At 45.5% G+C, this 72,089-nt stretch overlaps 1 protein-coding gene across 1 annotated transcript; it reads right to left on the bottom strand.

Moving 5' to 3' along the window:
- Positions 1-13,641: 13,641 nt before the first annotated feature.
- STK35 (serine/threonine kinase 35) lies at positions 13,642-46,265 on the bottom strand. The gene is made up of 3 exons (XM_061630915.1): positions 45,517-46,265; positions 29,925-30,674; positions 13,642-20,307 (listed from the first exon to the last, which is right to left on the bottom strand). The coding sequence occupies exons 1-2, from the start codon at positions 45,977-45,979 to the stop codon at positions 29,962-29,964; spliced, it is 1,176 nt and encodes a 391-aa protein (XP_061486899.1). The 5' UTR covers positions 45,980-46,265; the 3' UTR covers positions 13,642-20,307; positions 29,925-29,961.
- Positions 46,266-72,089: the final 25,824 nt, after the last annotated feature.

Raw genomic sequence — 72,089 nt, 5'->3', positions numbered from 1 at the left:
AGGACAAATCATACACTCCAGGAAAGGGGAGGGTGCCCTCTATAACATTCCAGTGCGTCCTGCTTAGCCCAGAGGTTGTGGAGGCCGCAGGGCGTGTATGATGGCATGTACTCACAACTAAAATGGACAAAAACATTCTCTACAAGAATCCATGGCTTCCTGACTTGCCCAGAATTTCTTGTGTGCAGAAGGAGTGGATCTGAGCAACTATACACATCCAAATGTTTAAATTAGGTAGGGGGAAAAAGGATCTGGTGGTGCCCACCCCAAAACTTTATTTGAAGTATTATATATCATACATTCATTAATTTCATTCATTCATTGGCGATCGCTCGTGGCCGAGTAAGATTGTAAGGTCTTTAGCGGTGGGTCCATAAGTGACTGTGGAGGCCAACTCTGGATCCACACAGCCTCCCACAGTGAGGACATAGTTTTCCAGATGGAAGATGGTCACGATGAGGATTTGCTTGACGTGCCTTCCGCTTAGCTCGCTTGTCCCTTTCGCCTTCGTGCTTCTTCAAAGTCCATGGCACCTTTGACCTCCATTTGGGACGTTCATGGGCTAAGGCTTCCCAGTTCTTAATGCATGTTACATCTTTTAAGATTAGCTTTGATAACATCTTTAAACCTCTTTTGCTGTCCACTGATATTCCTTTTTCCATCCTTAAGTTGGGAGCAAAGTACCTGCTTTGGAAGACAGTGATCAGGCATTCGAACCACATGGCTGGTCCAGCGAAGTTGGGGTTGAAGGATCATTGCTTCAGCACTGGTGGTCTTTGCTTCTTCCAAAACGCTAACATTAGTCCGCCTATCTTCCCAAGTAATTTGCAGAATTTTCCGGAGGCAGCGTTGGTGGAATCTTTCAAGAAGTTGGGAGTGGTGTTTATAGATGGTCCATGTTTCACAGGCGTACAGTAAGGTCGGTAGTACAATGGCTTTGTAAATAAGCATTTTGGTCTCCCTGCGAATATCCCAATCCTCAAACACTCTACGTTTCATTTGGGAGAATGCGGCACTCGCAGAGCTCAGACGATGCTGAATTTCAGCATTGATGTCAGCTTTTACAGAGAGATGGCTGCCAAGATAAGAAAAGTGATCGACATTCTCCAGCGTTGCACCATTAAGCTGGATTGACGGTGCTACAGAGGAATTGGTTCGCACTTGCTGATGAAGCACTTTGGGTTTTTTGATGTTAAGCGAGAGGCCAAGCTTTTCATATGCTTCTGCAAAGACATTTAGGATAGTTTGAAGATCTTCCTCTGAATGTGTGGAGACTACATTATCATCGGCATATTGAAGTTCTATGAGGTTGTAATTACCTTACTTTTTGCTTTCAGCCTACTGAGATTAAAAAGCTTTCCATCTGTTCGATATGTGATTTCCACGACAGTGGGAAGTTTCCCCTCAACAAGGTGTAGAATCATGGCGATAAAAATAGCAAATAAGGTCCGAGCAATGACACATCCCTGTTTGACGCCTGATCCCACTTTGAATGGATCACTTTGAGAGCCACTGTTATCCAAAATTGTTGCCCTCGTGTCATCATGGAGGAGTCGCAAAACATTCACAAATTTATCAGGGCATCCAATTTTCAGAAGGATGGTCCAGAGGGCAGTTCGATTTACAGTATCAAAGGCCTTAGTCAGATCAATAAATGCCATATACAGAGGTCGGTTTTGCTCCCTGCATTTTTCTTGAAGCTGTTGTGCAGTGAAGATCATGTCCACTGTCCGCCTGGAAGGGTGGAAACCATTTTGGGATTCAGGGAGAATGTCTTCTGAAATAGGTAGGAGGCAATTTGCAAGGATCCTTGCAAGGATTTTACCTGCGGTAGCAAGAAGAGAGATACCTCGGTAGTTCCCACAATCTGTTCTATCACCCTTCTTGAAAAGAGTGATAATTATGGCATCCCTAAAGTCTTCCGGGATCTCCTCCCTCATCCAGATTTTTTCGATGAGCTTATTAAGTTGTTGTGCAAGTTCAGGCCCACCTTTTTTAAAGACTTCAGCAGGAATCCCATCAGGTCCACTAGCTTTGTTATTTTTCATTTGATTAATGGCTTTACTGACTTCATCCAAATTAGAGGATACTGCAAGCTCATCTCTAATTTGTTGTTGCGGGATTTGCGAAAAGACCTCATCAGCTACAATAGAGTTACGATTAAGGAGATCGTGGTAATGCTCTTTCCAATGCAGTGCAATAGACTCTTTGTCCTTTAGAAGTTTGGTACCATCTATTGAACGTAAGGGATTTGTACCATAATTTGTTGGTCCGTAGATGGCCTTTGTGGCATTAAAAAAGCCCCGTGCATCATGAGCATCTGCAAAATGTTGGATTTCTTGAGCTTTCTTTATCCACTGGGCGTTCTTCTCTAGTTCTTCTTTGGACCTCAGCCTTTGCACTAGCATAGATCTTTTTCTTAGCAGCACAGTTAATGTCTTTTTGCCATATCTGGAAGGCTTTCCTTTTCTTGACAATGATATGTTCAATCTCACTATCATTCTCATCAAACCAGTCCTGATGTTTCTTAGTTTGGTATCCAATAGTTTGTTCACATGCTGCAATAATGGATGTCTTCAGTTTAATCCAGTGTTCCTCAACATTTTCAGGGAGTTCCGTCAGTAGATGTTTCTTGAGAGTTGTTTGAAAGCAAGCTCGCTTAATAGGATCTTGAAGGGCATGGGTGTTCATTTTATGCCTTGGTTTTCTTCCTTGGAGCCTACGTTGAGGAACAATATTAATGGCCATAGTGGATTGAATTAATCGGTGATCTGTCCAGCAGTCATCAGCGCTCATCATGGCCCTGGTAAGGAGTACATCACGACGATCTCTGGCACGGACAATTATGTAATCCAGGAGATGCCAGTGCTTCGACCGAGGGTGCTTCCATGATGCTTTAAATTTATATTTCTGTCGAAAGAGTGTGTTTGTGATAACAAGATTATGCTCTGAACGTTAAGTCAGAAGTAGAGTTCCATTCAGGTTGCTATTGCCAACTCCTTCTTTCCCTAAGATTTCTGGCCATAAATCAAAATCACGCCCAACTCTTGCATTGAAATCGCCCAGGAGGATAATTTTGTCCTCCTTGGGTATCTCTGATAAGATGGTGTCCAGCTGGGTATAAAAATTTTCCTTGATGTCTTCATCAGCATCTAATGTTGGTGCATAAGCACTTACAATAGTTGCCTGCTGGTTTTTGGCAAGTTTTAATTGGAGAGTTGAGAGTTGTTCATTAATGCCAGTAGGAACTTCTGACAAGAGCTTCACAAGATCATTTTTAATAGCAAAGCCTACTCCATGTATTCGTCGTTCTTGTTCAGGCAGTCCTTTCCAGAAGAAAGTGTAACCACCTTTTTCTTCCTTCAATTGTCCTTCTCCTGCTCTTCGAGTTTCTTGGAGTGCTGCTATGTCAATATTAAAACGCTTCAACTCCCTCGCAATGATGGCAGTCCTGCGTTCAGGACATTCACTATCTGTATTGTCCAGCAATGTCCGTATATTCCACGTTCCAAAGTTCATTTGTCTTTTGCGACTGCTAAGTGGTGACCCCACTGGACGTGGTAATCCAGTCAGGGAGAGAGAAGAGGCAGACTATATTTAGGGCACCTTTTCTAGCACCTTCCCCATAAGGGGTGAGCAGAGTGGATCCTGAATAGGAATGCTCAGTCGTGGATACAGCTGCCGAACAACTCAACTGCCTCGGTCCTTGAGCCAGGACTACTGAGTCTGTATCCACTGCCCATGTGCCGGTCCATGACTAGCGGCTTCCGGATTTCACAGTCCTGCCCCCGTTGCCATCCGCCGATCGCCATGGGACTTTTGGTTTGGTTTGGTTTGGTTGGAAGACGCCTGTGCGTGAATTTGTTTTATGTGGGGAGATCAGTGCACGACGATCAACAAACAATCTTGATAGAAAAAGGCTTCGATCCAATGGCATGGATACCACGTTGATTGGAAGTCTTTTATCTGCTGCAGCCTTCATCCGCCTTCACAACCGTTGTAACATACACATTAAGAACATAAGAACATAAGAAGAGCCTGCTGGATCAGGCCAGTGGCCCATCTAGTCCAGCATCCTGTTCTCACAGTGGCCAACCAGGTGCCTGGGGGAAGCCCGCAAGCAGGACCCGAGTGCAAGAACACTCTCCCCTCCTGAGGCTTCCGGCAACTGGTTTTCAGAAGCATGCTGCCTCTGACTAGGGTGGCAGAGCACAGCCATCACGGCTAGTAGCCATTGATAGCCCTGTCCTCCATGAATTTGTCTAATCTTCTTTTAAAGCCATCCAAGCTGGTGGCCATTACTGCATCTTGTGGGAGCAAATTCCATAGTTTAACTATGCGCTGAGTAAAGAAGTACTTCCTTTTGTCTGTCCTGAATCTTCCAACATTCAGCTTCTTTGAATGTCCACGAGTTCTAGTATTATGAGAGAGGGAGAAGAACTTTTCTCTATCCACTTTCTCAATGCCATGCATAATTTTATACACTTCTATCATGTCTCCTCTGACCCGCCTTTTCTCTAAACTAAAAAGCCCCAAATGCTGCAACCTTTCCTCGTAAGGGAGTCGCTCCATCCCCTTGATCCTTCTGGTTGCCCTCTTCTGAACCTTTTCCAACTCTAGAATATCCTTTCTGAGATGAGGCGACCAGAACTGTACACAGTATTCCAAATGCGGCCGCACCATAGATTTATACAACAGCATTATGATATCGGCTGTTTTATTTTCAATACCTTTCCTTATTATCGCTAGCATGGAATTTGCCTTTTTCACAGCTGCCGCACACTGGGTCGACATTTTCATCGTGCTGTCCACTACAACCCCGAGGTCTCTCTCCTGGTCTGTCACCGCCAGTTCAGACCCCATGAGCGTATATGTGAAATGAAGATTTTTTGCTCCAATATGCATAATTTTACACTTGTTTATATTGAATTGCATTTGCCATTTTTCCGCCCATTCACTCAGTTTGGAGAGATCTTTTTGGAGCTCTTCTCAATCCCTTTTTGTTTTAACAACCCTGAACAATTTAGTGTCGTCAGCAAACTTGGCCACTTCACTGCTCACTCCTAATTCTAGGTCATTAATGAACAAGTTGAAAAGTACAGGTCCCAATACCGATCCTTGAGGGACTCCACTTTCTACAGCCCTCCATTGGGAGAACTGTCCGTTGATTCCTACTCTCTGCTTTCTGCTTCTTAACCAATTCCTTATCCACAAGAGGACCTCTCCTCTTATTCCATGACTGCTAAGCTTCCTCAGAAGTCTTTGGTGAGGTACCTTGTCAAACGCTTTTTGAAAGTCTAAGTACACTATATCCACTGGATCACCTCTATCTATATGCTTGTTGACACTCTCAAAGAATTCTAATAGGTTACTGAGACAGGACTTCCCCTTGCAGAAGCCATGCTGGCTCTGCTTCAGCAAGGCTTGTTCTTCTATGTGCTTAGGTAATCTAGCTTTAATAATACTTTCTACCAGTTTTCCAGGGACAGAAGTTAAGCTAACTGGCCTGTAATTTCCGGGATCCCCTCTGGATCCCTTTTTGAAGATTGGCGTTACATTTGCCACTTTCCAGTCCTCAGGCACGGAGGAGGACCCGAGGGACAAGTTACATATTTTAGTTAGCAGATCAGCAATTTCACCTTTGAGATCTTTGAGAACTCTCGGGTGGATGCCATCCGGGCCCGGTGATTTGTCAGTTTTTATATTGTCCATTAAGCCTAGAACTTCCTCTCTCGTTACCACTATTTGTCTCAGTTCCTCAGAATCCCTTTCTGCAAATGTTAGTTCAGGTTCAGGGATCTGCCCTATATCTTCCACTGTGAAGACAGATGCAAAGAATTCATTTAGCTTCTCTGTGATCTCCTTATCGTTCTTTAGTACACCTTTGACTCCCTTATCATCCAAGGGTCCAATCGCCTGCCTAGATGGTCTCCTGCTTTGAATGTATTGATAGAATTTTTTGTTGTTGGTTTTTATGTTCTTAGCAATTGTTATCCTCCGCTTGTTCTGCCGTTGAGGACTTTCTTTGATTGTTCTTTGTCTGGTTCCTCTCCCTTGACCTTACCGCCATGGATGACCCCGCTGGGAGTACATGACTCCCGACGGCATCGCTCACAGGTTTCATTGGAACACGCAAGCCCACTCACCACTGCAAGGTGACGATCCATACACATATTCATACAGGACAGGGTCCTCTACAAGATGGCATTGGTTCCAACCAAGGTCAGAGCTTTTTGTTCAGTTATAGCTCAGACAAGGTCATTTATCATTTCTGATTTTAGAGTGTTTTGAACTGTATTTAATTATGCATTTTATAACTTTGTGATCCGCTTGAAACGTTTTAGTTAACTGCAGGGAATAAATCTAAATAACACCAACAACATTAATTTATGTATCAGAAGAATAGCCAAAATCTATAGGAAACATTATAAGAAACTTGGATGCCCATTCCAAATTATGATTTGGGGCACCACGAATCATAGTTCCACACATCAGGGATACTGTCTTCTATTAGATGCCATCCATGCATAGTTTAGAGTCTCATCTATGAAATTACATCTTTATGCTTCTTGAGTGAATCGTTGTCTGGTGATCCGGCCAAGTTTCCATATGCCATGGCACCAGATAACATAGAGTCATACTGTGAGAAGAATTGTTGTGCATTTGATTTATTATATCTCTAAATAAATTACTACACATATATATTATATTTCTCCAACAGGTAAGAACCAAGTATACAAATGAACATATAAACAAGTGCAGACTTAATTTAAAAAACAAATAAGGAAGTCACATTTATCAGAACTGGTAAAACGGTAAAAAACATTTTGCTTAGAAATATATTAGAACATTTTTGCAGTTTACAAAATCAACACCATTTCACATGGGCTGGAATTAAACAATTTCACCCATTCGAAATAATCTCCTGGTTTTCAAACATCTCTGAAATAGTAGTAGATTTAGAAGAGGACCTTCTAAACTGCACATTGCACATCATCGTTATTGTTTGGTCCTTTATAGCCTCATGGCTACAATATGACTTGGAGTACTATTTTTCTTTGTGAAGTCTTGGAACAACTCATTTGTTGCACAAACATCACCACATTTGCCCAGGGTGGCAAAAAAGTGATACCCCCCCCAAGTCTTTTAAAAACATCTTAAAAACAAAAGATCTTTACAAAATCAAATACAAAACATTGAAAAACACCTTTTGAAAATTACAAAACATTGTTGAAAACATCTTGAATATAATTCCAATACAGATGCACACTGGGACAAGGTCTCTCCTTAAAAGGGTTGTTGAAAGATGGGATTTTCTTATGTTTAATTTTTGTATCGGTCTACCCTCTTACTCACCTTGTTACAGCTCAAATATTATTATTTCAAAAAGCCATTGGTATTGGCGACAGAAGGAAACGTGGCAGGTTAAACATCAATGATTTCTTGAAGATGTAATTTCATAATTGACACTAAAAAGCATTCATGGATGGCATCTCAGAGAAGACACTCTTCCAGGTGCAATGTAGTATGTTTTATGGTGCCCCAAACCATCTTTTGTGATGGGCACCTCATTTCCTTATTCTTTTCCTGTACATATTTGCTATATTTTCTAATACATATATGCCCTTGTCTGTGCCATACAGATACAAGAAATTCTGAATTGGGTGGGAACCCTCTCCAGAATGCATGGGTGTATGACCTGCAGTGCCCAAAGCATGTTTGATGGTGGAATCCCACAGTTCCTTATGTATTTTCTACATAGCTTGATTATTGTTGTTGTGCATAGATGTCGATACCTGTTCCGTATGACCACAAACCATGCCAGGCAGGATGCAGTGGCATCTCGCGGAGGACACTATTCACTTTGCTCAAGTGAATGATTTTTCACTTTTTCAGAGAGCCTTTTTGGCTTAGGGCGGTATATAAATTAAATTAAATAAATAAATAATAATTCATAGCCCACAGAAGATTTTGTAGTGGTCACCACAAATTATTTATTTATTTATTTATTTATTTATAGAATTTATTAGTCGCCCATCTGGCTGGCTGTCCAGCCACTCTGGGTGATGTACAACATAGGCATATAATACCTAGACATTGAAAATCTAAAAACAATGAAGATAAAATCTAGCCCACCCCAAAAGCCTGCCTGAAGAGCCCGGTCTTCAAGGCCCAGCGGAAGCTCATCACAGAAGGGGCATGGCGGAGATCATCTGGGAGGGAGTTCCACAGGGTGGGGGCCACAATTGAAAAAGCCCTCTCTCTCATTCTCACCAGTTTGGCTGTTTTGACTGATGGGATGGAGAGAAGGTCTTTTGAGGCTGATCTTGTTAGGCGGCATAGCTGATGTTGCTGGAGGCGCTCCTTTAGATAGACTGGGCCGAAACCGTATAGGGTTTTAAAGGTCAAAACTAACACCTTGAATTGGGCCTGGTAAGCAATTGGTAACCAGTGCAGCTCTTTTAGCACTGGAGTGATATGATCTCGCCAGCAGCTGCCTTTAATCAGGCGCGCCGGCCTGTTCTGTACCAGTTTTGCCATATTTACTCTTCATTATTTTAGCTGGGAAAGACATGCATGTCATAGAGTACACCATCCCCTTTCCTGGGGTATATGATTTGTCCTGGCCCAGAGCAGATTTGGGGGCGTGTACCCCCAGTTACTTATTTTTTTCTGCGTGTTTTTGTCCAGTTTGAGTTCGCATAGATGCCCTCCCATGTGCCCTGCGCCCAGCAGAAGCTCTGGGCCGGGAGGGACACAGTGGCATCTCGTAGGGGACACCCTCCCCTTTCCTGGGGTATATGATTTGTCCTGGCCCACAGCAGATTTTGGGGCGTGTGCCCCCAGTTACTTATTTTTTCTGCGTGTTTTTGTCCAGTTCGATTCCGCATAGATGCCCTGCCATGTGCCCTGCGCCCAGCAGAAGCTCTGGGCCGGGCGGGACGCAGTGGCATCTCGTAGGGGACACCCTCCCCTTTCCTGCGGTATATGATTTGTCCTGGCCCAGAGCAGATTTGGGGGCGTGTACCCCCAGTTACTTATTTTTTTTGCGTGTTTTTGTCCAGTTCGATTTCGCATAGATGTCCTCGTGAGTGCCCTGCGCCCAGCAGAAGCTCTGGGCCAGGCAGGACGCAGTGGCATCTCGTAGGGGACACCCTCCCCCTTCCTGGGGTATATGATTTGTCCTGGCCCAGAGCAGATTTTGGGGTGTGTACCCCCAGTTACTTATTTTTCATGATTTTATGACATCATTATGTATTTATGATAATATCAGAATCCTGATGATTTTGATTGTATAAATTTATTGTCAGTCTTGACAGGGAGAGTTTCCTGATTACAGCAATATATCATACAAGGTACCCCGTTATTTATTTTGGGGTTCAGGGGCATGTTAAATTTGGCTTGACGTTGCTGTAGCTGTCAACTTTTCTTCTTTGTTAGTGACTGAAATTTCACACAAATAAGGAACTGGGAACTAGGAACCAACTTCAGCGTCGTCTCTGTGTGCGAACTAGAGCCGAGCGCCCACTTTGCCATGGGCGAGGAGGTCAACGCCGAGCAGTAAGGCGCCAGAAAGCCACTTCAGCCTCTTTGCAGAGCGTGTTTGCAAGTGGCTAGGGCAGCCGTCAGCAATCCGATCGCCTCCAACTGTTTTGGTCAACAACTCCCATCAGCCCCAGCCGGTTGGCTGGGGCTGATGGGAGTTGTAGTCTAAGACAGCTGGAGGACAGCAAGTTGGCAAAGGCTGGGCTACTGCAACACCAAAAGGGAAAAAGAGCTGCGAGTTTTGCAACACACTTCCACGGCTGGCCGGCTGCCGCAGGAAATGGAAGAACCAGGGCCAAGCGTCTCCTGTAGGCGCCCTTGAAAGCCCAACGTCTAGGCCAGGAATGAGGAACCCCCGGGCTAGGGGCCAAATGTGTCCCTGCAGGCCTTTCTATCCAACCCTCAGGCCTCTCCTCAGCCCTGCTCTGTGCCCTCCCCGGAGGGCTTTTCTCCAGCAGGAATGCACCCTTGACCAGTGATCCTGCCTCTTGCTTGGAGGGAGAGCCTGTAGAAGTCTCCCACGTTTTGGGCGGCTGGAATGCAAATCTCCTGTCAGTCACATCTGTTTGCCCCACTCACTTTTGCCTCTGGCACCAGCCATCGCTGCCATATGCCCCCGAGCTAAAAAAAAAAAAAGGTCCCCAAGTGCCTGATCTAAGACAAAACAGCCTATTTAATTTACCAGCTGTCAAGCCAGCACAACTCTCTGCATATACCCACACCCACAAAACGGCACCAGAGAAACCCACATTCTTTGCATGCACTTACCCCAAATTCTTGGCCTGAGTCCTCCCACCCAATAATATGCTCCAGGAACCCGATTCCTGGGCATGGTCCCTCATTGCACATCTCTACCCCTTTCCTTCATAGCTCTTAGACCTGAATAATTACACCCTGCAAAACCTCAGAGGAGGGCATCTAAGGGCGGTGGCGGGGGGATACCAAACCAATGCCTGCAATGCAGTTGATCTATGAATAATAAGAGTGCCAAAATTGGACGGATGCTCTGAGCGATGGCCCAGCACTTTAAAAGAGCTCCCCTGTGCTGGCTGATTTGGGGGACAGACAAGGTGGCTCCAAATCTTCTGGCATGTTTCAGGGCAGCTGCTCTGCCAACAAGGCCATGAGCAACTAGAAAAACTGAATCCAAATTATACAAAAAGAGAAGAGACAAATGGAGCGGTTGTTAAGGCAGAAGTTTATACTAATCTCTTCTCAGCTTCGGACAGGGTGGAGCGCTGGAATCTGAGTGGCTGGAAGACTACTGTCTGGCCAAACTGGGAGTGTCTGTTCTTTTGCAGGAGCATAAAAGGACAACGATCTTTTGCTAATGTGGGTTTTGATGATACCCAAGACGGTTTGATAAGAACCGTTTGGCTTCATTGTACACTTGAGAGTATCTGTGCAGCCAGCCACCTCCAGGCAAGCTTTTGTCCCAGCTCAACATAAAGTACTTGTTTGTACAGTGCAAGGGATTTTGCACCTTGAGGGCTACATTCCCTTGTGGGCAGTCTTCTGAGAGCTATATGTCGGCGGTGGGCAGAGGCAGAGAACAGCAGGCAGAGGAACAAATGCAAAGTTTACCGTTGTACAGTAGGCTAGTTGTTAGACCTATTCACACACCCCTCTCCATCCTCCTATTTAGACAAGCAAGAATTCAAGAACACATTCCAGCCAGGCAAAAACACTCGAGTGTGAAGCAAGAGCCAGTGAGGGGCATGTGGAGATAATTCCAAGGGCCACACAGAGAGGCCCATTCAGACCTGAGGCTCCCTACCCCAGTATAGCAGATGCACAAGACCAGTTTTACAGATCAATTTCACAGGGTGACAATGTTACGCCTACTTCATGGCTAGAGATGGCATGCACAATTCCAGAGGTGTGGCAAAATCCAGCACTGAACAGCTCTAAGTAGATTCAAAACTGTAGGCACACTGATGTGAAATCAGTGATGCTAATGGGAGCCTTTATATACTCAAATATATACCTGGAATTGGACTTGAATCAAAGCTTTTCACCTGGAAAAGTTTACATAAATCCCTCACTCAAATGCTCAACACCCACAATGTCTGTATTTTTAAAAAGCATGTTGTTGCAAAATGGATTGTGCAGTTGAATTATGTTCTATCTGGAGATCTGTATCCTCATTGGCTGACATATTTTGGAATCACTCACTGGCCAGGTTGTCAACATTGCTAAGAGACTGCCACAGTAAGAGAGAAACCTGAAATTTGGTATATAACTAAAGGTGTTCCGATTGCTAGCAAAGTTCAAAAGTGTGATTTTATATACATCACACTACACTCCAACACACACAAAATGTGTCAACGTATCTCAGAGGCCAATATAGAGCAAATCACAGATTGGAAGTAGGGGTGTCCTCTGAAGTAGATTCAGAGGGTTTTATTGATCCTTCCTGCCACTGTAAATGGCAAGTGCAAGCTGTATGCGCCAACCCAAAATGAACTGAGTAGTCCAGATTCCTAACTTTGTACCTTGTGCTTAAAAGTGCATGCCCCCTACTTGATCAAATGCTACATAGCCTATTATAGTTCTGGCCTAATTAATTCTTTCTGCAAAAGAAAGCTAGACAATCCCCCAAGTCTCACTGCAGTTAAATGTGTGTATGTTATGTGGCTCCAAGTCAACTACGACTTATGGCGACCCTATGAATCAGCAACCTCCAATAGCATTTGCTATTAACCACCCTGTTCAGATCTTGTAAGTTCAGGTCTGTGGCTTCCTTTATGGAATCAACCCATCTCTTGTTTGGCCTTCCTCTTTTTCTACTCCCTTCCCCAAGTTAAAGGAACAAGGAAATAATTCTTGGATCTGACAGAAGAAGAGTCCAGCATCTGGTTTCCAACAGAGGTTAGACTGAGAAAGCCATAAGCAGGGAGGGTGTGAAGGCAGGAGCCCTCCGTACCCATATCACTTGGGAACAGCGTTCCAAATGTGACATTCAGTGCTTCTGGGAAATCACAGCAGACACAGTCCTGCTGAGGGCCACAATCTCTGCCTCTGCATACCTCTTGCTTCCCATCTTTCCTTCTTCAGTTTCAGTGATGCAATCCAATATGAAATGCCAAGCTTGGGACAAGACAGTAAGCTCAAGCATGCAAACTTGAGGGTTGTTTGCGTATTTTTAGATGGCTGACTGTTGTTACGGGGTCTTGGCTTCAATTGTTTTTATACTGAAAGTAAGTAGTTACATATTCACTCGCCCATCCCTCCCCAAAAGCTGATACACGTAGGACCAGTCATTCCTAAACTCTGCACCAAAGGACCCAGTTAGGAACAATGCGATTGGTTAAACAGAGGCTCTTGTGAGGCCAAAGGGAACCCTAGCAGTGGTGGCTCCAGGCTGCATCTCTGCAGATTCCACTGGTCTAGCCTAGCCTCCCTTCCAATAAGCCTTCTCGAATAAGGAGGCCCATCCAGAACAGCATCTCATGCAGGAACACAGGCGGCAGTGGTGGCAGATCATATTCTGAGGCTAGGCATTTTTTTGCTGCGTTTTAAAAAAGAAGACTAGAATTCATGTGTATCAGATTTCAGAGGTTTGAGAAACCTGATCTAGGGTGTAGAACAGAGGTTCTCAATCTTTTTTGGTTTGCGGCGCACTGTAAAACGTATAAAAATTTTCTGGCGCACTTTGTGTACAAAATTTAAAATATATTAATATATTTTAAACTATGAATAAAAATATCTTAATATTAATATACTTTCATAATGTTCACTGCACACCTAGCCACCTCATGCGGCGCACCAGTGTGCCCCGGCACACCATTTGAGAATCACTGGTGTACAATATACTGCTTCTTTTTTTCTTCCACACCTGTCCCCCAACTCCAAGCCAGACCCTTTTTATCATTACCTAAGTAGGAGTCTGCTACATCATTGTCTTAAGACTTCTGTAGTCTTCGTCTTCTGGAAACTCATCACCAAGAGAAGCTGGCACCCCACCCCTTGCCTTAGCCACTGGCAGTGAAGGACAAAAGGGGGGTCCACACCTCAGTGCTCGTGACCAGATCTCCCCTCTACTAAACATAGCTGTAAATAAGGAATAAGGAACACAAAGGCAAAGACGCTTCGTTTCAAAACTGGGTATGGCTTTTCAACCCCATCCACTACGTTTATTCACACAAACGTTTCTTTAATTTACAAAGCTGCTGCCATTCATACACAATCAGGGTTTCCACAGTGTTCAAGAAACTTAAATACAATGTCGCACACCAACCCAAGTAAACCAAATAGCTTTTTTTTTAAAAAAACAACAACATACAAAGTTGTTCACACACACAGGTCCTAGGTTACCAGCTTCTGTGCAAAGAAAAAGAGAGAGATTTTAAAACTGGAATTGCATTTTGGAGTCTGGGCTTAACCCTTTTCTGGTTGCACTTAGCGTTCCAGGTTTAAGAATTCCATGTTCTGTCATGTTCAAGATGGATTGCAAATGGAGCAAGTGGGGAAAAAAAGGGTGAGTTTGCGGGGAAGAAGAGGTTGGACTTTGGCCCTGTTCACACTAAGGTGGCTCACCTTTGCTACACCATTTCAGACTGCAGGTGGGGGTTGCCTAGTGGGATGCTCCTCCATACAAGCAGATTCCCCTCCGCTCAGAGAACTAGGTGCAGGGCAGGGAGAAGGCTACGACCAATTCCCCCGACATACCAGTTTCCTATGTGGAGATGGAAAGTGGCATTAGAGAAGTCCATACCAGAGTCCACACCTGTCCTCTGAAGTGGTGCCCAGGTTGTCCCCCTGAGCGAGAATTGTGTCTGTGATCCAAATGTTTCCTGCTTGCCTTCTACTTGGCTACCTTGCAACACTGAAAGCACACACCAGCATGGGGACATCCAGCCACTGTTTACCCAACTGTGTGTGTGTGGGGGGAATGAGGTAGCTTTTCCACCTTGCTTGTCGAGCACTGACATTCTGTGACTTAAGTGCCTGGCAGAAAAGCAATCCAGACAGTAGCAATCTGGACAGCTTCTTAACTCCGGCCAGCTGAAAGCTGCTGCTTGTGTTAGGATGCCCAGATGAAGACTAATACCAAGGAAGTGGTCCAGGCTGCACACACAAATGGTGCCAGGGATCCATAAAGCCATTTCCAAGGTGATCGGCAAGGTGCTGCCACCATGCCATTAACCATCCACTCTAGTTACATCTGACTCACATAGGTAGGTGGAACAACACGTGGTGACAGGTGCCACGGGGGGGGGTTTCAACAGCCTGGTCCAAAGCAATGTGGTTGGCCAGAGGTCTGTTTTTGAGAGGGGGAATCCAGTTCCCAACTATGCATACATGGCCTCCCCCACACAACCTTCAATGGAAGAGGTGTTCAAAGATAACAATTCCATATCTTGGGTGCATTGCTTTCAAGATGCATTTTTGTTGAAACGAGAAGACAAAAGCAGCATAGGTGAAAAGCATCCCTTGCTGCTTAAAGTGTAAGCTGTGACACAGTGCAACCCAGAAAGGTTAAATCCAGACTAGATAACTGCATACACAGAGTTGGGGGGTGGGGAAGAAAGAGAGAGAGAAATACAAGGAATTCATAGAGATTGTGTTCTCTCTCTGTTGTGATGGTAGGGGAATGTTTATTGCTGTATAAAAAAAGATTCTGGCAATGTTTGGAGATGCATGAATGCGATCCTAAAGGAACTAAAGCACAAAGGAAGAAGGAAGTCAATTGCCATCCACTGTAAGCACCTCAGTCCCTAAACAGCAGAACAAGAGGGGAACTACAACTGCTGGGCATATGCAACTAGCGAGTCCCATCAGCACAAGGATTACTACTAGCGTAACAGGACTTTCCTGTCCCTCTCCTCCCCCTTTGCACTCCCCCCATCCTGCTCCAGAGGGTTGGGGAATCCCTAAAACAGATTTAGGGGGTGCATAGGGAAAAGAAACTGTTACGTAAGCAGAAATTCTTGTGCTGACGGAACTAATTCCTTAGCACGATGTTGAATTCAACCCCCAAATGCCTCTTGACCTCTTCCGCCAAAGGGCAACACAAGGTTCATAGGGATATCAAAGGTGCAACAAAGGGTTAGAAGTTGCCAGGGGAACAGCCACATTAGCTTAGAAAGAGGTGGGCTTCCTGTGAGATGTCCTCCCCAAGATGGGAGGACTGTGGCTTGGACTCCTTTTGCCTTCACACAGCTGGTCTTGTGATCTTGATAAAAGGTGCAGAGAAATGGTCTCAACTAGGGCTACAATTTCTGTTCACTAGTGGGAAGGTGAGTGCTGTGTGTGGCCACCCTCAGGAGCTCCTAGGTTTAACTGGAAATGTTCACTCCTGGCCCAGGGACTGCTGGCCTGTCTTCCTTAACGCAGGCACATGGGCTAAGGAAGGACCATCATCCAACCACCCCAGTGAAAACTGTCCTGGGCCATCATTACCAACAGCCAGCCAGCCGCTTCCATGCTTAATAGAAAGCCCAAAGTCTTCAACTAGTAACATATGAACAGCATTTTGGATAATCCCACTGCGACCTGACTTTTCATGCCCTGGTTCTACCCACAATATCAGTGTCCTCAAAAAGGAACTTTAATACAGCTTAAGGTGGTGGCAGTAGTATGACTTAGGAGTGTTGCAATTAGCTGCTCAGCAGTGGCAAGTGGAGAAGTTGCCCCCTGTGGTGAGGATAAGAATCACCTTATCCTCATTCTCCCTACTAACTTTACAGGGGGCTTTTCTGTTACAGAAGGTGATGGAACCCACTATACCCTTGGAGAAAAGATGCAAGCGCTGCCAAGTTTTGTAGGCTCGCCTATCCCTGCAATATACATAAACAAAGAATTCAAGCAAGGGGAGGTGGTATTGGTGGTAGAAGAGGCCCTTGGAATGGGCTGGAGCCCGGTGTAAGATACACCCCACAATCCCTCTACTAGTTACTGCACCAATACGAGAAGACATCTGGCAAGTTCTAGCCCAACTCACTCATTGTAAATGGCAGTTAGATGTAAACACTACAATTGCACAAGAAAAACATGTCAGTTAACCAAAAAGAAAAAGAACTCTATGCCACAGACCCTCGGTGATATTTCACATTCCTTAGTTAAGGAGCTAGCAATTCCCATGCCAAATTCATCCAAGCTAAGAGAGTTTTGATTTAAGTTGGGAGACACCCCTGTGCAAACACAGGCTACAGTGACCAGGATCCATGGCCTCCCGAGAATCTCTTCCCTACTGCTTATAGCACCATGAAACATTCATGCAAAAAACCCAAAATGAGGCAGCAGGCAGACACTGGGGCACCTGGTAGGGCAGGTGGTTTCCTCAAGAGAAACCCGTGCGTATATTCTTCCAAAAAGGGTATGTTGCTCCCATTTAGATCCCCCCCCCAAAGTGTGTTGCAACCAACACAGCTACCTGAGAGGAGATGGAAGCGAGAAGACCCTGGGAGTAACAATGAAATACAAGACAAAGAGAACCTCCTCTTCCCTTGGCCTGATCCCGCCCCTGCAAGAGTCCTTCAAGCCCTCCAGTAAAGGCACTATGGGCTAGCTACCACCACAAGCGCACAACCATTAACTGCAGCATGAATGCAAGAGAGGGGTGTGCGCGTGAAGTCCCAGAAGTAGCAAGGAACCAGGATGAACTTGGCTAAGGGTTTGTATTTGCCTGCAGAGCTTTCCACAGGGATTGGGTTGTGCATCCATCCCCATGGATTCCTCCCCCCACCTTCAAAGGAGCAGAAGTGAAATGCAAGGGCTACTTTATTCTGACAGAAGATTCCTACACATGGATGCTCTGGGGAAAAGGAAGGAAACCAGCTTGCTTGGTAGGAGTAAAAAAATATATGAACTGGTTAATACAGGTTGTGCCAGAGGATCTGACCTGCAGCCTGATGCAACTGATTGTAAATGGTCCTATGAGTGTTAATGCTGGGCTGACCAGTTCCTCACCCCCTCTGATTTCAGGAAAAGAGAATCAGAACGCTGTCCTCATCCCACTGCACTGTGACAGCTGATGGAACAGTCAAAAAAGGTCATGGATATTCTCTTGGATAACCATTTGAGGGCTGCCAGCCAGACGAGCTGCAAACTCCACAGCAACTCTTGATGAAACTTCTTGAAAGACCATTTCTGCTCATCAACACATCTCACCAATTGGAAGGTGACTGTTCTGGTCACAACCATGGTTGTGTGGAATTGCAACAGGAGCAGAGGATGAATTGCTTGGGGGGGAAACATGGTAATGAGACTCGGGGCCATTTCAACATTCCCTCCCCATCTTCAGGCTGCTGTTTTTACTGGCTGCAATTGGTTCTGGGACAGGAGGGGCAAGGCCTGTGCACCCCATGGAATACGTCTAGGGTGACATTTAACTAACTTGTCCCGTCATCACAAAGATACCCCTAGCAGAACGGGACCCCCCCCCCCAAAAAAAGGCTCTGGAGGTTTGGTGGAAGTCCTAGAACAGATTCAGGGGAAGAAAGTCCCACTGCACTTTTGGTAATCACTTGTGTGGTGATAGGACCCTGCCTAGCGCTCGGCTGGATGTAATTCTAGTCCAGGGACAGGAAAGCTCTTCTCCTGCAGATGTTGTTGGGCTCCAGCAGCATGGCCAATGGTCAGGGATGGCAGGAGCTGTAGTCCAGCAACATCTGGAAGGCCAAAGGTTGCCCACCTGTTCTAGTTAGTTGATGTGAATAATTTACAGTCTAAGGCAGGGGGTAGCCAATGTGGTGCCCTCCAGATGTTGCTGGATTACAGCTCTCATCACCCCTGGCCATTGGCCATGCTTGCTGTGGGCTGATGGGAATTTTAGTTCCCTCAAACCACAGATAGCCTCTGTAGTGCCCTCCAGATGTTGTAGCACAATATCTGGAGGGCACCACATTAGCTGCCCCTAGTTGAAGGGAGCAAGAGAGCGTGAGAGAGATTGTGGCCTAGATCAAGAGCAAGAAGGCTAGAGCTTATCCCTAGTTCTTGCAACCATAGATTTTCTATCTATTAAGTAGTGAGGACTCTTCACTCCTTTTGTCAGGGCCTTCTGGGCTTGCAACAAACTACCCCTTTCTCACCTAAAATGTTGATCCAATAAAAAACCCATGCTACTTAAGTGATTTGTTTTTGAGGGGGGAGCAAAAGCAGTTCAATGCAAATTGATCTTCAGCATTAGAAAATCCAGCCAAGACTAAGAGGACTTGGAAACGTCGGGCCTTGAAAACCACAGGCAAGCCTTCCCAGGAATGAACCTGGTTTATTTTCGCTCTGGTTGTGGCTGTCCACATCCCAGAAAGGCATGTAACAGTGGATGCAAAGAGCAGCACCCTCATGACTAATGTTTTATGGAACAATGCCTTCCAAGAGTCGCAAAACAGCATAGCATCTCCTCCAAAGTATCTCCAATACTGGCTACAGCCACAGCCATTAGCCTCAGCAGTGTAAACGTTATGTGGGTAACCCTGCAGGTAGATCCCCACAAATGGTCAACTAAGCTGAACCGCCTCGGTCAAGCAATCTCCTTCACTGCCATGAATTAAGGAGAGTGTACGGAAGAAGCAGCCATGTTCCCTGTTAGTAGCATCATCATAATCACCACTGCCCCTCAAGACCAACAGGAGAAGAGGACAGGAGCAGAATCTTTCTCTACAGCAATTGGTAAGCTGAGTGTAAAGACCTACTCATAGTTGGAAGAGATCAACTAGACCTGCAGGAACAATGGATTGAACACCAACTAGCCTGTTAAGGAAATGGAAACACAGAACAGTAATGGTGTTTCAACCCAGACAACTACAAGGGGCTCTCGTGTGTGTGTGTGTGTATATAGTGCATACAAACCTTGCGGGCAAGACAGGGGCTAGGCTTTACATCAACATTTACAGTGAGGCAGATCTAAGCAAGATCTGCCAAGTCAAAGCAACAAAACGAGCCCTAACGTTAAGGAATCAGCTTGATGCTCCAGGCTCTCTTGGTCACTGATCAAGCTATATAATCAAGGAAGCCATCAACACCATTGGGGAGGGGTGGGCTTTTGAAGGGCAGACAAACCACCTGCATGCAGGAAGCACCGCCATGTGCAAACTCTCTCCATCTCCTCCAAATACCACTATATTCTTGACCTGTGAAACCTGGCACACAGAAATGCAGGCATTTCTCACAGCTACTGCACAGCTTCTAATGCTGAGGCCACATTTTTTTTTAAAAGAAGTACTTTCCTGTTTTAAAGCAGACTTCTCATTGCCAAGTTTCACTGGTGAAGGACACTTTTTAGAAAGTGAGAGAGAAAGGCTTATCCCAATTCACTCTTTTTTCCCTATGAAGCAGCAACGTCAGAGATGACAAATTGTGTTTTGCTCTAGGTCTCAACCTCTCATCTGAATCTCTTCCTGAAAAAACAGCACTAAAAAGAACAGACCTGACATACATCTTGGCCCAGAGTTCCAGTACTTAGCAGCAGTAGAAAAAAAATGCTTTGCAGATTTCCCCCCCAGTATTTTGTTTAAGTAAAAAGGAATCCTCCAGAAGTACGTGCACAGATTTAGTTGATCAGCAAAGGTGAGCGAGCAGAAGGGAGAGGAAGGGGGAAAAGGGAAGGGAGGATGCAAATTTGAAAAACTTTAATAATTAGTCTCAATAATGAAATGGATTACAATAGGTCCTGCTCTTCTTAATGGGTCTCATGTGACTTTTAAGAAGAACCTCGAAGCTTCATGTTGCCAGAGATCCTGATGCTTGACCTGGATCATCCTCAGCTTTTCTTTATGCATGTAAGTCACGGAGATTGTAGGTCCCTGGTAAGAAAACCTGGAAGAAGGAAAAAGAAATTATGAAATAACTTTGTAGGCCCTCAAACCCTACAAAGGTAAAAGCAACAGACAATCATTTGGTAAAAGCAGCTAGCCCTGACAGACAACAATGCAGTATGATAAGTATCACAATTCTACCTATTTGCTTCCTCAAGGAAGAAAGGTCTCTCAGTTAGATGCTGGCAGCAATTGGACTGGGATGTCTTTGTCTTTTGTTCGGAGTGGAGAGGGTACCTGTCCCTTTAGAACAAGTGTGAGGAACTACAACTCCCATCAGCCACAGCAAGCACTGCCAAAGGCCAGGGATGATGGGAGTTGTAGTTCAGCAACATCTAGAGAACCAATGTTTCCTCACACCTGCTTTAGAAGACATATATCTGTTAATTAAAATATTTATAAACCACCTTTCAGTCCTAAACAAGGGCCCCCAAGGCAATGTGCAAAGCATTAAAACAACAAACCAGATTAAGATGAGATCTCCCCAGTGCCAACTCCTGCACCACCTCTGGTGTGGAGCCACACTGCAGTCCTGCTTGCCGCAGCAGGAGAGGAGGAGGAGGAGGAGAGTTTGGGCAATGAGGCCAATGCAGTGGCAGGCAGATCTTCTCAGTGCCTTGGACCTGAAAGGGACAGGCTTCTGGCCCAGCACCTGAGCCATGAGTGACGGTTCACTTGTTTGCAAAGCTAGTCGAGTGTTTTGCTCTACAGGTTACATTGCATTGCAACTTCTCCAGTGTAGCTCTCAGAGCTCTGTGTCTAATTATAGTGTTTCACCAGAGTAGTGGTGGTGGCAGCAGCAGTGGCGGTTTCTTTAGGGAATCAGCTCTCTGGTGAGTGCCAAAAGAAGCAATGAACGATTTCCCTCCTCAAACACCAGCTCTGCCACACTGCAGATCCTGTTGAGGAGAAGCTGATTAACTGGTATAATGCACTGAAGTGCAAAGCACAAGATTTACCCAATAGGGTCTGTGCTAGCTGCGTGTCATGTCCTGCATACATTAAACAATCTGTACTGCCCCGTTCACCTACTTGAGACTTGCTGTTATGTAACAAATTTGCATGTTCACTTCAAGAGCTACAGCAATCCCACTAACTACTAATTTTGGCCTCTTCCAGCGCATAGAGTATTTCAGTTCCTGTTCAAGCGTCCTGTGGCCTGGCTTTCAGACAGCTGCACAAGACTGACTTTGATCTCTTCTTCCCTATGAACTGCATCCCCCCCCCCTTTATTTTGCTGCAGCATCTTTTGGTAGGACCTTTATTGCACAGTTACTTTTAAATACAGACACTGAAAAAGGCTGACACAAACAAAGGAACAGACAGGAGTCACAGGGCCAAGGTAGATAATGCACCATCCGTGCAATTAGTAATTATGATAATAGCCTTTTCAAAGTAAATAGCAGGTGGGACTGCAACATGGGGGAAAGATTGGTCCTCCTGGCCTGCTATTTTTTTTTGCATCATTTGCTCAATTGGTAGTTGCATGTGCAGAGTCTCGTCTAGCTTGAAGCTGACAGAGTGGGAGCACAATCCACTACTGAACACATGTATCCTAAGGCCCCCTCAAAGCATCTTGTGCTTCTGAGAAACTGGTCACTGCTGGACACAACGGTACAGGCAGATCCTCTGCAAAAATCCCCAGAGAGAGCTAGTGTGGCGTAAAGGTTGAGGAGAGCCAGGAGAGTTCCCAATGCAAATCTCATCCCAGCTCATCGCCATTTTCTCGATCTCAGTTTCCGCCACCTGGCCCTGCTCCCTGGGCTGTCTCCAACATGGAGACATTACTACTGCCCTTTACAGGGCTGTTGAAGAGGCTACCTAGAATGTATTTCCAATGTTTTGAACATAAAGCACTATACAAATGCTGAGTATTAAATGAATGACATTAAACACATGCCATCTGGCCCCTGGTTCCCAGTGGTGAGAATTAACTGGTGACTGAAGGCAGATTTTCTAATTCACAGCACTATAATTTCATAGTTTTAAAAAGTGAATGATGCTTTCAAGTTAGTACATGGGAAGTATTCCTTTCTGTACTAAATCAGCAGAACAAGACAAGCTTCACCACCACTGTGGAGACTTCAGGATGCTTATGCAGCCTGACTGGGAGCGTAAAGAGGCATTAATCCAATTATTGGACTCATCACTCAGGCACCCTGCCTCACCTCCCTTACACAGCATACCTGGGTCTCGAGGGGAGCGAGGTTTGGGCTGGCTCTTGCTTCAACATCCAAACTCAGTAACCAAGTTTCTCGGGACAAACTCCCTACTGGGAAGCCCAATTAGTTGGAGGAAGCCGTAAGAGAAAACAGTGGATATAGAGGAGGCAGTAATTGGCAATGGATTTTCTCAGTCTCTAATTTTCTTGTTGGATTTGGCAAGGGTGCTTCTGAAACTGGAGCTTAGATACAGTTAAAATTGGCCCCTTAAGAGAGGAGGGTTCAGGTGAGACTGCTGTAATTAGAACAATGTTAAACAGACAGCACAACCTAGTTTACAGAATCAGCTGAAGCAGAAAAGCAGGTAAATTTCTTGTTAAGGCTCTGTACGATAGGTCAGACACTGCTGCACGCAGTGTCAACAGGCCATCTCTTCAACGCTTACAAAAACGAAATGAATTTTGGCTCTTCCCATCCTGTTCACCTCTTTCATCAGCTCAGCTCTCCAGAAACGTCACATTTTGCAGAATACTGAACTTATGCAAGGCAATTATATTTATTGTACCTTGCGTACACTCAGGCTATGCTTAGAAATTAGAGGGGGGGGAGGAATAGGAGAGAAAGACACCTGACAACATACATAAATACACACACACAAATACAGACACAGACATATACTTTCACACTTGTGGAAGAAAAAAAGATTCATCTAACCATTCCTCAAGAGAGGTTAATCCTAAGATTGACAGAAGTTGGCTTTTTAAGGCTGCAGGTTTTCCATTATAAAGGGCGACTGAAAACGGGGATAGCAAGACAGACTGAACTTCCAAAGAGCCCTCCCCAACCTGCCTAGCCAAATCCTTGCAATTCATGGGAGGGAGTACAATAAGCACCAAAATTAGATGAGGGCAACAAGTATTATGTAAGCCTTTGCAAGATTAATGATGCTGTTCTTGCCAGTGGAAGCAAAGGCTTTGTCACTAGCACTGCACATGTGAGACAAAAGGCCTACAGGGCTAACAGACTGAGCTGAGGTTCCATCCAGCCTGGTACCCAGCCAGATACAGGGAACAGACTGTCCTGTGCCTCAGATGCTCTTTTGGCAGAGTGAAGGTGAGAGAACAGCCCAGGTGAATTCAACCAAACACTATCAGCAGAAGGAAAGCCTTTGTAGAACAGTAGCTCTGACTAGAGCAAAGCTTTCTTTCATTCTTCCATTCCCCACTTCAGTTAGAGTTGGGGGGAAAGAGCTCCCCTGCAGATACTGACAGAGAGGTGTTTTAGCCCAGCCTCCTCCTCTGGGTCAATGTCCACCTTCCTTTCAGTTCCAAAATTATCAGTAGCCATTTAATTGAAGCTTGGCAGAACAATCAAACTTCAGATTCTCTCAAAACAAGTCCCCACCCCCAATCTACACCAGCAAGGAATTCTAGGGTGTTTCAGTCACCCCCTCCTTGCTGCCTGTTTCAGGTCATTCACAGCACTGTGGATCATCTCCAAGGAACTATGCTCCAGAGATAGTAGGAAGGTGGCTGTTTACGACTGGCTTATCCCAGGATAAGTAAGAGACCAGATTCCCCTGACTGTGCCAAAGGTTGACGACTGTCGGCTCATGTCAACCCTTGAACACAAATGAATCATGTCCGAGGAGGGGCACAGCTCACTAATGAGAGGACAAGATCTAGGGGCAAGTCAGTCCCATGTCCAGTCCCAGGCATCTCCAGGGAAAAGGATTTTAGCAAGTAGGGCAGGCCATTGACATCCACTGACTAGACCCACCCCACTCGGAGGAAGATTTAATGGGTTAATGGGCCAAACAGCTTGACTTGGTAGAAGGCAGTTTTGTATGCTTGTGGCCCAGGCTGAACGACTGCATACACAGAACCACACCAAACTCAGTCCAGTGCCTGCAGAAACGTGGCCACAGCTCCAAGCTGATCTATCAAGATAAGAAGCCACCACCACCATCACCATCAGAACCAGAGGGACAGATGTGTCCATCACAATGCACAGCATCCATTTCTATGAGCACAAGGCTGGCAAGGGGATACGCAAAGTGGCACATCTCTGTCAGTTATGTAAGAGGCAGCCTCTTTCGCTGCAGCTGTGCTTTGGATGGAGACGTTACCCGCTCAGGCCCTGGATGGGAAGAGGCAGCTGGGCCCTAGAATAAACAGCCAGAGGGCAGGTCTGTGCCCTCATAGTGTTTATTATGCTTGCATTTACCGTTCTGAAAAGATGCGCAGGAGGGATTTTCCCCAGAGGGCACAGCCTGGTTATGCAACTCGGCAGCATGTTAGCAGAGCATGAGTGACCACAGGTGACCAACACAGAGGGTTGAGAAAGGAGAGGGGAAAAATACTGGATGCCACTATCCTCGCCTCTCCCAAACCCCTATGAGAAAAAGTCATTCAACTTGGAATGAAGAGGAGCCCAGCAGGCACAGACCAAAGGCCTATCTTGCCCAGCATCCAGTTCCCCACTGTGGCCAACCAGATGCCTCTGGGAAGCTGGAAAAAGAGGACATGAGGGTATTAGCCCTCTCCTGCTGTTGTTCCCAGTGACTAATAAGAGACGCACACTTGACTAGCAGCCACTGACAGCCTTAAGAAGCCAGCTGATTCAGTACCCACTGTCACATCTTATGGGAGCAGACCTTATAGTACAGCTATGTGCTGTGCAACAAAGTACTTCCTGTTCTCTCTTTTCAGTCTCCTACCATTCAGATTCACAAGATGACCTCAGGGATGCAATAGTAGTAGTACCGGAAAAAGAATGTCTCTCTATTTGCTTCTCCACACCATGCGTATTTTCCCCCCATACCTCTACCATGTCCTCCCTTGCCATTTTTCAAACTAAAAAACCCCGAGCATTGAAACTGACTAGCTGGAGGAGTTGCTGCTTCTTATTGAGTTAAGGCTGTCAGGGGTGACTGGGCAACATTTTTAAAAAAATTCTGCTTGGCTTTTAAATGGTTTGATTTAACTTGCTCTTTTTAGGTTTTAATTCTGTTCCTGCATATTTCTGTCTTATTGTTGACCCTGTTGTTAATCTTTAAAGATGTTCTTAATGTTTTATCATTTGTTTGCTGCCCCAGGTTCCTTCTGGGAGGAAGGGCGGGACAGAAATGTAATAACTACCTACCTGCCTAATTCACTCATACCCCTGTTATTCTATCAGTTTGAGATACAGCTGTCATAGCTAAGTCTAGATCTTGCTTTAAGCCTTAAGACAACTTAAAACTTGTGGTTATCTAGGAGGCTGAAGTACTAAAATTATTCTCTTTGTATTCACTTCTTAGAAAACCTGCAGACGGAGGAGTGCTTTAGACTAGGACAGTGATTCCCAAACCCCACCCCACCCGGACCACTTAAAAACTGCTGAGGGCAGATCACCTAATGGGTTTTCTGCCTGTTGTAGCAATTGCAATGCACTGTGTTACATGCTGTATGATTTTTTAGTTGCATTTTTACAGACACTCTGTGAGCCACCTTAATGAAGCATCACTGACTACAGTTTGGGAACCACTGGGCTAGGGTGTTAGGACCTTTTAAAGGCATAAGTCCCCACACCAAAAATTGTCTCACAGTGGCACGGAACACTTAGAACTCTTTACACTGGTTTGTGTGTGTGTTATGTGCTTTCAGGTTGGTTACAACTTATGGCAACCCTATGAATGAGCACCTCCAAGAGCATCTGTCATGAACCACCCTGTTCAGATCTTGTAAGTTCAGGTCTGTGGCTTCCTTTAGGGAATCAATCCATCTCCTGTTTGGCCTTCCTCTTTTTCTACTCCCTTCTTCCCCCCCCCCAGCATTATAGTCTTTTCTAGTGATTCATGTCTTCTCATGATGTGTCCAAAGTATGATAACGTTAGTTTCATCATTTTAGCTTCTAGTGATAGTTCTGGTTTAATTTGTTCTGACACCCAGTTATTTGTCTTTTTTGCGGTCCATGCTTCACACTGGACAAAAGCCCAAATGCATGCCATGGCTCCTAAAGAGATGTGGCAGCAGCAGAGGCACAAGACGCATTTGGACCAGGGCAGAGGAAAAGAAATGCTACACCCACCACATGGACAGCAATTTGTTCCAGGAATTTAAAGGCGATGTTACATTCTGGGCTGAATACTGGAAGAGGTGCAGGACATGCCAGGCAGGTAGAAGAGGTCATAGGTCCAAGACCGGCATCTCCAAACTAATGACTACAAGGCAACAGGCTGAGACAAAAACCCACCTCTGCTGACAGCTGAGCACAAACAGAACTGGGCTAAATAGGCTGTTGTCTCGACAAATGTAAAGGTTTTATTTTAGAACAGCAACCATTCAATGGAGTTCTTTTTTAAAAGAAGTTAACAGGCATCACTAGGCAACGCCCCACATAACATTCTCATCTAAGCTCTGAAGTGGTGTTTGGAAAGCACAGCACATCACTTTTTATATAACTTCTGGAATGCATGCTGGAGGGCAAGACCATCCCAACAGCTGCAGGAAACTGAAAGGCAAAGGCTGCCAAGAGCACCTTCCACATAACCTTCCTGGGTAGGATGTGATGAAGTTACCTCTAGCACAAAGATACAAGACCGGGCACAGGCTTCACTCTTAGGAAGTCAATTCAACAGCTGGGCCTTAGGACAGGCCTGCACAATTTGAGACCAACCAAGTCAAATGAGGCCATGAGCCACTTATGGTGGTCTGTCAGGTCTATGGCAGCCCCTTATTTCTGGGGTCCCAGGCAGGCAGCCAAACCAAAGGTGTATCAAGTTCTTCTATGGCTAGTGGGCTGAATTCAGGTTGATGGTCCACTAGTTGTGCAAGTCTGCCCTAGGGAGAGAGGGTTCCTCACCCCCACCTAGCCCTTCTGTGTCCTTCAGGTATCCAGACTCTCACTGCTACTTACCAAGTAGCAAGAGTCACCTTTCCAAGCTGTACCTGCTCTAAAGATCGCATTGACTTGCATTCTGCAATGCAATTAAATATTGGCTTGTGCAAATTTATTCTAATAGAATGGAGGACCAAAGGCCTGGCAGGGAGGCACCATTATCACACCACTCACTGTAGCATTCAACTACCGGAGCAGCATTTTGGAACGCCTGCTGAAAATAACAACCATTTTCCATAATTTCAGCCAAGTTCTTTGCCTCTGCATACCCTTGGTACCAGATTGTTTGTATATGGCTTTGCAAATGGTTCAAGAGTCCTCCCATTCCCGAAATGTGAAAGTGTTTTGCAAGCAGTGCCTGGGACGGAAGCAAGATCCCTGTTTTCCCTGTGTTTTAACTTCAGGAGCATGTAGCAGATTCAGAGAATGCAAAGCTGCTCTGGTGACTGGCTTAGAGGGGGAGGCATTTAGTAGCATCAACATCTTCTCTGTAGGAGGCTTTTGCCTTGCTTGCTTGTAGCTTGTAGCGGGTGAGAGGGACAGCTTACCACTGTGTGCGTGCAGTGTGCAAAAAGAGCAGGGTGGCCTCTGCTCAGCCCAGGGACAGTGAAGCAAAGCAGACAACGACATTCCTCACTGAGGAAGCCAAAGATAACGAGGGAGACAAGGATCTAACAGCAGGTGCATCATGGGCATTTTGTGCCAAGGGAGGGGTGGGAACACTGGTTCTACCAACATTCAGATGAAAAAACCAAGGTGAGTGGAAGAACTGTCAGGCAGCCGAGGGGGGGGATAATTCTGCACTTAAAAATGCCCAGTTCAGTAATGGGGATTTTTAACTACAACTAATGGGATGATGTCTGAACTAGACATCCTTGCAACTGTTTTTATTTAACACATGTAGGATTATGTCTTTCAGAAACTACTTCCCTTTTTTGGAGTCAGATAAAGTGTGCCTGAACACAGGCAATGTATAAATCAAAGAGCTGACAATGGTCGTTAATATGCGACTTTGCTGGGAGCAACTGCAGGACCCAAGAGACCGACTGGATCAGACCAAAGGCCCATAAGCATCCCATTTCTCACAATAAGCTAACTAGATGCTTTCAGGTATGAAGGGAACAGCCACACCCAGCAAACATTATTTGCCTCTGAACATGGAAATTGCAAAACTTGGCCATTGTGGTTAAGCGAGGATAATAAGAACACCAAGTCACCATGTGGTATGTGGTCAAGGTGGCAAAACTGGCTTGCTGACACGACACAGGCAGTTACTTAAGGCTCCAGACCATCACAGGACTCTTCCCCTCCTGACAAGCAAGGGCTCATAATGGCAACCACCACCAAGTGCAAAGTGCATCTTTTGATCTGCGGAGGACAGCATCAGAGAATCCACAGAAAAAGGCAGTCTCTACCTGGCAGTGTCCTAAGACTTACTGTCATTCCTTTCTGCTCTAGGAGCATTTCTGTGGCACTGTAAAACAGGGATGAGCCTTCCCTTCCATCGCACAGCTCAGAACTATAGAGGAGAGAGGAGGCTTCCCCCAGGCGACTCCCTGAGCCTTAAGCACAAGGCGATGTCAAGCCAGACCCTGCCCCTTCCTCTGTTGGTTGTGGCAAACAAAATCTCAACTGGCTACTAAGGACAACCAGGATTTGTGGGCCCTTGCACATAAGGTTGCTTCAGAACACAAAACGGTTCTTCTGTTGCTTCACGTCACCACTGTACGCAATGAGAGAAAAGTCTGAAAGGAAGGGGAAGGTCCCACCAAAATCCTTGACCCAGGAGCCCCAAGATTATGACACGGACCCAGAATTATAGGGTGAAAGACATCTGCAAGGAAGGGAGTGTAGCACAATGTAGCCCATCTCACAAACAGCAGTTCGCTGCTCTCAAGGAAGCAATGAAGTACATTACCTTTAGGCCTGTAATGTTTAATCAGTTAGGTATTTTTTTAAAAAACCCTTTAATTGACAAAACGAGTACCTGATTAACTGGACAGATTTTTTAAAAATTATGTTTTGATACAGCCACTTATAAAAACTGCAGGTGGCAAGCAGCATCTCAGAAGAGGCTTTCTCCCCTTCCTTACACACACAGGAGGAATGCCTCATCTAAGATGATGCCTACAATGTCGCTTCAGAGACAATGCTTTTACCCATATGCAAATTTAATTGATTAAAAGGTCTTTAAAATGGGGTTGCAGCCCTACTTCCCTTTATATGCAGGGTTCACAGTGCCCTAAGAACAAAGACCTGATTTTTAGCAGTTCAACATCTTGCCCCTTAATCTCATCCATTACATGCCACTTCAGTTTGTTCAACAAGAACGAAAGGGAACTTCTGGGTACAAACCAATCTCACGCGATTTGAACAGCATTAGAGCATGCACCTGGAGGTTCGGTTTTCAATCTTTTTGATGGCCGTTACTTAAAGGAAAAAATGAAGGCAAATCTGGTGAAAATCCTACAGAGGGAAGCAAGTAAGTGCCTCTACAACCCCAAGCAGCTTAATAGACAAAAAATGGCTACAAAGTCCAACTATGTTGTACAGCCAACAGAGAAACTGCACTTACCCCAGTTTTCAAAGTACACCAACACTCTGACCTGAGTTTAAGCAGCGCATGTAACCTGGTCCATCCTGGATTCAAGCTCAAAGGCATCGGGTCGGTCCTGTGGGTTAGCAGCCAACATGTCTTTCAAGAGCTGCTTGATCCCCTCAGACATGGAAGTCCTGCGTTTTTGGGGGATGTGCAGCTCCATCTTTGGGTTTTCTAGCAGCGCCTCCCCGACGGGTACAATCTCAGTCCCCTGCTTGATGTAGGTCCCCAGCAGCTCCTTCTTAGTCTCGGCATCAATAAACGTTATCCTCTCAATCATTGCCCAGATAATGATGCCCAAGGCAAAGATGTCCGCCTTGGCAGTGTAATGCCCCTCCCAGACCTCAGGAGCCATGTAGAAGTCTGAGCCGCAGGCAGACGACAGCCAGTATTTGTTCACATTCACATTTTTGTTATCGTTCCCCCCGTCCTTGCCTCGAGCAGTCAAGCCAGCGCACACCTTGCTGAGCCCAAAGTCCGCCACCTTCAGAATGGGAGCGCCCGATTTCTCCGTGATTAGGATGTTGTCTGGCTTCAGGTCCCTGTGCACAATGTGGTTCTTGTGAAGGAAGGCAATGGCGCTTGTCAGCTGCAGCATAAAACTCTTGTTGGTGGCCGGGTCAGGTCTGCGGGAAAGAATGTACTGGTTCAGGTCTCCCCCTTCGCAGTACTCCATGACAAACCAGAGATAGCAAGGTTCTTCAGCATAACCCAGGATCCTCTCACCTTGCCAGGGGAAGAGAGAAAACAAGGAAAAGAATTACTGCAAAAGCAAGATGGGGAGATGAAGAAGATTAAACAGAACCTGGAGGAGGAGGAGTGTACAACCCAACAGCCTATCTTCCTGGCAACCCTCACCAAGGTCAATTAAGAATTCTACAGAGAACTCTCCTGATTTATTTTGCTAAAACTGGGGGGGGAGGGGCTAGAAAGGTTTGCATGTGGATGGGCATTAGCAGAATCCTGGCTTTGACAAGTTAGGCTGTGCCCTGCCTCTTTGATCAATAGACGTCTTTGAGGACATAGCTGGAGATGCTTTCAGAGATCTCTCTAACTATGCGAGCCCTTAAAACAGGTATGGGGAATAGATCTGGAGGGCCAGAGATAACTCACACCATCCCTGGCCGCCGGCCATGCTTGCTGAGGCTGATGGGAGCTGTAGTTCAGCAACATCTGGAGGGCTAAAGGCTCCCTACACCTGGCTTAAAGAATGATGCATAATTCAAATTCTATGCAAGATTTCAGATTTCACAGGAACAGACCTTCAGCAACATTCTGGGATCCTGTGGGCAATAGTTTTATACACTTTGTCCTATGCTGACTAGCAGCGATCTTCTAGGCGTTCCCTTCCAAGGCCTCTGGCCACAGAAGCATCATGCAAATGGCTTCTGGTGTGTGTTTCACTGAAAAACATTTGCTTGGAGCCATCTGGCTAAAGTGGCCACCTGTACTTTGAGGGCAAGTAGTACTCACCAGCACACAGCTCATCAAGCAGGACCCAGCAGACAGAATTTAATAAACCCAGATGGCACCAAACCCAGAGGAGAAGCAGTTGTTGTTCATCAAGCTATTTCTGTTTTTATGTTCAAAACTAAAAGGATTTGTACCCATTGTATGAAGGAGGAGATGGGAAAAACATCCACCAACAGGAGGAGAAAGAAGGAAACCCCCCCCCACACACACACACTGGACAGTTGATATGCTTTCAATGAAATCTCATACACAAACATACCAGGACAACAAGTGAACGTGTTATGGTCTGAAGGCACATAAGGCCAGCTCCCTGCTGATGCTAAGCAGGGTCAGGTCTGGTCAGTGCCTGGATGGGAGACCACCCGGAGAACCTTATGTAAGCGCCCTGGGTTTCAATCATGAAAAGAAAGGCAGGGTGTATAAATGTAATAAACAGATATAATAAATAATAAATACTGATATCCAGTGAGATTCAGACTGCTACCAACAGCCACAGTGAAAAGTACAGTGTAAAGATATTGTCTCCTGATAAAAGTGATATAAGTCTACATCCTGTGAGGAACCCATTCAGGATATTATAAACTCTTTGTTATGACACCTTATAATTAGTTGGCAGCATCTTTTACACCAGAGATGCATTATTTTCACATTTCTTAATTCTTACCAGGCATTTATACTATAGGCATTAATTACATTTTGCTACTTTTTTGTGTCCAGGTTTTCATTGTTCTTTGAGGTTGCAGTGCTAAAACATGTCAGTGACCTGACTGTTGGGACCAAAAGATGTCATCTAGATGGTCTGATGTTAAAGTTGTCATCTAGATATTTTAAGTCTTTCCCCAGCTGTGCAAGATGCACCCACTGCAGCCACCAATTGTTCTTTAACCTGTGGGCCAGCCCCCATGTTCGGATTTGTTAGGCACTGGGGAACATTTTGGGACAAGCCGGGCCTGTACAAAAGGGACGGGCTCCACTTGAACCAGAATGGAACCAGACTGCTGGGACTTAAAATTAAAAAGGTAGCAGAGCAGCTTTTAAACTGACTGAGGGGGGAAACCCGACAGGAGCTGAGAAAGGTCCGGTTCGGAATAAACCTCCCCCCTGGGATAAAAACCAAAGAAATGATGAAATTTTAAAAGGGGTAGGCCTAGAAGTAGGCATTGTGAGAGCAGGGGCACAGGATATAAATTCAGAAGAGCAAAATTACCACAGGCCTAACCACAAGTGCCAAAGACACTTGAAGAGAGACACTGCTTACAAGTGCCTGTACGCTAATGCTAGGAGCCTCCGAACCAAGATGGGAGAACTGGAGTGCTTGGTCTTAGAGAAGAGCATTGATATAGTGAGCATAACGGAGACCTGGTGGAATGGAGAAAACCAGTGGGATACGGTTATCCCTGGATATAAACTACATCGGAAGGACAGGGAAGGACATATTGGTGGCGGAGTCGCTCTATACGTGAAAGAAGGCATTGAATCCAGCAAGCTCAAAACCCCAAAAGAGGCAGACTCCTCCACAGAATCGTTGTGGGTGGTGATACCGTGCCCCAGGAGGGACTTAATACTGGGAACAATCTATCGTCCCCCTGATCAAAATGCTCAGGGAGACCTTGAGATGAGATATGAAATTGAGGAAGCATCCAAACTAGGAAATGTGGTAGTAATGGGTGACTTCAACTACCCGGACATAGACTGGCTGCATATGTGTTCCAGTCATGACAAAGAAGCAAAGTTTCTAGATATTCTAAATGACTATTCCCTAGATCAGTTGGTCATGGAACCGACCAGAGGGATGGCAACCCTGGACTTAATCCTCAGTGGGGACCGGGACCTGGTGCGAGATGTAAGTGTTGTTGAACCGATTGGGAGCAGTGACCACAGTGCTATTAAATTAAACATACATGTAACTGGCCAATTGCCAAGAAAATCCAACACGGTCACATTTGACTTCAAAAGAGGAAACTTCACAAAAATGAGGGGATTGGTAAAAAGAAAGCTGAAAAACAAAGTCCAGAGGGTCACATCACTCGAAAATGCTTGGAAGTTGTTTAAAAACACTATATTAGAAGCTCAACTGGAGTGCATACCGCAGATCAGAAAAGGTACCGCCAGGGCCAAGAAGATGCTAGCATGGTTAACGAGCAAAGTCAAGGAAGCTCTTAGAGGCAAAAAGTCTTCCTTCAGAAAATGGAAGTCTTGTCCGAATGAAGAAAATAAAAAAGAACACAAACTCTGGCAAAAGAAATGCAAGAAGACAATAAGGGATGCTAAAAAAGAATTTGAGGAGCACATTGCTAAGAACATAAAAACCAACAACAAAAAATTCTATAAATACATTCAAAGCAGGAGACCATCTAGGGAGACAATTGGACCCTTGGATGATAAGGGAGTCAAAGGTGTACTAAAGAACGATAAGGAGATTGCAGAGAAGCTAAATGAATTCTTTGCATCTGTCTTCACAGTGGAAGATATAGGGCAGATCCCTGAACCTGAACTAACATTTGCAGGAAGGGATTCTGAGGAACTAAGACAAATAGTGGTAACGAGAGAGGAAGTTCTAAGCTTAATGGACAATATAAAAACTGACAAATCACCGGGCCCGGATGGCATCCACCCAAGAGTTCTCAAAGAACTCAAAGGTGAAATTGCTGATCTGCTAACTAAAATATGTAACTTGTCCCTCGGGTCCTCCTCCGTGCCTGAGGACTGGAAAGTGGCAAATGTAACGCCAATCTTCAAAAAGGGATCCAGAGGGGATCCCGGAAATTACAGGCCAGTTAGCTTAACTTCTGTCCCTGGAAAACTGGTAGAAAGTATTATTAAAGCTAGATTAACTAAGCACATAGAAGAACAAGCCTTGCTGAAGCAGAGCCAGCATGGCTTCTGCAAGGGAAAGTCCTGTCTCAGTAACCTATTAGAATTCTTTGAGAGTGTCAACAAGCATATAGATAGAGGTGATCCAGTGGACATAGTGTACTTAGACTTTCAAAAAGCGTTTGACAAGGTACCTCACCAAAGGCTTCTGAGGAAGCTTAGCAGTCATGGAATAAGAGGAGAGGTCCTCTTGTGGATAAGGAATTGGTTAAGAAGCAGAAAGCAGAGAGTAGGAATAAACGGACAGTTCTCCCAATGGAGGGCTGTAGAAAGTGGAGTCCCTCAAGGATCGGTATTGGGACCTGTACTTTTCAACTTGTTCATTAATGACCTAGAATTAGGAGTGAGCAGTGAAGTGGCCAAGTTTGCTGACGACACTAAATTGTTCAGGGTTGTTAAAACAAAAAGGGATTGCAAAGAGCTCCAAAAAGACCTCTCCAAACTGAGTGAATGGGTGGAAAAATGGCAAATGCAATTCAATATAAACAAGTGTAAAATTATGCATATTGGAGCAAAAAATCTTAATTTCACATATACGCTCATGGGGTCTGAACTGGCGGTGGCCGACCAGGAGAGAGACCTCGGGGTTGTAGTGGACAGCACGATGAAAATGTCGACCCAGTGTGCGGCAGCTGTGAAAAAGGCAAATTCCATGCTAGCAATAATTAGGAAAGGTATTGAAAATAAAACAGCCAATATCATAATGCCGTTGTATAAATCTATGGTGCGGCCGCATTTGGAATACTGTGTACAGTTCTGGTCGCCTCATGTCAGAAAGCATATTCTAGAGTTGGAAAAGGTTCAGAAGAGGGCAACCAGAATGATCAAGGGGATGGAGCGACTCCCTTACGAGGAAAGGTTGCAGCATTTGGGGCTTTTTAGTTTAGAGAAAAGGCGGGTCAGAGGAGACATGATAGAAGTGTATAAAATTATGCATGGCATTGAGAAAGTGGATAGAGAAAAGTTCTTCTCCCTCTCTCATAATACTAGAACTCGGGGACATTCAAAGAAGCTGAATGTTGGAAGATTCAGGACAGACAAAAGGAAGTACTTCTTTACTCAGCGCATAGTTAAACTATGCAATTTGCTCCCACAAGATGCAGTAATGGCCACCAGCTTGGATGGCTTTAAAAGAAGATTAGACAAATTCATGGAGGACAGGGCTATCAATGGCTACTAGCCGTGATGGCTGTGCTGTGCCACCCTAGTCAGAGGCAGCATGCTTCTGAAAACCAGTTGCCGGAAGCCTCAGGAGGGGAGAGTGTTCTTGCACTCGGGTCCTGCTTGCGGGCTTCCCCCAGGCACCTGGTTGGCCACTGTGAGAACAGGATGCTGGACTAGATGGGCCACTGGCCTGATCCAGCAGGCTCTTATGTTCTTATGTTCTTACAACAAAAGATACCATTTCTGGCAGGCAGAGACTTTAATGCACTGGAGGAGCACACACTTTGCCCCCAGCCCAGCCCCAACACCTGATATATTTATTTATATACCGCCCCATAGCCAAAGCTCTCTGCGCAGTTTACAACAATTAAAAACATTAAAAACAAATATACAAACTAAATTTTTTTTTTAAAAAAAAAGCCATTTAAAAACACATGCTAAAATGCCTGGGAGAAGAGGAAAGTCTTGACCTTGTGCCGAAAAGATAACACTGATGGCACCAGGCGCACCTCGTCAGAAAGATCATTCCATAATTTGGGGCCAACTACTGAGAAAGGCCTCTCCCTTGTTGCCATCCTCTGAGCTTCCCTCAGAGTAGGCACCTGGAGGACGGCCTTGGATGTTGACCGTAGTGTACAGGTGGGTGTCGGGAGAGGCGTTCCATCAGGTATTGTGGTCCCAAGCCATGTAAGGCTTTATAGGTTAAAACCAGCACCTTGAATCAAGTGCAGAAACATACAGGCAGCCAATGCAAGCGGGCCAGAATCGGTTTTATATGTTTGAACCGTCTGGTCCTTGTTACCAATCTGGCTGCTGCATTTTGCACAAGCTGCAGTTTCCGAACAGTCTTCAAAGGCAGCCCCACTTAGAGTGCATTGCAGTAATCTAACTTGAAGGTTACCAGAGCTTCGACAACTGAATATAGACTGGAAAAGGACACCAGCCCCCATATTTGTTTCCTAGGCTACTGTGTCATTTCCTTGGCTCTTAAGATGTTTTCAAAGTGGGCTGCTACGTTTTTGCTTTTCTGGGATGTTATTGTGTCATCTGGTCTTTTATACATATATACATTGTTTATACACATATTTGTAAAACGCTGAGAGACTGTTCTGGTATTAAGTGATGTATAAATATATGAAATAATAATAATACATGTTAAGCTCTGGATTGCTTCTGCTTTTTCCTGCTGAATTCTCTCTTGAGCTCTCATGCACCTTTCAGGAAGTCAAGAGCCCTGGGAAGTGTATGAGATAGCAAAAGAGGCCTTCCAAAGCGAAGAAGCCATATATGATCGAACAGACACAAGTGGCTACCAAGTCTTCGATAACAGCCTCCATAATGGGTAGGAGACTGATAGTGGGGAACAAGGGCTATTGGCATAAACAAGTCTGTCACCATGACTACTGCTATGGTAATTGAAGGCTACATCACACTTTGGCTACCCTGCCCTGTCAACAGCAAGTGGAAAAAATTCTTAAAAGAAAAAAAAAAAGACATCATAAAGGGTGTGGGCTACAAGCCTCTAGACAAAAAAGGATTTGATTATATACCGCGGGAGAAAAACGTCTTTCATGTTATAAGCTGGTGGGCAATATTTCTGGATTCGCCCCCCCCCCATCCCACTCCGTGCCCAGTCAGTCTCTGGAGGCGAACAAGAGGATTAGAGGAAAGGCAGCGACAAAACGTAAACTGAAGAGACTGTTGCTACACTCAAAAAATAAAAATAAATCCAGAAGGTCTTATGGGGGGGTCACTCAGTTAATGAAATTACAGGCCACACAGGTTTCCTCCGCTCTGCGAAAGCCTTAACACAGCCCTATTAAGAAACAAAGGGGAGCTGTTCCTCTAGTGTTGGCTTCCAGTCGCTTTCCTTGAACCTCTGCTTGGTATGATATAATCGAAGAATGAAGACCGCTGATCCTTGGGAACGCTATGGCTACGCCGTGACATGGGCTGGAGGAAATCATTTTTGATGCATGACGTTGGCGGGACAGGTTTATCATTGCCCTTAAGAGTTTGTTCTCTAAGGGTAGTGGGGAGAGCCCATAGGTAAAGACGCCTCTATCACATCACCTTCAAAAGCACTTGACCATCTTCAGCCAAGTTGGCTTCAGCCACGTGACCCATCAGCCCCCTACTATTTGTTGCTGAGAAAGCATAACCAGCTTCTGCTCATGGACTTATTGTGGAGTTTCAAAAAGTGTTCAGTTAGCTTTGGATTCCTGCACTGCGCAGGGGGTTGGACTCGGTGGCCTTATAGGCTCCTTCCAATTCTATGATTCTAACTTTGCATCTCCCAACCACCATGGAGTCTGAAGTAAGCAGATCACCTAGCAAACTCTCCTAGTTAAACTCGTGTGGGTAAAGTTAGAGTGAGTTTGGTGACACCTTTTTCTACCTAGTGGCCCTTCAAAATTCAAATGAACTAGAGACAGAGGAATACCTGAATCACTTGCTGCGTAATTTGCTATATTATTTCTGAAGAGCTTAGAAAGACATCTCTCCCCATCTATTTCTCTGGGCAACATCTATGATTAAGTTTCATGATAGCCAGATCTAGTTTAAAGTTCAGGTAGTTGGCTAAAGATAATATTTTCAGTCTTAAAAAAAGCATTAGAAACTTTGTAAGATACCTGGAACCATACAATTTAACATTTCAGTTCTACCTCAAGCATTAACTAGGGTGGGCAAAATCATAGCCAGATCATGAGGAGTTGGAATCAGTTCAGAAAGTGCCTTGCTATAGTATCCATAAAATATAAACACACAGAGAGATTGTAACCTTAAGTACACTTACTTGAAAGAAAGCCTACCTGAATACAAACAGAATTACTTCCAAATAAGCATGTGTAAGATTGAACTGTAAATCTGTCACTTCTGTAAATCTGCCACCAAAGTGGCTTCAGTGTCTAGGAGTGCTTATGCTCAGCTGCAGCTGATTCACCAGCTATGGCCATTCCTGGACCGGGACAGCCTGTCCTCAGCTGTCCACGCTCTGGTGACTTCCATCTGGACTATTGTAAAGCACTGTACATAGGGCCGCCCTTGAAGACAGTGTGGAGGCTGCAGTAAGTGTAGAATGAGGCTGTTAAGCTAGTAAGTGGGGCAGCCCAATGGGATTGTATATCACCAGTCCTAAAAACACTGCACTAGCTACTAGGCTCAATTCAAGGTGTTAGTATTAGCATACAAACTCCTAAATAGCTTGAGACCCAAGCATCTAAAAGAGCGCCTCCCCCGGTATCAACCATCTTGGACCCTACGATTGGCAGGTGAAGCCTTGTTGATGGTGTCACCGCCAGCACTGCCTGGTTGATGATGACCCGTGACAGGACCGTCTCAGTGGTGGTTCCCCCCCATTTGTGGAACGCCCTCCCCAGTGAGGTGTGTCTGCCTCCATCACTTTTGACGTTCAGAGGGAATTTTTAAAAATTCTTGTTTACCCAGGCACTTGATGGCTGAAGAGGGCCACTCCTGGCAACTCGAAGATTACTGGTGAAAGAATGTTTTTAACTGTGTTTATACAATAGTTTAAACTGTTTTTAAAAGAACTTTTAACTGTATTCTAGAATGTTAAGATTATTTTTTTTAATTGTAATTGTGTTTGAAATGTTTCAGTCTTGATTTTAGAATGCTTCCCCCCATCCCCTTCGTTAAATTGTTTGGTTTTTATGTTTGCCACCTTGGGCTCCTTTGGGAGGAAGGGTGGGATATCAATTCAATAAATAAAATAAATAAATAATGTTGTGGGCTTCCATCTAAGATGCCTATTGTATATTAGCAGAAACTTAATTCATAAACTACTTGACTAGCTTAATGGCTATGGGGATAACACTCTTCTCCCATGTTCATTAGAGACATGGGAAAGTAAGTTACATTCGTTAGTATTAATTACTCACAGTGACCACCTCCTCTTTTCACAGTCGAGTGTCCAATTCCCCTCCTCCATGTTATGCTGAAGAGTTAATAGTAAGCGACTAGCCACGTGGCTGAGCCGCTAAAGGTAGCAGCTCAGAGGCTGCTGATCTACAGCGAACGAATGCTACACATTCGGGCATTCTGTGAGCTCCTGTGTGGCACACAGCTGAACAGCTTTTGTGGCATGCTGGATGACATGTGGAGGGAGTTGGCTTAGCTGTCATAAGCTAGCTCCATGCAATGACATTATAGCTTGTGAAGGGCACACAGTCCAGCACAAGCTCAGACTGAGTTATGTTGGTAGGGCTTGGACCGCACACTGCTGCAGCATGTACTGTGCACATGCACACTCCACCCCCCTTTTGCTTGGGTCTAGGGAGTGCCCTTTATTAAAAAAGAGTTTACATTAAATGTAGAGAAATAAAAACAGCACCAGCAACATTCTGCTGAAGAATTGCCCCACGAAAGGTTCAGTTGCTGTTTGCTCTTCCTCGTTATTAGGCACTTGTCCTCAAGAGGACCATTCCCACCACCTGAGCCTTGGGCATAATTGTGGTGCCTGCTATTCCAAAGGGCATGGCCACAGTGACTCCTGATGCCACATGAGGCTGACTGGCATGGAGGTGGCTCACAAGGGACAAGGATACAGACTGTGGTGGAGGAAGGATATGGAAAAAAGCAAGCCACTTCTAGGAGGTCTCTGCTAGTCCCAAAGGAAACAAGCTCGTATCAGAGGAGATACAAGGGACTAGGAAATTGGTGTGCACGTGAAGGGTTAAACATACACATTAAAATGTCTCTTTCACCTAAGCGTTGTGTGGAAAAATGTGTGTGTGTGTCTCTCACAAACACAGGATATGTAAGAATCAAGTAGGAAAATATTTTCAAGTTGGCTGCATGTATATTGCTCGTTCCAGAGTATTTTAAATTCCAGGGATCATGTTAAGACACTTTAGATGCACAGGAGTTCTTTATCTTAGTGAGGACACCATGAGATGCAGGCTCAAGTTACTAAGCCAAGGTGGCTAAATGGGGGCACATCTGATACACACAGAAGGAGGTGTGAAGGCTCTGTCGACCAGACTACATATAAAAGTATTTACAACCCTCAGGACAATGCAGCAGTTAAAATAGAGCCTCGAAGTGAAGAGCCACTTGCCCATCTATATATGGCACATAAGAACTAGCTCAGGTAGCATATGCACAGAATACTAAACCATGGTTAATTAAACCATGGCTTAGTATTACATATGAACCCCACCCAGCAGCTTATTGTTTTACTGCCAACAGACAGTCTGAAGCTATGGTTTGTTGTTAGCTTGTGAACCATTGTTTTAACCATGGCTTGGCTTATGTGCGAATCTGGCACTCTTCCTGAACCATGGTTTGTTGGCCGCTCCACTACAGATGCCTGCCAAGCTACAAAGGCATGAAACAAGAGCAGCTGGGAAACAAATCTTTAGAGAAACAAGACATTGTTTGATTGTCTCTGGGACCACTTGTGGCTAACATGTGGTTTGCAAAACAAAGCATGGCTTAGTGTTATGTGCTAACCAGACCAATGGAAGATTTGCAGTAGTTGGCTTTTTTCTTTGTCTAAGCTTGTACACAAGCAGACAAATAATTTTAATTCTATTGGTTATTGGTTATATTGCAAACAGCAGATGTAAGCAAAATATACATAATGATTATTCATGTTAAGAAATAAGACAGTTAACGTTTTCTTGCTTGCGTTGATCAGCATCTTTATATTTTAAGAATTATACTGTAAGAATTCTTTGCCTGTATTAGTTCTGACTGTGTACCCTTGTATTGTTTTATGTAGCCAATTATTTTTATGATAAATACATTTTGAAAATAAATTGTGGCCTACTCGCCTTGACTGTGAACATGCTCAATACATATGAGGGAAACTCAACTACAGGGTCAAGACTAGGGATGGGGATCCTGGTGCCCTCCAGACAGGGCCAGCCCCAGGCATACCGGGGCCCTTGGGAACCAGCCTGCCCTGAGCCCTAGCACCCGCATGCCCCACCTACCTACCAGGCAGGTGGAGGAGTGGGAGGTCGGGTGGGCGAGGTGGCAGGACAGCAGGCAAGCAAGCGAGCGGTGGGTGGGCAAGTGGGATGGCAGGCGGGCAAGCGAGCAGGGGGAGGGCAAGCGAGGGAGCAGGTGGGTGCAAGCGGGCAGGCGTGGGGGAGAGCGAGTGGGGGCTGGCTGGCAAGCTGGCAGCTCCCTCCCTGCGATCCGCGGTGGAAGGGGAGCACTACTCCCCCACCATAACGAGGGGCCATCAAGCCGTTGAGTGATTGAGCGGGCGGGATGGCAGGCGAGCTGGCAGAGAACGAGGGAGCCAGCGGGGGCAGATCCACGGCAGGGAGCCTGCTGCAGAAGGGGAGCGCTACTCCATCACCATAACAAGGGGTCCTTCAGAGGCCCCTGTGGGCCACAGGGCCCTCGGCCAGGGCCTCATCTGGCTGCCCTTTGCAGCCGGCCCTGCCTCCAGATGCTGTTGGACTACAATTCCCCATTATCCCTGAGGACTGTCCATGCTGGCTGGGGCCTGATGAAACTTGTAGTTCAGTAACATCTCCCAGATTCCCCATGCCTGGCTACCTTTAAGTGAGGACTCCATGGGTCATGGGTACATGGCATATGTATGTGGAGCCTCTGCCGGATTTAAGAATAACCTATTTCTATGACTGGAAAGATTTTTCAGTTTTAACTCTCAGGGTTGCAGTGACAGTTTTGATGCTGACAGGTCAATCAAGGAAGATGGCCATTTCAGAATACAAGTACTGAAGAATGAACGCACTGTGCACACTTCCATAGGGGCTGGGAGGGGGCATCTGAGGCAGACCTCCTGCTCCATCCCATGGTGATGAAAAACCGCAAAATCCTATGCCCCTGTGATGCCCTCCCAAGAATCACAGGACTGCATCCTAAAATAGTAAAATAAATCAAGCAAAGTATTTTAAACATTGAAAAGAGCAGCAATGAAAGACCATAATGACACCTTACAGTCAATTCTGTCTATTAGTTTCTATATGAGATGTCCCCATAGGAATGGCTACATAATCTCCTCCTATTAAAAATTGGAACGTATTTTCAAGAGGTATACTAAGCTCTTGAGGTGTTCCAACACTGCATGTAATTGCTGCCCTGGGCTCATATATATATATATATTCATAGAATCATTATAGCTACACACACACTCTACTATTAAGCAAGTTACCTGAGGAATGAAAAAGGAGACTTTAGGGCCTAATAATTTATGCACATTCAGTTATAAGTCCCTATAGGCCTGCATATTCCGTACCACCTTTGAGGAAGGTCTCCACAACAGTCATGATTCAGGCAACGCATCTTTGGAGACGAACCCTAAAAGAAGCACATGCAAACTTCCTATAACTAGGGAAGGGGCATAGCGCAGTGGTAAGAACATAATAGGAGCCTCTGGATCAGGCCAATGGCCCTTCTAGTACAACATCCTGTTCTCACAGAGGCAACATCATGGAGACCTTGCTCAAAGGTAAAAGGGTCTCCACTGGATGTCATCCACAGATATTGGTATTATAAATACGATCACTGATTCATCTAGCTCAGGATTGCCTGTCTCTATTGGAAGCAGGCTTCCAGGGTTTAAGAGGGGAGTTATTTTCCAGCCCTGGAGATGTCAGGTGTTAAACACTAAACTTTTTTTTTTTTGGCCAAAGTAGTCTCTACCGATGGCTACTAGCCATGATGTTCTACCATCCTTTCCTCCGAGAACCTCAGTGTATCACGTGGGTTTCATGGGCAGGCGAAGAAGTTTTATGGGCTTGTTTCAAAAGCTGGTGTGGGTCCTGAGTAGTCATTAAGCACAGCCCTGCTGGGTCAGGCCAGTGGCCCATCTAGGCCAGCATCCTGTTCTCACTGTGGCCAGCCAGATGCCCCAACGGGAAGCCTGCAAGCAGGACCTGAGCGCAACAACACTCTCCCCACTTGTGACCCCCAGCAACTGACATTCAGGGGCATACTGTCTCCAACAGTGGAGACAGAACATGGCTGTCACATCTTGTATTCATAAGGGATGGCCTATGCCACATTGGATGTGCCCATCTATTCCCATTTCTCTTTGAACCATACTTCCATAAGCTTAGAGGGCCAGAATATTGCAGCATGTGTGCACAAGATGTGCACCAGCCACTTCTCACACCCCTTTTAAAAATGTGTACATGCTACATACAAAGAGCAGATCAGAGGCCCCCATACACTGGCGTAAGGGCACACCAAACTTCTATAGGGAAACATGCATAGGAATCTGTGTCCTCTTCCCCCAGCTCCTATATCCTGAAGCATATTTTTATTTATTTATTTGTTTATTATTTGATTTATATCCCGCCTTTCCTCCCAGCAGCAGCCCAGCATATGCATCCACAGAAGGCGCCACACAGACAATCAACCGCTACATACAGTACACACCTGTTTGCTTCTGATGAGTATACAAGGGGCAGCTTTACAGGACCAGCACCTTGAGTGTGGTCACACAGGATTTTTCTTTATAAGGCACCCTACAAAGGATTGTCCTCACATACACACTTTAGTTTATTGTGGGGCAGTTTGGCAGGCCAATCCTGGGAGAATAATTTTGCCCTCCACAAAATCCTACACAGAGCCCTTGTCTCCTCCACCTCATTGTCCCCCCTCTTTTCCTAGAGAGTGTTTAACTTAAGAAAAGCTTGCCTGGATCAAGTCCCATCAAGCACCCTGCTCTCACAGTAGCAAACCCGACGTCCACTGAAAACATGTAACTTGGTGACCTAAGCTGGCAATGTATTTTCTTTTAAAAAGTGCCCTATTTTCCACTTGCAATTGTCTATTATTATTATTATTGAAAAAAGATACAGGATGCCAGGATTCACACACCCCTTCCCAGGAGGGGGTATACCTAGGATGAACACCTCAGTAAGGCACAGGTATGCAATCTTTGCTCCAAGGTACAGACTCCCCTATTGAGCGTCCTGCATAGGGTCTTGCCCCTCCTCATTCAACGGTGAAATAGATGCACGTGGGGGTGAGAATAACTGAGGGATTTACACGCACAAAACCTCTGCCGAGGCAGTGGGCAGGGGTCCCCTTTCTCCTCTCCCCTTGCTTCCATGTTCAGTCCAAGGAACAAAAAATGCAAAGGGCAGCGAGGGAGGAAGGAAGGGAAGAGTGTGTGGGCCTGTACAGAACTCATTAATGCCCCCCTCCCTCACTTTGCTCCCTTTGAACTGAGACAGCTTAAGAGCCTGGCTGCTGGATCAGGCCGAAGGGGGCTTGTGGTATTCTGGCCTCCCAGTGGCCACCAGATGCCCTGATGGGAAGCCCACAAGCAGGACCTGAGTGTGCAACAGCAACTCTCTGCACTTGTGAGTCCCGGAAATGGGCATTCAGAAGCACACTGCCTCTAGCAGAAGCTGAGAACAGAACCACTGTGGCCAGTAGCCATCACTACACTTAGAGGCAGTGCAATGAGCAGCATTTTCAGGTCTCAGGCCACATCCACACCATACATTTATTTCACTTGAAATAGTCATGGCTTCCCCCAAAGAATCCTGGTAAGTGTAGTTTGTGAAGGGTGTGGGTGAGAGTTGTCTGGAGACTCCTGTTGTCCTCAGAGCTACAATTCCCTGAGAGGTTTAACAACCAATCCGTCTTGCTAGGGAACTCTGGGAACTGCACCTGTGTGGGGTGAACAACTCTCAGCGCCCTTCCCAAGATTCTTTGGGGGAAACTATGCCTGTTTCCAAGTGGAATAAAAATACAGTGTGAGTGCAGCCCTAATTTGTTGCATGTTTAACACAAGGGGCTGGTAAGTTACTTCGGGGAATCACCTCCCCCCCCCGAAAAGCAGAACAGAATTCCAGAATGGTAGAGTTGGAAGGGAGTCCTCTGAGGCCATCCAGTCCAACCCCCTGCTCGTTGCTGGAATTCAACTTACACAAACTTGCGGCGACCGAGAGAGGAGGAGGTTTGACAAAACAACAACTGTAGTTTGTAAGGTGTGTGTGTGCGAGTCTCAGCCCTGTATAGTCAGCCAGACGCCCCCTCCGCCCCCCATTTGCTTCCGAGGGCCGGCCCGCGCGCGCGCGCGGCCCCCCTCAGGACTCACCTTTGAGGGAGGTCTCGACGAGGCGGAGGTACAGGGCGCTCTGCTTGTTGCCGTGGCTCATGCGCTGCCCGAGGCCGTCGCGCTGGAGGACGCACTCTTCGAAGCGCACCACGTTGGGGTGGCGGCGGCGCAGGCTGGTCAAGGCCCAGAACTCGGCCAGCGCCAGCTCCACGTTCTCGGGTGCGTCGCAGCGGATGCGCTTGACGGCCAGGCGGGCGCCGCTGCGCCCGGACACGGCCTCGTACACCACACCGTAGGCGCCGCGCCCGATCTCAGCCACCAGCCGGTAGCGCGGAGGGGAAGTCGCCTGGCTCGGCCCGCCCGGCCCGCCGCCTCCAACCTCCATGGCGGCGCCGGCGGCGCCCCTCAGAAGCGGCGGGACCCGCTCGCGCCTCAGGCGCCGCTCCGGCACCCTTTGTGTCCCTCGGCAGCCGCCGTCGTCGTCCTCGCCGCCCGTTTCCATGGCAACGCCGCGGTGGGGCCTAGCTGCTGCCGCCGTCGTAGCCGCGGCCGGGTAAGACCCTTCTTCATCACGCCCGGCCGGCCGGCCGGCCCGGGTCGGGGCTGGAGCGACCGTCTCGCGTTCGCTGCCTTTTCCAGTTGCTTTTCCTCCGGGCCGCCGAAGGAACTGCGGGGACGAGAGACAGACACGCAAAAGGCGGCGGCCGGTCAGGGAGGAGAAAAGTGGGCGTGCGGGTAAAAGGGGGAACGGAAGGTCGGAGGGAAGGAAAAGCGCGCCCTGCCTGCCCCTTTAAAAAGCGCACAGCCAATCGTCGCTTCCGAAAGCCCGATAGAAGTCGGAGGAGGGAGTGGGGAGTGGGCCGTACCATTTTGTAAATAGAAAGGGGTTGGGGAAAGGGAATAGAGTGCCTCGTCACTAAAAACGAATGAGAGCCACTGTTAACGAAGCGCAGTGAATACTTCCTGGAAAGGGCAATTAAATGATAAAAAAACCCCAACTATCATTCACGGTAACACGCAAGAAACTAAGAACTCTTTAAAAAAAACACCCCCATCATCTATTTTGGAATAGTTTGCTCCCTTCCTTGAACTGTAAACATTTCATTCATAGCTTCAGGGAGACGGCAGAGTCCATTCTGCAGTTTGGGCCGGGGGGGAGAGGTTGGAAATGGGACAAAGGCAAATGGAATTCCACTGCTCCATTACCTTTTTCTACTCCGTTCCACTACCACTTGCAACCCTAGATTTGGGCAGCTGTTGCTTTTCAAATAAATCTCCACTTACCAGGATGGGTGAGATGATCCTCTTCCTCCCTTGGATTTCACCCCCTCGGGGTCTGTGTGGTTGGAGATGTTGATTCCCAAACTATGAAAAGAGAGAGAAATACTCTGAATCTCTGAATGGATGCAGAGACACTGGGCGCTAAGTTGATACTATCGCAGGGACTGAGGGACCAGGTGAACGGGTGGGGTGGGTCATTACATAAGTCCCTTATGCAATAACAACTGGCCATCTCCGGGGGGGGGGCGGCGAGGGGAGAAAGGGATATGTAGCTAAGCAGGCAACCCGCACTGGCAGCTGCTAATCCGCTCTAAAAGGCACGCTGAGCTGAGATGGCACGGAAGGGGGGTTGCCTGACAGAATCAGCCTGGGGGTGGGGTCTTGAACCTGGAGGGAAAGATTCGCCCCATGCACTGGATGGAGATTGTCAGTGTGTCTGTGGGTGCATTAATTGTTTAATTTGACTGTGACTTCTCATTCAAGTTTGGGAAGGGCCGTAGTTCGGAGGTAGAGTACCTTCCTTGCATGCCGAAGGTCCCAGGTTCAGTCTCTGAGGCAGCTGCCGGTTACAGCAATAATAGAAGATACAACTGTAGAAACAGATGAGACTGATGTAGTTATAAAACAAGTTAAAGCATTCCAAATGGGACAGAACTGTATGCAGTCAGGCAGAAACGCCAGAGGCCCTTGCCTGAAACCTTGGAGAGCCGTTGCTGTCAGTCAGTGTAGACAGTCCTGCACTAGATGGATAAATGGTCTCACTTGGTATAAGGCGGCTTCCTGAGATGTTAATATTATGTAAAACAACAAAGGCTCTTCCGACACCTCTAAAGACAAACATTGTTGTGACCCATAAGCTCAATCAGGCATAGCTAACCTTCTACAATGTGTTGGTCACACGAGCTTTTATGTGACTCTAACCGTGATTTCCATGGGATGTTATTCCCACTGTTTTGGAATGTCAGCCTTGCAAAGTGGCTTTTCAGGGGAGAGGTACTCCGTAGTGCAAATGCCATTTTTAATGTATTTTGTGAGCTGCGTTTCCAAATAAAGCCACAAGCAGCACAAAATAAAAATGCTGGAATTCTCATGATTTCTCATCTGGCTTACAGTTTGTTGGGTTTGTCCTCATAGCTCTGTGAGATGTCACACGAGAAACAGCCCATAGCTCAGTGGCAGAGCATGTGCTTTGCCTACAGGGAGACCATTATTATTATTATTATTATTATTATTATTATTATTATTATTATTATTATTATTATTATCTTTATATATACCCCACCCTTTTTCCAAACTGGAACTCAAGGCGGCTTCCAGATAAAAACAAGTACACATCATTAAGAACCTATAAAAATATAGGTTTCCCCACCATCTCCCAGTTAAAGCATGTCAGGTTGACATATACTGTATAGGAAAGAAGCTTAGACAGTGCCAGGTGCTCTGACTTGGTATGAGGGAGCTGCAGGTGAAGTTGGTGCGAACCTGCATTGTGATTCTTATCAATTCAATGCAACCAAGCATTACTAAAAGCCATTGGCCTGATCCTGCAGGACTCTTATTATGTCAGGCCACTGGGATCCAATCCAAGGCAGCACTAAGTCACGGTGCCATCACTGCAAGGATTTCTGCTTGCACAATAAGACTTGCCCCCTCTCCTTCCCCTCGCATGCCCCCTAAGTCCATTCTAGGGGTTCCCCCAACCCTCCAGAGCTGATTTGGGAAGGCCACAGAGGGAGGAGAGAAGTCCAACTGGCACAAGTGGAAATCCTTGTGCTGATGGGATGCATCTGTTGAATAATGGCCTGCTGTGGATTTTTTTTTCTTCCCACCATACTGTATGTTAGGAGAAAGGGGTGCATCAAAGGAGGTGTGTTCCATATCTCCTGTGAGGCATGCCTGACTAAGGGGGTCAAAGAAGGCACCAACTTACCTCTGATCTGCTGCATTTCAGTTACACTATTTCACACATTTTTTCCCCACCCATGTCTCGGCCTCTTGCCACAGGCAAGTCTTTTTGCAGGCCTCCTTTCCAAGGCTGGCTGCTTCAGCATAATTCCTTCTGTGGAGCTTCCAGTTCTCCCTTTTCCCACTCCAGTCTCCTCAGGAGTAAATCCCAAACTCTAGGAACAGTCCAAGCCTCCCAGAGTTGCTTCAGGGTTCCAGAAAGTAGGCTGTCACCAAAGAAGGGAGGGTGTGTCTTGCTTCAATGCTTTTGGCCTGGGCAGGTTTAAGTCTAAACCCCCATGCCTCCCCGTGGAGGAGTGGGGTGGGGCTGTGTAAACCTAGGATGCTGGTGTTCCCTCTTTTGCCTCACCAAATGAGTCAGAGGGGGCCAGCAGCACCCCATACTGGGTGGCCTGCACCCATTCCTGGACTCCTGAGTCCTTACTTAGAGACCTCAATATTCCAGCCTGTGCTGGCCTTCACCTCCCTGCCTGCAAATTTTATATCCTTCCTGCCTTCTAGGGTTGCCAGGTTCAGGGCCTGAGACTGATCCTGTATCTTTAGAAGAAGAGAAAGTCAGACAAGTGCAGGTGTTCTTGGAACACTGTAATGGGAAAAATCACAAGGTGGAATTCTCCCTTCCCCCTGCACTTGGCTGACTTTCTCTTCTCCTAAAGATACAGGATCAGTCTGAGGCCCTGAACCTGGCAACCCTACTGCCTTCCCACCCTTGCTGCCTGAGGCAGGGCAGCTGGTCTCCTGTCACAGATGGAACCTCTAGGCAGTGTCCAAATGTGGTCTCTTCAAGACATGTTACCTGATTGGCACCTGGTGGTATAGACTGAGGCACACCTAAAAGGCCAAGGGGTGGCAAAAAAAAAAGGTGAGTCTGGGCAGCCAATCACAGTCATCTTGGCATTTGTCAGGAAGCAGATGCATCAGTACAAAAAGCAACCATTAATTAGCATGGTCACATGTACATGATTAGATGCATGAGACTGGAGCCATGGGTATGAAAATGCAATGTGGCCATCAGCTCACACCTTGCTGAATAATGCCAGAACATGCATGCAACTCTCAGTAAGGTTCATGGTTTGGAAGAGTGCAGCGGAAAGTTGTATCTTCAGGAGATAGCCAGAGGTATCTAACGGGCTTCCCTTGAGTGAGATCTCCGCAAGGCACAACTAGAGCATACCGGAGAGTATCTGGGTGTGTCTTGGTGTGTAGGGAATTATGTACATCTGGAGTTCCCAAACTGTGGTCTGTGGACCACCAATGGTCTGCAAGCTTCACTCAGGTGGTCCATGGCATGTCTGTAAAAATGCAATTAAAAATAATGCAGCATCTAGCAAAGCACATTATAATCGCTACAACAGGCAGTAAAAAATTAAGTGGTCCACCAAGACCCTTGGCAATTTTCAAGCGGTCCATGGGGAGAAAAGTTTGGGAGTCACTGGTATAGATGATCTCTGTCTGTGGGGATGTATAAGATTACTGATGTGCCCACAGATCTGGGGTGCTGGCCAAATGGCATCCCTTGTGGATTTAATGCCTGGAGAGTTAACTTTACGTGATGCTTCATTGCATGCCTAAGTAAGTTTCTTGTTGGGCAACTCAATATTTTGTTGCTGCCAAATAGTTAACATTTTGTTTATTCATTTATTACATTTGTATACCACCCCATAGCCGAAGCTCTGTGGGCGGTTTACAACAATTAAATAATTGTTGAAATGCTTTGTTGTTTGCTTTCAGATCTGTTGTTTGTATGCTTTAATATCTGGAAAACTTTCCTCTTTCAAGAAGCCTTTTAGGTTGAGACCTATCCCAGTCTGTGTCTGTGTTAGAATTGCTTGTTAATATTTTTTTTAATAATGTTTTTAACCTTTTTTTTAAAAAGATGTTTTTAAAGCTTTTTAAAAATGTTTTTAATGTTGTTTTGTTTTAATGTATTTTAAGGTCTGTTTTTATGATGTTTTAAAGTGTTTTTAGCGGTTCTGTTTGCCGCCCTGGGCTCCTGCTGAGAGGAAGGACAGGATATAAATCAAATAATAAATAAATAATAAATAAAACCAGTTTGAAGAGACCCAAGGAAAAATACATCTTTTGTTGAAGATGTAGGTTTGAGAGTCTGCAGTTTGGCAGTTCAGTGGCTGTGTACCACCATACATTTAAAGCACGTGACTTCCCCAAAGGATCCTGGGTACTTTGTGAAGAGTGCCACCGCCTGACTGGTTGTAAGTAAGAAGGCAGGCAGGTGGGGGCTGCTGGGTACAGGATGAGGTTGGTCGCACAGTGCCCCATTCACCTTAATGGACCAACCTCCACTGACAGTCAACTGAAGTTATTTCCAGGTAAAACAGCATGGAATTGCAGTTGGGACTTTCCTGTGTCTGAGACTTTTATCTGGGACATTTCAAAAGCTTGCATCCCTACATTAGGACCATAATGCTAGTGTGAGGAAAGTTTAAATTGTTTCCTAGTCTACTATGTCTGTTAATTTACTTAGCAATGCTAGGATGGTTATGTTTTTGCCCAATCCTACTGATGTGAATGGTCACTGTTCCTGTTTTGCATGCATTTTAAGCTTTAATTGAATTGGCACAGACTGAATGTCTTGTGCTGCATTGCCATTTGATGCCGTTGTTCGGTTTACCCCTTTCTACACCCATGCATGTAATATTCCTGCCTTTTGAGGACAGCGCTTCATGTACCTGCTGAAGTGGACTGTAGTCCGTGAAAGCTGATGCCATAATAAATCTCTTAGTCTTCATGGTGCCACAAGACTCTGGGTTTTTTTTCTGCTTTGTATTTTCTTCTTGGCTATAGTTATGTAATAGTTGCTGGAGTTTTTTTGGCTGTTTGAGGACCAAACCACATGTAGAAACCTATGCTCCCTGCTGCCAGCCTGTATTTTTTCAGTGAGCCTGAGAGCTAGAACATTTTTATTTTAAAATGAAAATGTATCTGCTTGGGTTTTCTTTGAGATTCTTGGGCAAGATGTCCTAGTGCAGTTGACACCTGACATTGTGCCGATGTGTATTTTTGCATGAATAACTCATGTCAAGTGTTGCCATTCCATCTGACAGGGAGAACAAACTGTCCCATTCCCCTCCAGCATACTTGAGCCTGAACTCAAATTGGCATATCTTCTTTATTTTGTTTCTTACATTTTTATCCCACCTTTCCTCTAAGGAGCTCAAGGTGGTGTGCGTGGTTCTCCCTTCTCCATTTTATCTTGACAACAACCTTGTGAGGTAGGTTAGGCTGAGAGATAGTGACTGGCCCAAGGTCACCCAGTAAGCTTCATGGCTGAGTAGGGATTCGAACCCTAGTCTCCCAGGTCATAGTCTGACATCCTAACCACTACACCACCCTTGCTGTCTAGGAATCTCTGTAGTGGTGAAGGTTAAGCAGACAATGGCGTATAATGTTTATTGCACACTTGCAAGAAAATTGATCCTTTAGTGTGGAATCACCTACACTTTGGAACTCTCTGCCTATTAACATCAAGCAGCTGCCTTTACTGTACTGTTTTTGGCACCTGCTAAAAAAACACTTTTGTTTAGACAAGCCCATCCAGATATGCAATTTTAACATGCATAAGTATATTTGTTTTAAGGTCACCAAGCAATTAGGAGAAGGGTATCAAGTTCAGGATAACAGACGTTAAATTAACATAGATATGTTAGCAGCTTCTCAACGGAGAGAGGACTTCTTTGGGGGTGAAACCAGGGTAAGTCTCAACCCTGGCTTGTGTCACTGTTCCCTAGGAGTTCCAGGTGGCATACATGGTTCTTTTTTAATCCTCACAACAACCCTGTGAGGTAGGTTAGACTACGAGACTGTGATGCCCAAGGTCACCCAGTGAGCTTCAGGACCAAGCAGGGATTTGAGTCCTGGTCTCCCAGGTCCTAATTTGACACTCTAACCACTACTCCACATTGCCTCTGCTACTTCTCATGGAGCACACTATCTCGACTCCTCTGTTGTGCTACCTCTCCTGACCTGCTGAATGGGACACTGACAAGTACACAGGGCAGGTACTGGGAACTGGCTTCAAATCCTAGCTCATTCTGCCGGAGAGGCGGTATATGCAAGTTTGTGGGGGATTTTGACAACGTCCTGCTTCCTCTCCTCCCAACTTCCCCTGCAGCAGGATAAGCGGGCAGCGTTTCTGTCCCCGAAGACCACATTCAAGGGGTTGGGGATATCCAAGGGTTGCATGCCGGCAGGTGTGGCTAGAGCCTGCCACACAGACACACACAACTGTTAATGCACACATCAACTCTCTGGGGGCTGGTCCACTAGGGCAAACAGGTGTTGGCTGTGCTCTGGCTCCACCTCCTGTTGGCCTTCTGCCCACCCAGTCCCAATGGAACCCACCTGCCACTGTCAACGCTCATTCACACATGCACACACACAGTGCTGTAGTCGTCCAGGGTCTCGGGGTCTTAGACCCCTTACTTTTTTGGGAGCAGGGTCCCTATGTCTCCAGCATCCTATGAGCCAATCCGCATGAAAGTGGAGTGTGTTATCCACAGAGAAGGGTCTTCTAACATGCTTACTTGTCCTTTCCTGCTGATTGGAGCCAATCGGAGTGCAAGGAGGTGAGTCAGCCACTGAGAAGACTCTTTTCAGTAGCTGACATTCTCCTCTTACATGCTTGTGGGCTCCTAGGGATGTCTGTTGTTGTGGGAGGAGGCATTAACAAGGATCTCATTCTCAACCCAGCAGCAAAAAAAGAGGGAGGGGCATAGCTGTGACTATCATGAAGGGACCCTGCATTTCTGAATTTGCCACTACACTACTGGGCGCACAGAGAGATGCATTCAGAGAGAGATAAGTGTGCAAGGAGGACACTCCTCGTGTATCTTTCCAGTTACACGTAAATCACCTCTAACCCATCAGGTTTTGGGCACCTGGGGTTGTTATTTTAACAAAGAGAAGCGTGTGCAGGGAGAGTCATCCCCATGGGTTTATATTCCCAGTGAAATGCGGGAGACTGCTGTCCCTGTGCTGTCAGTGATTTTTGTTGGAGCATTGGTAAAGCTAGCAAAGTTTAGCTAAGTGTAATTTGCTCAGCATCCTGTGCAGAGTGAGTGTATGTGGTAACCTGAGAGAAAGCAAACTTTACCTTGCTTTGAATCACTGAGACTTTGAAAAATGGAAATGGACAGCTTTCAAGTCGATCCTGACTTATGGCGACCCTACGAATAGGGTTTTCATGGTAAGCGGTATTCAGAGGGGTTTTACCATTGCCTCCCTCTGAGGCTGAGAGGCAAGTGACTGGCCCAAGGTCACCCGGTGTGCTTCATGGCTGTGTGGGGATTCGAACCCTGATCTCCCAGGTCATAGTCCAGCACCTTAACCACTACACAACACTGGCTCTCCACTGAGACTTTAGAGTTAGTAAAATAAGAAAAGACTACTTTATTAATAGAAATGCATACTGGATAGGAAAGGCTCTAGTTCTAGTAAATTAAGTATGTTGGAGGTGCAATGGCCAGCCTTGATCATTGCCCTTATACTTCAGGGGAGAGAGATGAGACAAACGTTTCTGCTCTCCCTCAGCTGGTCTGAGAAGAAGGAAGTGGGGTCAGCTCTGTTTACAACAGAAGGAAGACAGAGGAACACAGGTAAGGCAACCCAGCCAGTTGGAGGACTCTCTATCTCCCCTTAGGTATGCAAAGAGTTGCTCTTACCACACTTCCAACAATTTTCACTTGATTGGGAGTCCTGGTGTGTGTAAGATTAAAGCCTCCCCCTTGCACTCCCCATGTACCCAAGATTTTATTTATTTATTTAAAAAGTTTATATCCCGCTTCAGTTCCAAAGAATTCTAAGCGGCCAAAACAATAACATAGTGCAAACACATTATACAATATACAATATATAAAAAAAATAAATTATCTCTCACATTACAATTCAAAAGCTAACCGAAATAAAAAGGTCTTAACTTGGCGACGAAAACTAATTAAAGAGGGGGAAGAACGAATTTCCTGCGGAAGAGAATTCCAAAGAGTTGGTGCTACCACCGAAAATGATCTATTCCTAATACCAGTCCGATGAATTTGGGAAAAAGAAGGAATATTAAGGCCGGGGTCTAATGAAGATCTTAAAGAACGAGCAGGCTCATAAAACGAAATACGATTTGAAAGATAACTAGGGCCTGAACCAGATAAAGCTCTAAACGTTAAAACCAGGATTTTAAACTGAACTCGATAAGAAATTGGAAGCCAGTGTAGTTGTTTTAGGAGCGGAGTAGTGTGAACTCACCAACCTGCTCCTATTAACATCCTGGCAGCCGCTCTTTGGACTAATTTCAGTTGACGAAGTATTTTAAGGGGAAGTCCAGTATAAAGCGAGTTACAATAGTCTAACTTAGACGTAACCAAGGCATGGGTAACCGTGGTTAGGTCAGAGAGTTCCAGAAAAGGGCGCAATTGGCGAACCAATTTTAGGCGGGCAAAGGCACTTCTGGAAGTTGCTAAGACATGGGCCTCCAAAGTCAAGGCCGAATCCAGAAGGACACCCAAACTACGAACCTGGGTCTTTAAAGGGAGTAAAACTCTGTCTAATAACGGTACATTCCCTATTTCCAACTTGGTTCGGTGCTGATTGCTGACTCCATCCTGCTAATAGCTGATCAGCTGGGCAGCAGGGAAAAGTTGGGGCTCCTTGGGGCTTGGCAGGTCTCAGGGAGAGCAGCCAAGGGCCACATTTGGCCCATGGGCTGTGGGTTGCACACCTCTGTCTTACAGCATGAGACAGGAGGGATGGAGTCCAAGTCTTAGCCTATCAGGGGAAGGCAGGATGGATGGCTCCCTCACTTATAAATCTTTCATCCGCCTATTGGGGACAAACTGATAGAACTAGGGGGCTATCAGTCCTCTGATTTGCTACTGTCAACCCTTTGTGCCTCTTGATATAATTGTCTTTCCAAGCACAACATTCCCTTGGAGTGTCAGGGGCCAGGAAGCCAAACCTGGAATGCTGTGAAATCTTTTTGCAGCAGGCTCGTTCCAGTATCTATCCTTTCTAGGCTGGGGATAAAGAGTGCAAGTCTTTCCTAGCTGTCTTCATTAAACCAACCCATCAAGTCAGCACTGCAGAGGAGAGGCCTCTGTTAAATCAACACCCATTTCTCATGATTGTGCTTTGTGCCAGGGGTGTGGGGGGGGCACTGCCAGTCCAATAGAGTTTTGCACATTAAGATTAAGCTGCAAGGGGGAAGAGCAAATTGGTAGGCCATGTTTCTTGCACAATATTAGGTGAGTAAGTAATACCAACTGGGAACACCTCTGGGGGGAAAGAGTTGGGTTATACATTAAACAACGAACAAGCCAAAGACAATGGAGATGCAACAGTGACTCCATCTGAAACAGCAAAGAGACGTGTGGCACCTTAAAGATTAACAGCACAAGAAGAGCCTGCTGGATCAGACCAAGAGCCCATAGAGCCCAGCTTCCGGTTCTCATAGTGGCCAAGCAGATGCCTGAATGGGAGGCATACAAGGACCACCACAGTGCAACAGCAGTCTCCCCACCTCTGATTCCCAGAAGTTGGTATTCAGAGAAGGTATACTGCCTCTGACAGTGGAGGGGAAACATGGCCATCGTGAGTAGTAGCCATTGATAGCCTTGTCCTTCATGACTTTGTCTGATCTTCTTTTAAAACCATCCATGTTGGTGGCCACCACCTCTCCTGTGGGAGTGAATTCTATACATAAAGCACATTTAAACTGGTCACTTGTTTTGCAGAGAAAGGGGTTGGGGGAATCACAGAGTTGGACGGTACTCTGGAGGTCATCTAGTCCAACCCCTGGTCAGTGCAGGTTCTGCAATGCAGACTCTTGCAGCTACTGCACCCCTGATAGATGTCTGTCCTGCCTCTGCTTAAAAGTCTCCAGCAAAGGGCAGCCCACACCTCCCGTGGCAGGCCCATTGTGGAAGAGTTGCTACCATTAGGAAATTTTTCCTAATATTTAACCAAGATCTGCTTCCCTCTAATTTCTACCCTTTGGATCTAGTCCTGTACTCTGGAGCAACAGAGAATGAGGCTGCCTCAGCTTCTGCACAACATCCCTTCAGATATTTCAAGATCTAATTCATGGCTCATTCTCTTAGCCACAATGCCACAACAGCTTTTCAAGGGTAGAAAGCGTGTTCTATCCCCTGAGAAGTAAGCAGTAAACATCTAGGTCATTTATTTATTTATTTGTTACATTTATATACCTTTTAATCATTTGCATTTCCAAGCAGCATGCATACAAACAAGTCATACCTAAAATGAAACAATTTTAAAAAATGAAGTCATTATCTATGGCAGCTGGTGACTCCATAGCCAGTAGGGCAGTGGAATCCGCTCTCGGTTTTAGTCTGGACTTTCAGGGGGCTGTCCAAGGTGCTGAAAGCAGGTTCTATTGCCCCACTGACATAGAGCCACCATCTGCCACTGGTTATCACAAAACCAACCACTGCCTTAAAAAACCTGATGGAACAAGAAAGTCTTAGTCATGCGCCTGAACTTCAACTCAATCCATCACTCGAGTTAAAGGTTTCTCCCAATTTGTTCTGAGCTTTTTTTGCTCCAGGGAAAAGTGGCGAAATTTTGGAAACCTCTGAAAAGATAAAAGCAGCAATTTATTTTCTGCCCAGTAGGGAGCCTTCAAGAAAGTCTTTCTCCCATTCCCAGCCCCTTTATACACATTTATAATTTATTTCGTGTCATCACGTATGTTGAGTGAACACAAATACAGCTTGCAAGTTAAGACAAGACAAAAATAAGAACAAAACATTGTTAAGCATTATTTATTTATCCCAGGACAGAAATACATAAGCTTCAGACCTACTAATAAAACTAAAAACAGCATAAAACAACCACAATTAAAACAAAATTAAAAGACAGCATCAGCAGCGACCAAAACATATGACTACATCTCATATGGGCCATCCCCAAAGGCCTGAGCAATTATTTCACCTGCTGCTGAAATAAACAACGTCATAGTGAGATTCACCTCAGTGGGGAGGCATGGGGTCACCACAGAGAAAGCTTGTCCATGGACACCCACACCACAAATCTCATTAGGCACAGAGATTATTTCTTGTTACAGTGTACAAGACCATGGCACACCAGAGGAATGCTGCACAGCAGGAAAGAATCGATTAATATCAATGCATAGTTGGCATAGTTGGGGTCGGCAACTCTTTTGGGCCTGGGCACATATGGCATTTTGAGAAACTGCCATGGGCACTAACCACAAAATGGCTGCCATGGGGGGATGTGGCATAACACAAAATGGCTGCTATGTGGGCATGATGCACAACACAAAATGGCTGCCATGGGGTAGTGGCAAAACACAAAATGGCTGCCACATTTTACAGCACAGAAAAAGTGACAGGACCACAAAATGACTCTTGCTTGCCTGGATGGAGGATAAAGATGGGTATGTGAGTGCATGTAGCAACCAGCCTGCTGTACAAAGGTGAACTATACACTCCTTGCTCTGCCTACTTTTGTCTCTGGCTCCGCCCACCACTGGCATGTGGCCCCTGGAAGCTTGCTCAGAAAGGAATGTAGCGCTCAAGCTGAAAAAGATTTACCAGCCCTGATCTAGCTAATGGATCGTCCTAGTTGGGAACTATGGGGAAGAAGAGGCCTTGTCTTTCCTTTCCTTTTAAAATATATGCCCTCCCAATGAGGATCAGGATGGATTGCCCAGTAATTCTCTTTTGCTGTTACCGATCCCAAGGAGCTATGGAAGTGTTTCAGTGGGAATAGTTAACACCCAGAATAGAGAGCGCAGAGAGCTAAAGCCAAATTGTGACGAATCCTCTTTTTAAGGAATCTTCTCTCAAATACATCAGGTATCATAGTGATGTCACAATCAGGAAGTTTCTAGAAACCGATCAGAGTGTTCAACTACATTTCCATTTAGGAGAAAAGCTGAGTCACAATATGCAGTTTTATAGCCAAAAAGGAAACAGTTCCAACAATGATTTACCACCGGGCACATTGATAGTGCCTGTGCTTATCCTTTGTAACTTATTCAGAAATAACCTTCCCATGTGTTTAGGAAATTGGGATGACTTCTGGAAGTCATGCTGTGAACGTGAAATATTATAATAAAACTGTGGTTAATGTGCTGGACTACGTCCTGGGAGATCAGGGTTCGAATCCCCACACAGCCATGAAGCTCACTGGGTGGCCTTGGGCCAGTCACTGCCTCTCAGCCTCAGAGGAAGACAATGGTAAACCCCCTCTGAATACCGCTTACCATGAAAACCCTATTCATAGGGTCGCCATAAGTCAGGATCGACTTGAAGGCAGTCCATTTTCAGCTGGAATGAGAGAGGTACATCTTTGTTACTAGGGTAGGTGTGGCTAGCCACTAGTCCTCCAGATGTTGCTGAACTACAACTCTCATCTTCCCAGACCATTGCCCAGGCTGGGAGTTGTAGTACAGAAACACCTGGAAGACCTAGCCACCCTTGTTCCACAAGTTAGCCACCCATGTTCTACAGACAGAATGCCAACATCCCAGGAAATAAGGCAAGATTAATGCACAAAGATGCACACACACACACACACACACACGTGACATGAGCTTATTTCCATGGCTCATTTCCAACTCCCCCTCTAGGATGCACACCTTAACATGGTGAGGGGGGTTGAGAGTGTTGAAGAAGCTGAGAACAATGCCATCAGGAGTCTAGACCAAGAGGCTAGGCTTGTAGCAGGGGCACTCAAGGCAGAATGGTCAAAGCTGAGACACCAGACTAAGATGCATCCAAACTCAGAGGAAGGCAATGGTAAACCACCTCTGAATATCTCTTACCATGAAAACCCTATGAACAGAGTAGCCAAAATGCAACATGAGGTAGTGCTGGAAGATGAGACCCCCAGGTCAGAAGGCACTCACCGAGCTACTGGGGAAGAACAAAGGACAAGGACAAGTAGTGCTGTGACTAATGACGCCACTGGGTCAAAGTAGAAAGGAAGCCCAGAGGCTGATGGACACAGATGCAAAAGGAGAGTCCGGAGTTGTACGACACACAATAGGAACATGGAATGTGAGAAACATGAACCAGGGAAAGTTAGAAATTGTCAAACAAGAAATGGAACGCATCCACATTACAATACTTGGCGTGAGTGAATTAAAATGGACGCGAATGGGACACTTTCAATCAGGCAACTACAAAACATTTGATGCAGGAAATGAGAAATTAAGAAGAAACGGGGTTGCTTTAACAGTGAGAAGTGATGCAGTAAAAGCAATTAAGAGCTATAACACAAGGTCTGAGCGAGTTATATCAATGAGATTTAACGGGAAACCTATTAACATAAGAGAGCTGGGAAAAGAAGGGGGAAGGGGACAGTGATGGGTTAATTTTCTCCCGGTGGAGGGGGGTCAAAGGTCAGAGGAGGTCAAGGAGGGGTAGTGGGTGAGGGAGGGGCAGAGGTCACCCTGGAGGTCATCTAGAGGTCAGATGGGGTTAAAGATACCATTTCTAAGTGGGGGGATTTATTATTATTATTATTTTATATTTGTGATCTTTATTGTGTACAATTTTATTATGTATATGTTTGTTTTTATTGTAAGCTGCCCTGAGTGTCCTATGATAGGGTAGAAGGGCGGGATAGAAATATTTTAAATAAAATAAAAAATAAACATAACCATCAACCAAGTCTACACTCCAACGGCAAATGCAGAAGAGGAGGAATTCGAGAGATTTTATGCAGAAGAACAGGAGGAAATTGATCACACACCAAAACAAGATGTGCTGATAATCATGGGGGACTGGAATGCAAAAGTAGGGAACACAGCAGAACCAGAACTTGTGGGGAAATGGGGCTTAGGAGACAGAAATGAAGCAGGAGAAAGACTTATTGAATTCTGTGAAGCCAATAATTTGTTTCTTGCAAACACATTTTTTGAGCAACCGAAAAGACGACTGTACACGTGGACATCACCAAATGGTCAATATAGGAATCAAATTGATTATATAATTGGTAGCAGAAGATGGAGAAGTTCCATACTTTCTGCAAAAACAAGACCAGGAGCAGACTGTGGTACAGATCATGAACTGGTCATATTGAAAATCAGAGTAAAGCTAAAGATAAACAACAAAGCAATCATAATGCCAAAATACAATTTCAATAACATCCCAGAAGAATATAAAGATCAAATACGGAACAGGTTTGAGGCTTTAAACTTAGTTGACAGAGAACCAGAAGAACTACGGATTGAAGTCAGAGACATTATCAGGGAAGAATGGAAAAAGACAGTGAATGGAAATGGACTGCCTTCAAGTTAATCCTGACTTATAGTGACCCTATGAATAGGAATTGCATGGTAAGCGGTATTCAGAGGGGTTTTCCCATTGCCCCCCTCTGAGGCTAGTCCTCCCAGCTGGCTAGGGCCTGCTCAGCTTGCCACAGCTGCACAAGCCAGCCCCTTCCTTGTACGCAACTGCCAGCTGGGGGGCAACTGGGCTCCTTGGGACTATGCAGCTTGCCCACAGCTGCACAGGTGGCAGGGCACGAACCCTTTGAAGCCCAGGAGACATAAGCCCAGCCAGGCTGTCCTCCCCACTGTGCTATACCAGCAGTTACAAAAAGACAATACCTCTAGTTAAAAAGAGAGAAAGACCTCAATGGATGACTGATGAAACACTTAAAATGGTTAAAGAGAGAAGGAAAGGAAAAGCAAAAGGTTAGAACCCTAAATGCAACAATACAGCGACTAGTACATAGGGACAAAGAGAACTATTACAATAGTTATTTTACAGAAACAGAAGAGGAAAACAAAAAGGGAAGAACAAGAGCCCTATTCCAAAAGATTAGAGAAATTAAAGGGAAGTTTAAACCAAGGGTAGGGATGTTGAATAATCAACAGGGGAACACACTGAATGACCGAGATGAAATAAAAGGAAGATGGAAGCAATATACTGAAGAACTCTATAAAAGAGATGCCAGAATGACTGATTCATTCACAGAGGAACCATATGATGAAGAGCCAGAAATTTTAGAATGCGAGGTGAAAGCTGCTCTTAAAATACTTGGAAGAAACAAATCACCAGGAACAGATGGCATACCAATAGAATTGCTACAACCTACGGAGACTGAATCTGTCCAAATTTTGATGAAAATTTGTCAAGATATATGGAAAACTAAACAATGGCTCACAGACTGGAAGCGTTCAATATACATCCCAATTCCAAAGAAAGGGGATCCCAGGGAATGCAGTAATTATCGAACTATTGCCTTAATATCCCATGCAAGTAAAGTCATGCTCAAGATTCTACAACAAAGGCTCTTACCATATATGGAGCAAGAAATGCCAGATGTCCAAGCTGAATTTAGAAAGGGAAGAGGTACCAGAGATAATCGCAAACATACGTTGGATCATGGAACAGACCAAGGAATTTCAGAAGAAAATCACCCTGTGCTTCATAGATTTCAGCAAAGCCTTTGATTGTGTAGAAAAAGTATGGAATGCTTTAAAAGAAATGGGGGTGCCACAGCATCTGATTGTTCTAATGCACAACCTTTAGTGTGGACAAGAGGCTACTGTAAGGACAGAATATGGAGAAACCAACTGGTTCCCAATTGGAAAGGGTGTGAGACAGGGTTGTATTTTATCACTCTATTTGTTTAATCTATCTAGTGCATATATCATATGGAAAGCGGGATTTGACCAAGATGAAGGAGGTGTGAAAATTGGAGGGAGAAATATCAATCATTTAAGATATGCAGACAATACCATACTACTAGCAGAAACCAGGAATGATTTGAAACGAATGCTGATGAAAGTTAAAGAGGAAAGCACAAAAGCAGGACTACAGCTGAACGTCAAAAAGACTAAAGTAATGACAACAGAAGATTTATGTAACTTTACAGTTGACAATGAGGACATTGAACTTGTCAAGGATTATCAATACCTTGGCACAGTCATTAACCAAAATGGAGACAATAGTCAAGAAATCAGAAGAAGGCTAGGACTGGGGAGGGCAGCTATGAGAGAATTAGAAAAGGTCCTCAAATGCAAAGATGTATCACTGAACACTAAAGTCAGGATCATTCAGACCATGGTATTCCCAGTCTCTATGTATGGATGTGAAAGTTGGACAGTGAAAAAAGTGAACAAGAAAAAAATCAACTCACTTGAAATGGAGGAGAGCTTTGCAGATACCATGGACTGCGAAAAAGACAACTGATCAGAGCTTGGAATATTGCTTTTAAAAAGTAATAAATTACAGTTACAGTTACATGGCTCCCAAAAAGTAGTAATTACCGTTACAATTACAATTGCTCTGAAAGTAACTGATTACTTTATTTTTCCTCCAAAGTAATCACTACAATTACATTTCAGTTACTTTAAAAAAAACGCCTACAAGGTGCTGGCCTTGGCTGCTGCACATCTAAGTAGCCTAAAACAACATTAAAAATAAACAAACACATGCAGAGATAGTAGAATAATTATTTTTATTCATAAGATAGCAATGGTGGTCTCTCCGCTGGTAAGGGTGGTGGGGAGGGAGGCAGAGGCCACTACTCAGATCTTTGCACGTCAAACCAAGTGCAACCCCCTCCCCACTCAGCCAGCCAGCATAATCTCTCTCACTTAACCACCTCCCGCCCTGCCACCAACTAAGGGACACTCACCCAAGCACACATTTTCCTCTGAGATGCAAAAAAGTTAAAATACTGCAAATGCAGCACAGTAGCCAGAGAGGGTGGTGGAGGCCACTTTGTGTGCCAAGTGCAAACACAGTATTCTCTCTCTCTCTCTCTCTCTCTCTCTCTCTCTCTCTCTCTCTCTCTCACACACACACACACACACACACACACACACACGTCATCTTTCACCTCCACAGTTCTTTATCTCCATTCTGCTGCTGCCTCCTTCTCCTTTATCCATGTTCTTGACCTCCGGATCCTTTCCCCCTCCACTCCATTCTTCACCACCACTATCCGTTTTTTTAAATAATTGTTTTCTCCACTCCACCCCGTCTCACTCTCCGCCTCCTCCCTCGTTGCCTCCTGCCCATCCACAGAGTATGAGGACAGAGCAACACTGCGCAGAAGTCCAGTTTGAGGCACATGATTTTCATCCACAAATCAAAGGAGCAGAAGACTTCTCTCCCCCAAGTAATGCCCAAAAGTAATTCTGGAAACGTTACAATTACTCCACAAAAGTAGTAAAATTACTCCTAGTTCTATTACAATCAAAATGTAAAGGAATTACCCACTCGTTAGTCAAAAAAGTAATGAATTACAAGTAATTCGTTATTTGTAACTAGTTACTTCCAAGCTCTGCAACTGATTGGGTCATAGAACAAATTAAACCAGAGTTATCACTAGAAGCTAAAATGATGAAACTGAGGTTATCATACTTTGGACACATAATGAGCAGACATGATTCACTAGAAAAGACCATAATGCTGGGGAAAACAGAAGGGAGTAGAAAAAGAAGAAGGCCAAACAAGAGATGGACTGATTCTATAAAGGAAGCCACAGACCTGTACTTACAAGGTCTCAACAGGGTGATTCACAACAGACACCATTGGAGGTCACTGATTCATAGGGTCACCATAAGTCGTAATTGACTTGAAGGCTTATAACAACAACAAAATTTCCAAACCCACACACTGGAACTCAAATCTGCATATGAAGGAAAGACTCAGAGATGTTTTTCGAACAGAGTGGCAATTGCTATTCATGTTCTGACCAAAGTCGCCTTTTCATCCTTGTAATTGGTAAATCAGTACTTTTATTCAATCTGCCTCTGCCCAGTCACTTAACCCATGGCTCTATAACAATGGTCTTTGTGGCTAATTATACCTGGTACTTATTGCTTTCCAGGGAGAAGGTTTAGCACATTGTTCCTTACATCTCCTCCCCACAGTTACAAATCCTGCTCTTGAAAAGCTGCTGTTTTTAAAAGCAGAGAAAGAGAGAAAGATTATTGCATTTTTCTCCTCTCTATTCAGGTGACACTGAAGTGCTCCTTAGGAAAGGTTTTGGAGGGAATGAATTGTGTGGCTATTATTTTTTTTTGGCATCTTTGCCTTTTCGTTGTTTGTTGTCAAAGGGCTACTCTCCCAGAATCTCCCATCAAGGACACTTCTGAACATAATCTCCGATCAAGGACACATAGATAACCTGAATGCACATCATGGTAGCATACAAACATAATGGAGGGTGGGTGAGGAAATAAAAATGTAAAAAGAGCCTGCTGGGTGAGGCCAGTCTAGTCCAGCTTCCTGTTCTCACAGTGGCCAACCAGATGCCTATGGGAAGCCCTCAAGCAAGACCTGAGTGCAAGAGCACTCTCCCCTCCTGCGGTTTCCATGTGACAAGATATTTGTGTGAAGATACTTCTCCAGGGGCCCGTGCACGCAACTCTACTTTTTGGAGTGAAGGCTTCCTGAGTCATGTGAGCCACTACTTTTCACAAATACCTTGGCATGCGTTTGTGCATTCATCAACTACCATGGTGCCATTTGCACATGTGAGGAAAGCCGCATTAGAGCAAGTTCAGTGACCAACTCAACAAACATTTCTGGGAAGCTCACAAAGAAGGCAATGCAGGGCTGGGCTACCCCAGTTGTCTGTCTATACTGCAGTGATCGGCAGCTTTTGGGCCCATGGGGACATTTGCAAGTCAGAGAAACTGTGCACACCATATAGCGCTGCAGTGAAGCACACACCACAATCTGTTCTATTAGCAGCAACAGAATGCTTCTTTCAAGCCTATTTTTTTGGGGGGGCGGAGGGAGAGAGAGGAGGGTAGCCTGTGGGTTCTAGGGAAGGCCTCTGTGGGCACATGTGCATCTGCATGCGCCACATTGGTAACCCCTAGCTCTGCAATTTGGGACTCAAAAGTTGGAGAATTATAGTAGCAGATGGACCTCCCTTTCATGAGTCTGTTTCATCCTTAAAAAGAACAGTGTAAGTTGGAGGCCATCATCACATCTTGGGGCAGTGAGTTCTCCAAGTTGGGCTTCCTTTCCCATGCCTTAGTTGTTGTTCTTGTTATGTGCCTTCAAGTCGATTACGACTTATGGAGACCCTATGAATCAGCGACCTCCAAGAGCATCTGTCATGAACCACCCTGTTCAGATCTTGTAAGTTCAGGTCTGTGGCTTCCTTTATGGAATCAACCCATCTCTGGTTTGGCCTTCCTCTTTTTCTACTCCCTTCTGTTTTTCCCAGCATTATTATCTTTTCTAGTCAATCATTTCTTCTCATTGTGTGTCCAAAGTATGATAACCTCGGTTTCATCATTTCAGCTTCTAGGCCTTAGAGCTCCTGCTTATTAGTAAACATAGGAACACAGGGAGGTGTCTTATCCCAGGTCAGGCCATTGTTTCGCCTAGATAACTGGAAGCAGGTCTCCAGGATATTTAAGGCAGATGTAAAGCACATTCAACACACATTTGAGGCACATGAACCCTGCCACAGAATGATGGGAACTGTAAACAATGGTGGGAACTATAACTGTAAGGGGGAAACTATGCTTCCCAGGATTCCTTAGGGGAAGTCATATAGAATCATAGAATCATAGAATAGTAGAGTTGGAAGGGGCCTATAAGGCCATCAACTGCCAGAGAGCTTTGACTATGGGGCGGTCAGAGCTTGGAAAAGTTACTTTTTTGAACTACAGCTCCCAACAGGCCAATCCAGTGGCCATGTTGGCTGGGGCTGATGGGAGTTGTAGTTCAACAAAGTAACTTTTCCAAGCTCTGGGGGCAGTATACAAATGTAACAAATAACAACAACAACAATAATAATAATAATAAAAGTCCAACCTCCTGCTCAATGCAGGAATCTAAATCAAAGTATTCCCAACAGATGGCTGTCTAGCTGCCTCTTGAATGCCCCCAGTGTTGGAGCACCCACAACCTCCCTAGCTCATTGGCTCCATTGTGGTGCCACTCTTAACAGTTAGGAAGTTTTTCCTGATGTCCAGTCGAAATCTGGCTTCCTGCAACCTGAGCCCATTATTCCGTGTCCTGCAGTCTGGGACTATCAAGAAGAGATCCCGGCCCTCCTCTGTGTGACAACCTTTCATGTCCTTGAAGAGTGCTGTCATATCTCCCCTCAGTCTTCTCTTCTCCAGGCTAAACATGGCCAGTTCTTTCAGTCTCTCCTCAGAGGGCTTTGTTTCCATGTTTCCATATGCTTTAAATGTGAGTTGGATGTGCTTTAAAATGTGTTGTGTGGAACTGCATTTAGACTGGGATTCTCTCCTAGCCGGAACCAGTGTGGTGTAGTGGTTAAGGTGTTGGACTATGACCTGGGAGACCAGTGTTCAAATCTCCACATAGCCATGAAGCTCACTGGGTGACCTTGGGCCAGTCACTGCCTCTCAGCCTCATGAAAACCCTATTCATAGGGTCGCCATAAGTCGGGATCGACTTGAAGGCAGTACATTGACATTTTTCTCTCCTAGCCCTCGCTGGAGATGGCAGGGATTGAACCAGGTTCCTTTTGTATGTAAAGCAGATATTCTTTCACTGAGCTATGGTTGGGTCACTCTTGAGTTCTAAGCATATGAGAGAGGAAGAAATATTTTTCTCTGCTTGCTGTCTCAACACCATCCAAAGCTGAACAAACCTCTGCAGAGACTTCCCATAGTTATCTTTTCCCACAAACAATAAAGCTTCATGGCCTTTTGTTGCAGGGACGGTGCGCCAATCCTTTGATCAGGCGGTCTTTACTGTGCCTTTTCTGGACCTGTTTTTGAGATGGAGGGACCAGAACTTTACACAGTATGCTAACACCACAATCCTATGCATCTTCATAGACCTCACTGAGTTTAATGGGGCTTGCTTCTATGTAGGTATAGGATTGCGTCCGAAAGCTGGGCCTCACCAAAGATGTATGTATTATGGGTTCCTGTCAACTAAGTCCTACTCAGAGTAGAAACATTGAAATTAATGAACCTAAGTTAGTCATTTCTATTAACTTCAGCAGGTTTACTCTGAGTAGGACTAGCATTCAATACCACACAGAGGCATTATGCTATGTGCCTTCCTGCTCTTTTCCTTGTTGTTGTTGTTATGTGCCTCCAAGTCGACTGCAACTTATGGCGACCCTATGAATCAGCGACCTCCAAGAGCATCTGTCACGAACCACCCTGTTCAGATCTTGTAAGTTCAGGTCTGTGGCTTCCTTTATGGAATCAATCCATCTCTTGTTTGGCCTTCCTCTTTTTCTACTCCTTTCTGTTTTTCCCAGCATTATTGTCTTCTCTAGTGAATCATGTCTTCTCATGATGTGTTCAAAGTATGATAACCTCACTTTCATCATTGTAGCTTCTAGTGATAATTCTGGTTTAATTTGTTCTAACAGCCAATAATTTGTCTTCTTCACGGTCCATGGTATCCGCAAAGCTCTCCTCCAACATCACATTTCAAATGAGTTGATTTTTCTCTTATTTACTTTTTTCACTGTCCAACTTTCACATCCATACACAGAGATCGGAAATACCATGGTCTGAATGATCCTGACTTTAGTGTTCAGTGATACATCTTTGCATTTGGCTCTTTTCTTTATAACTCCTAATAGTTGCATTCACGTGCTTTTCATAGCCACAGCTGCCATTTTCAGTGAGTTATCTGCCAAGACCCCGGGATCTTTTATCCCTGGTAACTCATGAACAAAAATGGAAAAGTTCCATTTGCAAGGAGGAGGTGTCTACTGATTTCTCTCCTGCTGAGATGAAGCTATTTTTTTTTAACTGCTAAAGGCAAGAGGAGATAATTACAAGCTGGGGAAGAGTCTTTAGCACAGTTAGCAGCAACCTGGCTAGTTAATTTTGCATGAAGGAGTGGAGTCGTTCTCTGGTGACAGATCACTCGGCAGCCTCGCGGCCTGATGAGGCCCTCTCTGATTAAAGAGCAGATTGCAATGTCTTTGCAAAGCCTGTGTAGGAGGGGGACCATTACTTCTAACGCGGCAACTCATTTGCAGGGTAAAGTAAGCCAGTCCATCGCCTACCAGAAACCTAAGAAGAACCTAAGAAGAGCCTGGCTGCTGGATCTGGCCAAATGCCCTCCTAGTCCAGCATCCGGTTCTCACAGTGGCCAACCAGGTGCCCCAATGGGAAGCCCCAAAGCAGGACCTGGATGCAGGAGCACTCGCCCCACCTGTCATGCCAAGCAACTGGTATGCAGAGGCATCGTGCCTGGGTCAGTGGACGTAGAACATACGCATTGCAGCTAATAGTCACTGGCAGGCTTACCTTCCATGAGTTTGTTCAGTCCTCTTTTAAAGCCATCCAAGCAGGTGGCCGACTCTACCTCCTGTGGGAGCGAATTCCATAGTTTAACTATGCACTGTGTGAAGGACTTAATTTTGTTTGACCCTGAGCTTCCAACATTCAGCTTCATTTGCTGTTGTTGTGATGTGCCTTCAAGTCGATTACGACTTCTGGCGACCCTATGAATCAGCGACCTCCAAGAGCATCTGTCATGAACCACCCTGTTCAGATCTTGTAAGTTCAGGTCTGTGGCTTCCTTTATGGAATCAATCCATCTCTTGTTTGGCCTTCCTCTTTTTCTGCTCCCTGCTGTTTTTCCCAGCATTACTGTCTTTTCAAGTGAATCATGTCTTCTCATGATGTGTCCAAAGTATGATAACCTCAGTTTCATCATTTTAACTTCTAATGATAGTTCTGGTTTAATTTGTTCTAACACCCAATAATTTGTCTTTTCTGCAGTCCAAAAATATCTCTATCCACTTTCTCCATAATTTTACACACCTCTGTCATTTCCTCTCTTACCTTTTCTCTAAACTAAAAGGCATTGTAACCTTTTCTCAAAGAGGAGTTGCTCCATTCCCTTGATCATTTGGGTTGCCCTTTTCTGAACCTTTTTGGAATGGAGCTTTCTAGAGAAAAGGGTCCTTGTGGATCTGGCAGCAGCAGCGGTGTCAGATGCTGAGTTGTATGGACCAATTTTGGGACTAGACAGGTAGGCCCGCAGGGCCAGGTCTGAGCAAGGGGCCTAGAAATATCAATTAAATTGGGATACTGGGCCAAGGTTACCCCTATTCTATGTCAAGAAAAGGTGAGTTCTGTGACTTGGACAAATTAAGGAATATGAATGCTCCCTTTGTTTTGCATAATTTAGTCTGCAAAGTTTGTGTGTAATTCCTTCTGCTAAGGCCAAGAGGTTGTGTGAGTTAAGGCACTAAAGCCCCACTCTTAACAACAAGAAAAGAAGCTCTCAGCAGGAACACAGAAAGCTGCCTTATACTGAATCAGCCAGCCTTTCCCAATCTTTGGGTCCCCAGATGTTGCTGGACTACAACTCCCATCAGCCCCAGCCAGCATGGCCAATGGTCAGGAATTATGGGAACTGTAGTCCAGCAACATCTGGGGACCCAAAGGTTGGGAAAGGCTGCATGGTCTATCCAGACCAGTATCCTATATGCTGACTGGTAGCATCCTTCCAGAGTTTCAGGCAAGGGACATCCCCAATCCAAAACTGGAGATTCTGGGGATTGAACCTGGGACCTTTTGCATGCAAAGTAGACACTCCACCACTGAGCTATGGCCCTTCCCCTATTGGCTGCCTATGTGCTTTCAAACATACCTTCATAAGTACTAGAAACTTGCTCACAAAGCAAGGTTCTGAACAGCGTAGAAGCAGCGGCGTCACTAGCGGGAGTGCGGGGAGGGGTGCGGACCTCTGGCGTGCGCCCTCCCAGGTGCATGGACGGGGGTGGCTGGTCTTGCGTGTGCGCGCCTGCTGCTGGTCTCGCCCACCAGCCTCCGAGGAGGAGTTGGCTGCGCTGACCCGGAGCACTTCTCGGCTCCTTTGCCAGCCAACGGCGCGGGGTGGGGCGGCTCTGGGTGTCACCCCCTCAGGGTGTCACCTGGGTGCGGTCTGCACCCTCCGCACCCCGGTAGTGACACCCCTGCGTAGAAGTGTTAGCTTATGGTCAGGGATCTTGTGTGTGTGTCACATACAGGCACAAGAGGAGTTAGACCGGATCATAATACTAAAGAACCAAAAGGCACTCCCATACTTTAAACATCTTTCTGATCACAATGGTGGTCATTATGCAAATGGCGTGACGCTGCATTTTCTCAGCCCACAATCAATTCTCACAGGCTGCATTACGAATGCTACTGTCCTAAAGACAATTTGGAGGGACAATGGTTCCCCATTCTTGGAGTAGACAATACTAGACTGGATGGGCAAACCTAGGGTAGCTTTCCATGTTCTTAAAATACAACATCTCACCAAAAACTGTTTATCTCTATCTGTTACAAAGCTAGACCTGATCATATCTCACTTACGTCACCAAGCCTTCCATACAGACAGGAGTTTGCTGGTAAATAAAGAAATGCCTGTGATTTGGTGACTGACGCTTGGTGCTCCCGGTAACAGCAGCTCACTTTGGCTTATTCTTTCTTCGGCTTTACTCTGCTACTGCCTGAAATGGCGGGTCATTTCTTGCCAGCAAGATGCCAGGCTCTCTTCCTTAGCAACACAGGTGCTTTCTCTCCGGCGTGAAGGCAAGAGCGTCAGAACTCCTTTGCACAATGGCCCCGAGAAAAGCGTCATAAAGCCGCCTCCAGTCCCAAGGCTGAAGTGAATCACAATATATTCAAGAGAAGCTGATTGTGCTAATGGGAGAAATGAATTCAGAGGCGTCATTCCTGGTGTGCACCGGTTTTAAACCACAGGAACTTGCCCACTGATTGCAATCCTCATCAAAAGTCCTTATCCGTGCAGCTCCACCTTCTGAGGTCAGGAAGATGGTACTGGAGAGAGGGCCTTCTCTGTGGTGGCTCCAAAACTATGGGATGCCCTCCCTAGATATGTTCATCTGCTGTCTTTTAGATGCTGGGTCAATATCTGTCCTGTTCTCTCATGCTTTTTAATGGTCATTAATATCTTTTCACTGATTATCAGCTATGATGTTTATCCTTCTGAGTTGATGGTTGTATTGAGTTGGTAATATTTCATTGCTTTGATTGATGGCTTGAGGATTTGTGCTCTGAAAGGTGCTCCATTCAGTGGAATGAGCTACAGGGCTGCTCTACCCTATTTTGAAATAAAATACATTACCACCTAAAGAGGAGTCTCCATAAGGCAATTAAATCGAGTCTATAATTACTTGACTGCAGTACTGAAGGTGGGGTCTAAATCTTACAAATGAACCTGCCATTGTTGTGTTTGTTGTGATATCTTTCAGAATCATGGGAAGATAAGGCAGAATTCATCGGGTATACCTAGATAGGCATCTGTGCTCTGTACAATTTCCATTCAATGGGCTTGCTAAGCTCTGAGCATACAAGGGAAGAGGACAGCAACAGTGAAACCTACTGGTAGGATGCCATTGTTATTGTTGTTATGTGCCTT

The sequence above is a fragment of the Rhineura floridana genome, chromosome 6, assembly GCF_030035675.1.
Source record: "Rhineura floridana isolate rRhiFlo1 chromosome 6, rRhiFlo1.hap2, whole genome shotgun sequence".
Classification (NCBI taxonomy): Eukaryota; Metazoa; Chordata; class Lepidosauria; order Squamata; family Rhineuridae; genus Rhineura; species Rhineura floridana.
The sequence above is the reverse complement of the archived record's forward strand: the minus strand, read 5'-3'. Positions and strand labels throughout refer to the sequence as shown.

Coding starts and splice junctions, on each gene's coding strand:
- STK35 (XM_061630915.1), bottom strand. CDS start 45,979: ATGGAAACGGGCGGCGAGGACGACGACGGCGGCTGCCGAGGGACACAA. Junction 30,675..45,516: donor CGTCGAGACCTCCCTCAAAG/GTGAGTCCTGAG, acceptor TCCCCTGGCAAG/GTGAGAGGATCCTGGGTTAT.